Genomic DNA, 72,089 nt, shown 5'->3' with positions numbered 1-72,089 from the left:
TCCTCCACACAGTATGATTCCCCAGAACCATGAAACACAGAATTATGATCCTCACTGTATGATCTCCAAGAGCTTCCCATGACAGTATGATGGCCCCCACAGCACCCCCAAGCACAATATGATTCTCCATAACTCACAAACACAGAATTATGACCCTTACATTATGATGCCTCACAGACACACAACAGAGAATAATGTCTCCCACGGTATGATCCCTCACACCCCCCAACACAGAATGAGCCACACAGTCCCCAAACACTCAATAATGAGTAGTGTTGAGCCACCCCCGTAGTGTTCGAGTTCGGTTCGGTTCGTCGAACACCCGTGTGTTCGCCGAACTGTTCGTCGAACTGTTCGTCGAACACCTTCGAACACCGTTAAAACCAATGGCAGGCAAACAAAAACACATAGAAACACATAGAAAACACCTTCAAAGGTGTCCAAAAGCTGACAAACTGCTCAGAAGACACAACTAACACATGGAAAAGTGACAAGTACATATAGTCATGCGAAAAGAAAAGAGGTGGAGGAGTAAAAGGAGGGGGAGACACAGATATAGGCATGTCATGCCCTTCTAAAATCCAAAAAGTGAGAAGCCGAGACGGCCAGTCCGCTCCTGCCCGTGCCACCTCCGTGTCGCCGGGTTTGTGCCAGAGCCGCGGTGAACCCTGACGGCCAGCCCCCCTCTCCCAATACTGGTGCCTGTCCGCTGGTGGGTCGAGAGAGCCCCCCTGTGGTGGAGGCAGCTCTAAGCTTTTTAATTTAAATTGTCCCTCTAATTTGAATGAATACACTTTAAATCCATTTACAAGGATCTATTGGAGGGCAAGTCTCATGCCAGCAGCCGCGTAATTCCAGCTCCAGTAGCGTCCACTAAAGCTGCTGCAGTTAAAAAGCTTTTATAAGGATCGAGCTCGGCTGTCCACCGCAAGGCATCCTAGTGCCAGTCCCAGCCCCTATGCCTTGGGGTGCCTCCTCATGCTCTTCACTGAGTATCCCGTGGTCCCGAAGCATTTCCTTTGAAAAAATTAAGTGTCCAAACTACAGGTGGTGTAGCTTGCTTAACAGCCGGGATAATCCACTGACTAGCAGACACTGCTACTAGGCACAAAGTATTTCCTGGGCTAGATGCAGTTAAAAATTTGTAAGTAGATACTCTCGTTGGATGCTGAGAAAGCATTCCATAGAGTCTCCTGGCACGCCATATATGATTCTCTTAAAAAGCTTGGGGTAGGGGTCTAGGGGACCCTTTTATAGCCAAAATCACGGCCCTGTATCACAATACGTCACCTAGGCTGAAGATAAATGGAACTGTAGCACCGAGGGCTCAGTTGCTACAGACGTATTGCACCTCACCCAGAGGTGTGATATCTCACTCTCAGATAAGGATGGAGTGTGGATCAGGACCCGACACCTGCATGCATTACACCACATTGCCGTGGGGCAGGGCGACCAATATGCCCCTGAGATGGGCACGACAGTCCCTGTCCCTGGCTGGAGTGGGGGGAGGGAACACTGAGGAAGGGGAACCCTGCAGTGCAGGAGCAGGGAGGAAGCAGTTCCTGGGTGCATTGAGAAGGGAGTATAAAAGGTGGGCACCATCTTAGTTCAGTGCAGAGAAGTCTGAGCAGAAGTGGCAGGGAGCAGGGGTTCTGCATAAGCTCTGCTCCGGAGGCGGGCCTAGTAACAGAGGCCCAGGCCTGCAAGAGGGAGAAGGAAGGAAGAGGAGCGGAGAAGGCTCCAGGAACGAGGAATGAAGGGATCCCAGGGGTGCGGACGGGCGAGTCGCCACCGCACGCCCGAATCCACCTGCGTGGAGGGGTCAGGCCAAAGGGGGAGACCGGTCCCCGAACTAGTGGAGGCAGGAAACGACCCTCAGCTAGAAACCGGAGGCTCTGACATTTTATGTGGCGCAGCCCCTTGCTCCACCCGCTAGGAAGGCACCACATAGGGTCAGGGAAACTGGCGCCAAGTTTACCAAGAGGAGGCCCGAGGCAGCCGGACAGAATTGTTGGTAAGAAAGGCCAGACAAAGGACACACAAAGGGGGTCCTGTGAAGCGCTCCAAAGTTATCTGGGAGTTGTCTGAGCCCCTCACCTGGTGAGCACAGTACGACGTGGGCAGCCGTTACCTGCAGACGTGGTCTGGATAATAAGAACTGTGAGTAAAGGCCCTGAACTGCATCACTGACTCCGTGTCGTTAATGCTGCTGCCCTGCACCATCACCCCCATCCTCCGCATACACTGCCCTGAGGCTATACTCCTCCCGTGTGGAGTTATGCTACGCTCTGCTGCACCCACAACACCAGCCTTAGCGGTCTACCCTGTAGCGGCGGTTCACTCTGACCGCAATCCACGGGTGGCGTAGTCGGACATTTAAACATCAAAACCACATAAATAGTTCCGCCACTGGTTTGACCGCCCTGAGCCACGGAACCGGATCGCCGCCACGAAGACTACAACCACCAGCATCCACCAAAAAGGGTCCGGCTCCGGGTGTCCCAAGGCCCAGGGGGTGTGTCAGAACATTTTCATCACCTTTCACAATCACCAATGGGACAAGGCAGGGATGTCCTCTGTCCCCTCTCTTATACATCCTAGTGACGGAGCACCTGCTCTCATCAATTCGCCATAACCCCAATATTAGGTGGATTGAGGTGGGAGGCACCGAGTACAAGTGCTCTCTATTTGCTGATGATGTCCTAGTATATATCACTCAATCACATATATCCATCCCTGCTGTTATGGCTGAAATAGATCACTTTGTTACATGGTAAAATTTTAAAATCAATGCAGCGAAGTCTGAGGCCCTCGATGTCTCCCTCCCTAAATCCATATAGGATTCCATCCAGTCCAACTTTCCCTTTGCCTGGCTCTCACAGGGTATCAAATACTTAGGAATTCCTATTCATAGAGACCTCTCCCATCTATGTTATCTTAATTTTGGGCCCTTTATTGAACAATTCCATACAGACCACGGTTGGCAAGTTAGAACTGTAAGATTCACTACGTGAACCACTGGTGTTTTGTGGAAAAGCACATGTACACCGCGTTCCAAATTATTATGCAAAAAGTGTTTAGGAGTGATAAGGGAAGAATTTGTTTGTTTGTCAGTTAAACTCATTGATGGTGATGTGTGTCAGGGCTCTTTATATCACTGTAAGCAATTGCAGACACCTGTGCTAATTAGTTTGGCAGGTGTGTCCAATGAAAGGCAAGACTACTTAAGAAGGCTCTCTCACATTATTAAGCAGCCTACATTTTCTGCCAAAATGGGAAAGAAAAAGGATGTGTCGGCTGCTGAGAAGCAACAAATTGTGGAGTGTTTAGGTCAAGGCATGACTACAATCAACATTGTGCGATGATCAGGATGAAGTGTCTTGGCAATCAAGAAGTATGTAGCTGATTCACAGTACACACGTGTGCGTGCTGATAAGGGCAAATTGAGGACTCTTTCCTACAGGCAATTACGTCAGGTTGAAAGAGCAGCGGCAAAAAAGCCTTGTCATAGCAGCAGACAAGTTTTTGAAGCTGCTTGTGCCTCCAACGTCCCCCCAACAAGATGCAGGGTCCTTCAGAGGTTTGCAGCTGTGCATACGCCATCCTGTCGACCTCCTCTATCCACTTCACACAAGCAGAAACGGCTCCAGTGGGCCAAACATTACATGAAGACTGATTTCAAAACTGTTTTGTTCACGGATGAGTGCCGTGCAGCGCTCGATGGTCCAGATGAATGGAGTGGAGGATGGCTGGTTGATGGACACCCCACGCAAACACGGCTACAGCGCCAACAAGGAGGAGGTGGAGTAATGTTTTGGGCTGGAATCATGGGGAGAGAGATTGTCGGCCCCTTTAGGATCCCTGAAGGCGCTAAAGATGAACTCCATAATGTATGTGGATTTTCTCAAACAGCACTTCCTGCCATGGTTCAAGAAGAAGAACCGTGTATTTCACAGCAAGATCATTTTTCTGCATGATAATGCACCATCTCATGCTGCACATAAAACATCTGCATCTCTGGCTGATATGGGCATAAAAGGGGACAAACTTATGGTGTGACCCCCATGCTCCCCTGACCTCTACCCCATTCAGAACCTTTGGAGCATCATTAAAAGGAGTGTCTATGATGGCGGGAGGCAGTTCACATCTAAGCAACAGCTCTGGGAGGGTATTCTGTCCTCATGCAAAACAATTGAAGCAGAAACCATCCAAAACCTGACAAATTCAATGGACGAGAGAGTTCAGAAGCTCCTTTCGAACAAGAGGTCCTATGTGAAAATGTAACATCACCTAGAATAAAGTTTTGAGTTGAAAACTGTTTGATTTCAGTTTCTAACAACCTGCTAATGCTTATAATTTCAAAAATGACCATTTTTTTGGTCTTTATTAAAATGAAAAGGTTGATCGAAAAGTTTGGGGGATCTAAGAGTGTGGCAACCCAATAGTCATGATTACTTCGAATTCTGACAATATGAGGGTCATGCTGCAGGTAGTGCAGCAAGAAGGCACTTATGTGTCTTGCGCATCTCGGAGCCCCAAAATTATTTTCCGGGCTAGATGCAGCTAAAAATTATTTTTAATTTTAAATCTGGTGAAGCTTATTATAGATGGCCTAATAGGATCAGTGCTGCACACTGCTACAAAGCCCAAATTATTTTCCAGTCAAGATACAGATAAACATGATTAGTAATTTGAAAGCTTAAAACGGTTGGTAGGGTGATTTTAACCAATCATCAAGCTTTTACTCTCCCCAGGATGACACAGGGGTAGAAAAGTCGTTTCGGATCCATGATTTGTTCATCTTTATGAACGTGAGTCTGTCTACATTATCAGTGGAGAGCCGCGTGCGCTTATCTGTCAGCACACCACCAGCAGCGCTGAACACACGTTCAGACAGAACGCTGGCTGCGGGGCATGACAAGATCTCCAAGGCGTAAGTGGCTAGCTCCGGCCATTTATCCAGATTGGAAGCCCAAAAAGAGCAAGGGTCCAGTGACACAGTCGTGGCTTCAATGTTTACTTGGAGATACTCCTGTACCATCGTCTCTAGGCGTTGACTATGTGTCAGACTTCTTGTCTCCTGTGGCCTTGCAAAGGATGGGCTAAAAAAGTGGTGAAATGATTCCGCAAAATTGATGTTACCAGCAGATACTGTGGTTCTGTTACGGTTTGAGTGCTGAACACTTGACGGTCCCACGGTTGGCAAGTTGGAACTGTGAGATTCACTACGTGCACCACTGGTATTTTGTGGAAAAGCACATGTAAGATTCTGCAACAGTCTCTGCTGATACTCCTGCATGCGTGCATCCCTTTCTATGGCAGGAATAATTTCTGCAAATTTACTTTTGTACCGGGGATCTAACAGTGTGGCAACCCAGTAGTCAGGATTATTTCTAATTCTCACAATTCGAGGGTCATGTTGCAGGTAGTGCAGCAAGAAGGCACTCATGTGTGTTGCGCATCCAGGAGCACCAAGTCCCTGTTGTGTTGGTGGCGAGGTAACAATCATGCTTCCTTCCTCTGTCCTCTCCCCCCAACCTCGCACAACAGAAATGTGATCAAGGTCTCCCTCATCTGATGAGTCTTCCATCAGTTCGTCCTCCACTTCTTCCTGGGCTCCTGCACCTTCCTCACTAGTTTGGCTGCTACCATGCGCCCTGGTAAAATCATCTCCCCCACCCTCACATGCCTGCCGCCTTGGTGCTGCCGACCGTCTGGACCTTGCAGATGTTAGCCCTTCCGCATACAACTCCTCCTCCTCTACTTCCTCCACCTCCTCTTGTGCCACCACCTGACTCCGAATTCTGTTTAACATGTGCTCCAGCATGTAAATCACCGGAATAGTCATGCTGATAATGGCATCGTCAGCACTAAACATCTTCGTCGCCATTTCAAAACTGTGCAGAAGGGTGCATAGGTCCCTGATCTGAGACCACTCCTCCAGCGTGATTTGCCCCACCTCTGAATCTCGTTGGCCCAGGCTATACGTCAGAACGTATTGCACCAGGGCTTGTCGGTGCTGCCACAGTCGCTGCAACATGTGCAGAGTTGAATTCCACCGGGTAGGCACATCGCATTTTAGCCGGTGAAGTGGCAGGCCCAACGACTTCTGTAGAGATGTAAGTCGCTGAGCTGCGGGATGCGAACGGCGGAAGTGAGCACACAGCGACCGTGCCCTCTGCAGAAGGCCATCTAGTCTGGGATAGTGGGCTAAAAATTGCTGGACAACCAGGTTCAACACGTGAGCCATACAAGGCACGTGTGTGACATTGCCCCGGCGAAGGGCCGCACCCAGGTTTGCAGCATTGTCGCACACGGCCTTCCCTGGTTTCAGGTCCAGTGGAGACAACCATTCATGAAATTGGTTCTCCAGAGCTGACCACAACTCCTCAGCTGTGTGACTCACATTTCCCAGACATTTCAATGTAAAAACCGCCTGATGACGTTGAGCCCTACTGCCAGCATAGTAAGGAGGTGTGCAGGATCCCTTCTGCGCAGTTAGAAAGCTTGTGGCATGACCAGACAGGCTTTGGGTGCAGGTGGAAGACCGAGAGGAGGTTGAGGAGGCAGAAGCAGTGGAGGAACTTTGACATAAAGAGGATTGACGCACAACTCGTGGGGACGGCAAGACTTGGACAGCAGCCCCTTGTCCTGCTGTCACCATAGTTACCCAGTGCCCAGTCAGCGACATGTAACGCCCCTGTCCATGCCTACTCGTCCAAGTGTCTGTGGTGAAATGCACCCTGTCACACACAGAGTTTCTCAAAGAAGCGGTGATGTTGTGTGCGACATGCTGGTGGAGCGCAGGCACACCTTTCTTTGAGAAGTAGTGCCGACTGGGCATCTGGTACTGGGGCACTGCCACGGACATAAGGTCTCGAAAATCCTCTGTGTCCACCAGGCGGAAAGGCAGCATTTCTGTAGCCAAGAGCTTGCAGATGGTGAAATTCAACCTCTTAGCTTTCTCATGGCTAGGAGGAAATGGTCTTTTACTTGTCCACATCTGAGGGACCGAGGGCTGGCTATTGTGCTTAGACGGGGTTGATAAGGGTGTCCCCGGCAAACTGCCGGTCTGTGAGGAAGATGCAGGCGGACATGTTAGGTTGCCTTGATCCAAAGGTGGTGCTATCGATGTCGGACAGCGCTCAAGACCAGCTGGTGTTACCACCTCCAAAGAAAATGATGACCTGCCAATCACGCTGGCTGTTGCGTGTAAAGAGGTGGCAGGTCTGCGCCCCAAAACAGGTGTGACTGCTGTCCCCCCAGTCACAGAGGATGAAGAGGCCGCGGATGCACAAGATATGGCAGACGGTGATTGGCCCGGCCGGCTAGGCCGCATTGTAGCACACTGAGCTTCCCAGTGCAACTTATGCTTCATGTCCATGTGCCGGTTCATGCATGAAGTACTCAAACTATGTATTTTTTGGCCTCTACTTAGCTTTTGCTGACAAATGTTACAGATAACACGAGTTGGGTCATCTTTATCGATCTGAAAAAATGCCCAGGCTATGCAAGGCTTAGCACCCATGCGACCTGAAGAGCCACCACGACTTGTGGTGAGAGGCAGAGTTGTGTTTGAGGATGCAGTTGTTGACGTGCTTCCAGTACTATGTCTCTGTCCAGGAAGGCGCAACCTGACCTCGTCGTCACTAGCATCTTCCTCCACCTCCTCTGCTGACCTCATCTCTTGGCTGACTGTGGGTTGACAGTAAGTGGGATCTCCGACCTCATCATCATCACCCTGTGCGTTATCACACCCGTCGTCCTCAGAGCCAACCTGTTCCTGCCCTGACAAAAAACTAAAGTTGTTGCTCCAATCAGGTATTTGAGTCTTATCATCGTCTTCCTCATTGTCTCCACCAACAGGAGTTACAGTTTGGGAATGAGGGTCTACATTATGGTCAGAACCTTCTGCGTCTGGTCCTGGATCTGACTCATAAAGATTCTGGGCATCAGTGCAGATCATTTCCTCGTCTGGATTCACAGAAGCGCTGGAGTCGACCTCTGATTCCCAGGCTATAGTATGAGTAAACAGCTCTGCAGACTCAACCATCTGTTCTACCTCATACTCAGACGGGCAGCTGGAGATTTGGGAGCTGTGAGGAAGCAAGTGCGATTTGGGTGACACCTTTGAGGACTGGAGTATTTGTGATGTTGAAGTTGATGTGGAGGAGAGCCCACTTAAAGGAGCACTTGATATCCGTTGAAGCACCTGCTGTTTTTGTGCCTCATCTGGAATTTGTAGCGATTGGCGTGGCCGTAAGAAAGGGATCTTATCACATTGTCCGCTAAAAGAAGTAGACATTTTAATTTGGCTGGAAGATGGTCTTTCTTCTGCACCTACCCCACGGACACAACCTTTTTTCCCCTTCCCAACACACCTATTCCCCTTTCCACCAGCAGCAGGCCTTTTTCCACTCATTTTGGTGGTTAACTAATTCACAACTCTGGAGTTGTTTGCACAAAAAAACAATGGATGGTAACCGAGCAGAGCTGAGTGGCCAAACTGTGGTATTAGGCCAAAACTATTGGCTGGGTTAGATGCAGAAAAAAATTATTTTTAATTTGCAACCTGATGGAGGTCAGTATAGATGGACTAATAGACCAAGTCCCACACACCGCTAGAAGCCCAAATATTTTTTCAGAGCTAGATGCAGAAAAATTTTTTATTCAATTTGCAACCTGATGGAGGTCAGTATAGATGGACTAATAGACCAAGTCCCACACACCGCTAGAAGCCCAAATATTTTTTCAGAGCTAGATGCAGAAAAAAATTATATTCAATTTGCAACCTGCTGGAGGTCAGTATAGAAGGACTAATAGAACAAGTCCCACACACTGCTAGAAGCCCAAATATTTTTTCAGAGCTAAATGAAGAAAAAAATTATTTTTAATTTGCAACCTGATGGAGGTCAGTATAGATGGACTAATAGACCAAGTCCCACACACTGCTAGAAGCCCAAATATTTTTTCAGAGCTAGATGCAGAAAAAAATTATTTTTAATTTGCAACCTGATGGAGGTCAGTATAGATGGACTAATAGACCAAGTCCCACACACTGCTAGAAGCCCACATATTTTTTCAGAGCTAGATGCAGAAAAAAATTATTTTTAATTTGCAACCTGATGGAGGTCAGTATAGATGGACTAATAGAATGATGCTATGCCCAAAAGATTTTACTTCACTAGGTGCAGTAAAAAAATTGGTATTCTATACACAGGTGGTATATCTTGCAACACAGATAGGCTACTCCACTGACTAACACACTCTGCAATAGGCCAAAAAGGATTAGCTTTGCTAGATTCAGCCAAATGCTGTGAAAAAAACTTGTACAGCACTGGCACAGACCTGCCTGGCAAAAACTGATAGGAACTGATGTAACCTAGTCCTGAAAAGGACTCCAATTACAATTAGTCTTTACTCCCACAATCTATCTATTTAAGAGCACAGACCTGCTTGATAAAAGTCGTAGGAAATGCTGTAACCTAGTCCTTAAAAGGACTGCAATCACAACTATTCCCTACTCCCAAGCTATCTGTATATTTGTGCGAAAATTGGCTTGAAATTAACAAGGTATAGCGCACACAGCAACAGCGGTGCCGTCTAACACGCAGCTGCAGCAGTGAGAAAATGGTGGCGACGGGGAAAATGGCTTGGTCTTATAGGGCAAGGACATGTGACATACACTGCCAATCACACATGCCCTTGCTTGTGTGAAAAAAAGCACTTCGCTCCGTGTGTGCGCTGCTGATAGGCTGACAGATTGCACCTCCCCACTGCAAATGCGGGAAAGAGAAAAAAAAATGGAGATCTTCATTGTTCTGCAGAGATCCATCCCCTGCCCCTCCCCCCGCCCCGCTGTACACTCAAACTGCGTATTAACATTAATTTTCATCATTACTGAGGAAAAATCCAGTTATGATTTTGGTGCACGAACAGTTATCGAACATAACCTCGAACAGCCGAATTTTTCTCAAATTGTTCGTGTTCGCCGACCGGCTCGAACACCGCCCAAAACAGCTCGAATTTGAGATTGGCGAACAGTTCGAGTAGAACAACGCTCATCTCTAATAATGAGCAACAAATTATGATCCCTTACAGCCCCTAACACAAAATGATGACCCTCCCACGGTATGATCATTTACAGCCCCCCACACAGAATGATGACACCAACAATATAATCCTCCAAATCCCCCAAAACCAGAATGACTACCCCCACAGTTTAATCTTCAAAAGCTTCCCAACACAATATGATTGCCCCCACAGCACTCCCAAACACAGTATTGTCCCCCACAGCCCCGATAAAAGAATGATGACTACACAGCCCACCCACAGAAAATGATGATCATCTACAATATGAACTCTCACAGCGTTTCAAAACAGAATGATCCAGAGTCCCCAACCACAGAATGATGACCTCCACAGTCCCACAAACACAGAATGATGACACCCACAGTAGGATCTCCCAAAGCTTCCTAGCACAGTATGATCACCTCTTCAGCCACTGCTAAGCACCATATGATCCCCAACAGCAACAAACATGAATGATTATGCCCACATTATGATCTGTCACAGCCCCCCAACAGCGAATGATGACCCCCACAGTATGATCCATCACAGCCCCCAACACAGAATAAGCCACACAGTCCCCAAACACAGAATGATAAACCCCACATTATGATCCCCATACACCCCAAAAATAGATTGATGACACCCACATTATGATCATTCACAGACTCCAACAAATTACAATGACACCCACAGAGCATGACCCCCCATAACCATCAAAAGCAAAATGATGAATTCCATAGTATGGATACCACCCCCCACAAGAATAATGGACCTACTTATTCTCCCCACAAGTGATGACAAAAAATCACTACTCATCTTGCCCCCAATGCACTGCTCAGATCTTTGCTCAGCATACTGAGGCTTCATAGCAGATATGATCTTATGATGTCATTGGGCCTGCTGCACTGAGATACTCATTGATGGAAGATAGAGCCAATGGTTTCCACCTCCAACATTGCATTCACTAGTATCTGCATCCCAATGATGTGGGTAACAGTTAAATTAAGATGCTGGACAGAGGTGGGGAGGGTGGTGTGTTCCCACCACTTAGATAGGAACAGCCAAAGGGTTGTATGTGGCCCGAGGGACATCCAAGTGCAATATTTTGTGACATCCAAGTGCTGTCCAATTTTTCAACTGACCAATAGACTTATTGTTAGGAGGGCGGCTCTAATATAAAGGAACGCAACCGACCCCGGGGTCCGCGGTGCAGCCTGGTGGGCTGCTGCCGAACACTTTTCGGGTGGAAAGGAAAGCAACCAACTTAAATGTAAAACCCTTCCGTGTTTCTGCACACTGGAACGGGTATAGCAAATCGCACTATCTCGTTAACAGCACGAGAGATTGGCGGAGAAAAACTATCTGTAGTCCTGTTACAGCACAGGGACTATAGTGGCGGCGCTAGGATGCGTGTGTGACTACGCCAACAGGTACATGTGCCTCCAGCCGGCATGCTACCAGACTGAAGGGTACTACTCCACGTGGCTGACAGGCGATAGCCGAGGATAGGACGTCTGCAGGCTGCTCAGGGTGTTAGGCGACCCCTTTGGCAGAGCCAGACTTCTAGACGAAACTACCTGCCTCTATGGAACTAGCCTGCCTCTATGGAACTAGCCTGCCTAAGTGACCTGTGCTAATTAGCCGAGCGAACTCTGGCATCGGCAGGTCACGGAGCGAACAGCTAGGGAGCACGTGGAACACAGTTGTCCACACAGCAGCATCACTTGCTCAAATGATCTGAGCGCGCCGCCATGTTTGTGGGTGGGCCTTTTAAAGACTAAGCCCTGCCCACCGACGCACCATTGGTGACGCCACCTGTGGACCAATCAGGCGGTGCCAGGTCACCGGGTCAGGTGGGTGCCAAACCACCTATCACGATCCGCCAGGTCACGGGCATGCTCAGTACGGAGAATCCTGGACTTAAACTCCAAGCACCCTGTCTCCCTCTGCAACCTATGCTTAACCTTGCTAGGTGCCAATACATGGGAGACAATCTGTATGTCTCATGGACCAGCTAGATGTTGGGGCTGACGATGATGCTGAGCAACATCAGCCCTGGCTGGACCAAAATGGGAGACCACAGAAGATCCTGGACCCATTTTGAATCCAGCCACAGACCGATGCTTATCATTATCCCCCTCCACTTGACGCTCATTTTCCTCCATGAGCAGGGGGGCAAAAATGTGGTCCACCTGGTCGCAGAGGGAATTCACAGAACCGTGACCCCTCCGGAGTACAGGTTACCCTTTTTTAAACCGGGGGGCAAACCTCGTCGATTCCCCGCGTACTATAGTATTACGGGCCGTGAGCCACACTCTGTCGCCCAGATAGAATATGGTGGCAGGACGACGAGAAGTGACAACCGACTCTCTATGTGTGGAGTCCGTCACGGGTAACAGCTGGGGAAGACCAGACGGACTTTGGTGGAAAGATTTATCTCTCGCACAGACGGAACATGAGAGAACAAAGTCCTTGACGTCCTGGCGCCACCGGGGCCACCAATAGGACCGTTGAAGGAACTTAGTGGTACATTTGACCCCAAGATGAGCTCCTATCTTAGGGGCATGAGCCCAGGAGAGCACCTCATTTTGTAACTTAGGGGAAACAAACGTCCTTCCTGACGGAACCTGGTTAGAGGACACTGGAGCCACCCACTCTATCTGAGAGTTATTTTTGGCATAGTCTGACAAGACCCGGGTCTTGGGGACAGACAAAGAATCTGTACCGGAAGCCACGACGGTAGAGGGATCAGAAGCTACCCTCCGGGTGACAGTAACCATACACTGAGACACACAATTCTCACTCCAGGGAAAAATTCTCCCTGTATTCCAGTCAATGTGTTGAGTATGACAATGTAACCAGGGGAGACCCATTAACACCTCATCTAATCCACCAGGAATAATAAGAAAGGAGATGACCTCCCGTTGGCCCTGAGGAAATGACATGGTGAGGGGAATTGACTGGTGGGTGATTTGCACATCCAGGAGTGAACCATTGGCAACACTAATGTTCATTGGACTAGAGAGTAGCTCAATAGGGATGGCATGCCTCTGGGCAAACATAGATGATAAAAAATTGCCTTCAGCACCAGAATCCACCCACGCCTTGGAAGAAACTGCAGATTTATCAAAGGACAATGTCACATTATATGATAACTTGGAGGAAGAAGACCCGGAATTTAATACATCTCCTCCAACGGTGGTAAGACCTACTCGTTTTACCGACTGCTTGGATCCCTTACTTACGGGGTGCTCCAAGAGATGTGCAGGTCGGGAACGAGAGGGACTAGACTCAGTCCGGGATATGTCCATAGCTTCAGGCTCCGGGTCGAGAGTCTTGGATTTGGATTTAAAGACGCCTGGTGCCAGCAGATACTGAGGTATGCCAACCTCTAGCTCTAACTTGTGTTCTGCATGACGCAAGTCTATACGGTCAGTGAGAGATATTAACTCCTCCAGAGAGGTTGGAATCTCTCTGGTAGATAACGCATCTTTAATATGCCCAGCCAGACCCTTCCAGAACACCGGGATAAGCGACCGCTCAGACAAATCCAGTTCAGGCGCTAAGGTTCTGAACTGGACGGCATAGTGGCTGGCGGTGGCCGAACCCTGGACCAACGCAAGAAGCTTAAGAGCCATATCATGCGTGACGTGAGGACCCAGGAAAACACTTTTTAGGGTTTTAAGGAAAAGACCCACATTTACTACAACCGGGTCGTTCCGCTCCCATAGAGGAGTAGCCCACTCCAGAGCCCTGTGGGAAAGCAATGAGATGATATATCCCACTTTGGCTCTTTCGGAGGGAAACCGTGCCTCCATCATCTCCAAATGAATGGAGCATACATTAATAAAACCTCTGCAGAGTTTACTATCCCCAGAACATTTCTCCGGGAGAGCAAACCGGGGTAATGGGGCACTTGCAGTGGTTGCAGTATTCACCGCAGCTGAGTTGATAATATTGGCTGCTAGAGAAGCTGCCTGGGAAGCTACTGCAGTGATATCAGCGACCGGAGCAGTTTGTTCCAGAGTTCTAAGTCTGGACTCCAGTTACTGTATATAACACTGCAGTTGTTGATTGTCGGCCATGTTCAGCAAGACCCTGGCGCTCAGATACTGTTAGGAGGGCGGTTGCAGACAACTTTAATATAATGGACGCAACCGACCCCGGGGTCCGCGGTGCAGCCTGGTGGGCTGCTGCCGAACACTTTCCGGGTGGAAAGGAAAGCAACCAACTTAAATGTAAAACCCTTCCGTGTTTCTGCACACTGGAACGGGTATAGCAAATCAAACTATCTCCGTTAACAGCACGAGAGATTGGCGTTGAAAAACTATCTGTAGTCCTGTTACAGCACTGGGACTACAGTGGCGGCGCTAGGATGCGTGTGTGACTACGCCAACAGGTACATGTGCCTCCAGCCGGCGTGCTACCGAGCTGAAGGGTACTACTTCACGTGGCTGAAAGGCGATAGCCGAGGATAGGACGTCTGCAGGCTGCTCAGGGTGTTAGGCGACCCCTTTGGCAGAGCCAGACTGCTAGACGAAACTACCTGCCTCTATGGAACTAGCCTGCCTCTATGGAACTAGCCTGCCTAAGCGACCTGTGCTAATTAGCCGAGCGAACTCTGGCATCGGCAGGTCACGGAGCGAACAGCTAGGGAGCACGTGGAACACAGTCGTCCACACAGAGCATCACTTGCTCAAATGATCTGATCGCGCCGCCATGTTTGTGGATGGGCCTTTTAAAGACTAAGCCCTGCCCACTGACGCACCATTGGTGACGCCACCCGTGGACCAATCAGGCGGTGCCAGGTCACCGGGTCAGGTGGGTGCCAAACCAACAATCACGATCTGCCAGGTCACGGGCATGCTCAGTACGGAGAATCCTGGACTTAAACTCCAAGCACCCTGTCTCCCTCTGCAACCTATGCTTAACCTTGCTAGGTGCCAATACATGGGAGACAATCTGTATGTCTCATGGACCAGTTGGGTGTTGGAACTGATGATCCCTGGCTAGATTGACATGGGAGACCACAGAAGGTACTGGACCCATTTTGAATCCAGCTACAGACCAACGCCTAACACTTATATTGCAGATTTTGATCTAAAACTTGGATCAATATAGGACATGTCTTAGGTTAACAGCCCCATTCATATTACAGGTACAAGTGCTATCTGTGAAAAACACAACATATGCAAAAACAGACTTGTGATTGAGTCCTTAGAGAAAGATTCAGTTTATTTCAAAAGCCTTGTAGATGTATGCTGAATAGAGTTGAGCGAGTATGCTCGGGCCGAGCTTCGAGTATTTATAGCTGCTCGGTGATAAGGTTAAATCGCTCCCGTGTGCATGATTTGCAACTGTTTGACAGCTTTATTACATGTGAGGAATGTGTAAGAAATAGACATTCCTCACATGTAATAAAGCTGTCAAACAGTTGCAAATCATGCACACGGGAGCGACTTAACCTTATCACCGAGCAGCTATAAATACTCGGAGCTCGGCCCGAGCATACTCGGCGAAAGGGTTAATAGAACATACTCGCTCAACACTAATGCTGAACTGTAATCAAACACCTATCTGCTTGTTTTATTAATCATTCATCAGTAGAAAATCTTGGCTCTAAAGTATAACATAGGCATGAGACCACTGCATATTTGCAAAAGTAAGAATGATTGTGAAAATCAAATAAAAGTTGATAACAGGAGGATTTATTTACTCCTGCACATAAAGCTGCAGATGATTGCTTTTAAAAGGCAAAATTAACTATTCGCTATACATTTCTCTCTATCTCCAAACACATTTGATGACATGTCTGTGGTAAGTGATGGACTTGGAAACTATTTTTATGTTAGTATTACAATGTATAATTGCATGTGTCAAGTTTGACAAGTTACAGGAACTGCACAAACTCAGGAGAAAGTTCTGTGTTCATAGTTGGTGCTTAACCATTTCATACCTTTTTTGCATCAATGTGTATGTAACATGTATTGTATACATGTTAAAGTATTAATAACAGACTTAAAATTCTGAAGAATAACATAATTGTAGATTCATATTTAAGTGGGTGGACTACTTTAATTCACTGCCTACCAGCCATTTCACAATATGGAAGAGATCATGGATGATAGATTAGGTTACTTGATTGGATGAAGCAACATTTTAGATATTTCCCTGGGATTGCAAACAAATATTTGACATATTTTTTCTTACTTTTCATATCAGCCATCTAAAACTCATAACCGTCCTAGAGAATAAAATGCACCATTTTTATAAAGTTACAATCAATATAGAAATTAGTATGTATCATATTTTCTTCAATGCACCTAGGTTTTAGAGGAGGAAAATAGAAAAAAAAATTTGAAGCAAAAAATGTCGTCATGATGCACTGTTATGGGGATTTTCTTGCGCTGATACTGTTATGGGTGTAATGTCCCCCAAATCTGTACTAATGTCCCCAGGGGCGGAGCTACCGCCTGTGCAGCCGGTTCATTGAACGGGGGCCCCGAGGGAGAGGGGGCCCCTCCAGCCTCCAGCAGGGCCGCCATCAGGGCATGTCTGCCCTGACTCCAGTGTGGGGCCCAGCCGGTAGGGGCCCCCTTGGAGCCCCATTGGGGGCCCCCTCTTGTGAGTCTCTCTCCTCATGGGGCCCCCGGCCCCATGCTAAGCGCCGGGTCCGGGACATCTCAGCGCTGCGCTGCGCTCCTGCGGCAGCGCCTTCATGATTCCCCTGATTTCCGGTCGTCACATGGCCGGAAGTCAGGAGAACCTAGTGTCAGCGATTTGGACGAGCGCCAGGATTCTGCAGGGATCGCATGGGGGTAAGTATAACAAGTTTTGTTTTTTTCAAAATACAATTTACTAGGAGTGGGGGGAATGGGAGGTGTGTGTGTGTGTGTGTGTGTGTGAGATAAGAGATGCACATGGGGGGGGAGATGATAAAAGATGCACATGGGGTGGGGGGAGATGATAAAAGATGCACATGGGGTGGGGGGGATGAGAGAGGTGCACATGTGGGGGGAGGGGGATGAGAGAGGTGCACGTGGGGGGAGGGGGATGAGAGAGGTGCACGTGGGGGGGGAGATGATAAAAAATGCACATGGGGTGGGGGGGATGAGAGAGGTGCACATGTGGGGGGGGATAAGAGATGCACATGGGGTGGAGATAAGAGATGCACATGGGGGGGAGATAAGAGATGCACATGGGGGGGATAAGAGATGCACATGGGGGAGGGGGATAAGAGATGCACATGGGGGAGGGGGATAAGAGATGCACATGGGGGAGGGGGATGAGAGATGCACATGGGGGGGAGATAAGAGATGCACATGGGGGGGATGAGAGAGGTGCACATGTGGGGGAGGGGGATGAGAGATGTGCACATGTGGGGGGGATGAGAGATGCACATGGGGGGGTAGTGAGAGCTGCACATGGGGGGGATGAGAGAGGGGCACATGTGGGGGAGGGGGATGAGAGAGGGGCACATGTGGGGGAGGGGGATGAGAGATGTGCACATGGGGGGGGTGGTGAGAGCTGCTCATGGGGGGGTGAGAGCTGCACATGGGGGAATTGGGAGAAAATGAGCTGCACATGGGGGAATTAGGAGTAGGGGGATAATGAGCTGCACATAATGAATGTGGGGTGGGGGAGAGTAAATGATAAATGACGATGGGGTGGGGAGAGCACAGACATGATATAATGAATTGGGGCAGGGGGTGCATGTAAATAATGAATGCGGGGAGCAGGAAGTATAGAGTAGAGGTTCTAATTAAATTATATATTAAGTGCCTATTTACAGTTAATGGGGGCACCGTGGTGGATTACAATTTATATTTGGAATGGTAGGTTGCATAATAACTAACCATATATTGATGGTGGATGCACATCTGTATTCAGCTGCGTAATGTAGAAGTTGGGGAATGTGCTCTAGATAACTGTGTTATTTTATGCAGAGACGAGTCCTGGCTGGAAGACGTGATGGCGGTCTGTGCTGGATGAAGGAGAAAAGCGTAGCTGAAGGACTTCACCTAGAGACGTCACCAGTGAGTCAGTGCATTACATGTACACTTACACTATATACTATGTATCGGGCTCCTGTGTATAATGTCACTGGTGATCACTGTATTACCTGTACACTATATACAGAGCTCCTGTGTATAATGTCACTGGTGATCACTGTATTACCTGTACACTGACACTATATACAGAGCTCCTCTGTATAATGTCACTGGTGATCACTGTATTACCTGTACACTGACAATATATACAGAGCTCCTGTGTATAATGTCACTGGTGATCCCTGTATTACCTGTACACTATATACAGAGCTCCTGTGTATAATGTCACTGGTGATCCCTGTATTACCTGTACACTATATACAGAGCTCCTGTGTATAATGTCACTGGTGATCACTGTATTACCTGTACACTGACACTATATACAGAGCTCCTGTGTATAATGTCACTGGTGATCACTGTATTACCTGTACACTGACAATATATACAGAGCTCCTGTGTATAATGTCACTGGTGATCCCTGTATTACCTGTACACTATATACAGAGCTCCTGTGTATAATGTCACGGGTGATCCCTGTATTACCTGTACACTATATACAGAGCTCCTGTGTTTAATGTCACTGGTGATCACTGTATTACCTGTACACTGACACTATATACAGAGCTCCTGTGTATAATGTCACTGGTGATCACTAGATTACCTGGACACTTACATTATACATACCATGCATAGAGCTCCCGTGTATAATGACACTTATGGTAATATTAGTAATGTGGTGGTAATATTAGTAATGTGGTGGTAATATGTGGTCTGGTCATGGTGTGGCAGTTTTTCTCCCTTCTGTGTGGTATTATTCGGTCACTATGTTGTGGTAATATGTGGTCTGGTGATGGTGTGGCGGTATTCCCTGTATGTGGTATTATTGGTCATTTAAAAAAAAAATGTATATGACACATTCCCTTAAAGAAAACTAAATAAAAATATATCTAAAAAGAGAATTGGATATTTTAAGAAAATTTTAATAGGTTAGAGTAGGGCCCGGCCAGAAGAGTCTACCTTATCGTGGTGGCGGCTTTAAAAATCTTTTGGCCAAAACAAAAGCTGTTGGCTATGTATGTGGCACCGTCACATGGCCGAACGTCAGGAGAGCCTGGTGGCAGCGACGTGGACGAGCGCCAGGATTCTGCAGGGATCGCATGGGGGTAAGTATAACAAGTTTTATTTTTCTTAAATACAATTAATTAACTAGGAGTGGGGGGGATGAGAGATGCACATGGGGGGGATGAGAGATGCACATGGGGGGATGAGAGATGCACATGGGGGGATGAGAGATGCACATGGGGGGGATGAGAGATGCACATGGGGGGGTGAGAGATGCACATGGGGGGGTGAGAGATGCACATGGGTGGGTGAGAGATGCACATGGGGGGGTGAGAGATGCACATGGGAGGATGAGAGATGCACGGGGGGGATGAGAGATGCATCGGGGGGTGAGCTGCACATGGGGGGGATGAGAGCTGCACATGGGGGGGTTATGTTTACACAACTTTGTTGCCTTATGAAGCGCAGGGGGGGGCCCCCAAAAATTTCTTGCACAGGGGCCCACTACAGTCTGTGTCCGCCCCTGAATGTCCCTCATCCTGGTATACAGTATATGTTCCTATCCTGGGCTCATCCTGTTATATATGTCACTCATCCTGGTATATGTGTTCTCCATCCTGGTATATATGTCTCTCATCCTAGTATATATGTCCTCGAACCTGGGTACATCCTGTTATATATGTCATTCATCCTGGTATATATGTTCCTCATCCTGGCATGTTTTCCATGATGTGCCCATCCTGGTAATTATGCCTCCCGTTATACCACACACATAAAAAAATAAACATTCAACTCAACTTTCCTCTGCTTCCCAGGCACACGGCGTCCTCTTCTGATGCCAGCAACTGACTTCAGCGTGTAAGTGATGGGCAGCGCATGACATCACTGCCATACGCCCCCAGTCACAAATGCACTAAAGTCAGGAGCAGGGTCGCCGCTGCAGGAAACTAGCAGCGGCAGGAGCAGGGAATATTCATTTCTCCATTAAAGGAAAATGAATATACACTGCTCCCCACGCCCATAATCCCAATCATCTCTCGGCGCCGGCATCAGTGTTAATAGATCCTCATAATCACTTATTATCACTGACCACACATGATCACCCTGTAGCAGCTACCCTGCTCCTGCCTCCTGTGACCCGGCTCCACCGCTGCTTACTCTCCACACAGCGAGCCAGTTATAGTGGGACTATAAGATATACCCCCATTTTTCTCCCAAATTTGAGGGAAAAAAGTGTGTCTTACAGTCCTACAAATATGGAAGGTTCAGTTAATTAAAGAGAGAGCAAAATACATTCGAAGCTCTAAATTTCTGAACATAATGTAACTTGTGGATTTTGGCCATCGCTTACATCAGAAAAAATTGATAAGGAAAATAAAAATGTAAATATTTTATTTCAATATCAATTAGTTTATTAATTAATTTAAATTATTTTAAAAATGTGTCTTGAGTAGAGATACACAAATTGAACTGCAAAGGATTGAGTTCTAGTCAAATTTCCTGAAATTTGCAGTTTCACGTGAATTCAGACATTTTAAAATTAAATTTGCAGTTCGCAGAAGAAAAAAAAGTGCTTGGTATCATTAGCCACACTACTTAAGCATCAGAGAACAGGCTAATGTCATTTTGAATTGCTGCGCAGACCTCCCCATAATTTCCTGCAGCTATGACATTTTATAGATTTTCATACCTTGTATAGGGTGGAGTCAGTACCTGGGCCACTTGAAATCACCGGTTCCTTGTGGAGCACAGTGTGTATGGCAGAGTCGTTTTCCATCTCTATACTCACTAGGTAAGTCTCACTCTTCTGTAGAGTGTAAGCTCTTATGGTCAGAAGGGTTCTCTCTCTCTCTTCCCCTCCCTCTCTCTCTCTCTTTCTCTCCCTCCTGTAGAGTTAAGCTCTTAAAATTAACAGTTTCTTCTTTTTCTTTCTCCTTAAGAGTTTAAGCTCTTATTGTCAGCAGGGTCTTCTCTTTCTCTTCTGCAGAGTTTAAGCTCTTATGGTCAGCTGGATCCTCTTTCTCTCCTGTAGAATGTAAGCTCTTATGGTCAGCTGGGTCCTCTCTCTCTCCCCTGTAGAGTTTCAGCTCTTATGCTCAGCAGGGTCCTCTATCTCTCCCCTGTAGAGTTTAAGCTGTTATGCTCAGCAGGGTCCTCTATCTCTCTTCTGTACAGTGTAAGCTCTTGTGGTCAGGTGGGTTCTCTCTCTCCCACTTCTAGCCCATTTGTAATTTCTGAGCAATTACAGGCTTTCCAGCATTGAGATTCACACAAATTTATTCACCGCAAATCAAATTTTGAGGGAAAAATGTGGCTAATTTTGCGAACTCAAATTCCAAATGATCCACTTATTTCTAGTCTTGGTGAGTAAAACTCATCATATTTAGTGGTGGCCCCTGAAGTGGTCTTTGTTTTTTGTTTCTGTGCTTCAACTTTTTGATTCCATCTGCTTTATTATTGTGCACTACGCATAAAACACTTATACTTGTTATTTATTCTTGTTGTGTATTCCCATATCAATTCATTTATTTATATTACTGTAGTACTTATATAATTATAATCATCAACATTAACAGAAATAAACACTTGAAATAGATCACTCTGTTTGTAATGACTCTATATAATATATGAGTTTCACTTTTTGTATTGAAGAACTGAAAAAAATTACTTTTTGATGATATTCTAATTTAGTGAGAAGCACCTATACTTACCCTTTTGCTGATCACATTCCAACATTTAATTTACCTTTTGTTTGGACTGATTGTCTATATTTATACTAGCTTACCTATTTGTTATCTCTTTATTTCCTCCTGCTGTGTTTGCTGCCCTCTAGTGCTTCCCCTATTTTTAATACGTGTCTTTTAGATCACATTATAATACAGTATTTTTTAACTGTATAGGAAGCCTAACATTTGAAGGTTTTCTCCTCTATGGCAAAACATTCTTCTATATGCTGATATCATTATAAAAAGAAAACCTGAGCATTACTTCCCCTCCCTTGGTCCTTCACCAGCTCTCCATTGCTGGCTTGGTCTCTGCAGAGGTGACATCACATCAACAGAACTAGAGCCAATCATTGAGCTTAGCAGCTCTGGCAATGTAGGCGATAAAATCTTGAGCTCAGTGATTGGCTGCAGCACTGTCAACATGACTTCACCACTGGAGCCAAACAACAGAGAGTGAGTAACCGGCAGAGAGCATGTAGTGGATCCAGAGAGGATAAGCGTGACTCAGTTTTTTTTTAAATACTTCAGTGTATTGTAGAAAGGTTTCTAAGAAAGGAAAAACTCTTATTGTTTTGTAAAATTCAGAGAGTACCATCTTATTGACATTGCCTAATGCCAAACATTTCCTGGGAGTTATGAACAATAAATAATTACTGACTTTCAGCTGTTTTCTTAGGTCGTCACATTATCATAGATAACAGGAGCTCAAAGTTCTACATTCAGCTCTGAATATATTTTTGGCAGATTGGATAAAACTAACTCTTATTTGTATTCTACCATTTGTAAAAAGATGATTATTATCAGACTTTGTTTTGAGCTGTCCAACAAGAGGGTCATTATCCAGTAATGTGTCTCATTTTGTCAAAGCATTCAGTCAGCTTTTAAAGGCATTCCATATTTGGATTCTAGCAGTAAAAAAGGTACAAACTATTATTATTTTTAAAGTAATAATAATCAAATTAAGTAAATTAATTCAATAAGAAATCAGCTTTTCTTTTTAAAAAATAAAAAAACTGTTGAGTTGGGGGAAAGATGTCCTATTCACCACAGCCTAAAATTCCCTCTGACCAGAGCACCAAACATGTATTTCACATGTGCCAGGTTCCATAAGAAAACATTAGGCTTTGCTTGTTCCCTTCTAATGTCTTTAAATCGAATCTGTCTGTAGAATCAACACTCCTAAGCCATTTATATGGGCATGTAGGTCATAGGAAGCTGAATAAAATATCTTGATAACTGTGATCTTAGTGATATGAGAGACCTTGAGCAGTTTGCAAAAGAAGAGTGGTCAAAAATTCCAGTTGAAAGGTGTAAGAAGCATGTTGATTAGTGTTGAGCCACCCCCGTAGTGTTCGGGTTCGGTTCGGTTCGTCGAACACCGGGATATTCGAGGAACTGTTCGTCGAACTGTTCGTCGAACACCTTAGAACCGTTAAAACCAATGGCAGGCAAACAAAAACACATAGAAACACATAGAAAACACCTTCAAAGGTGTCCAAAAGCTGACAAACTGCTCAGACGACGCTCTCTTTAAAAAAGCCGGCCGGCAATTCAGCAGCGGCATACACCGGTACCCGACAATTTAGACAAGAAGGAATAGAGCATCACACATAGATTAGATAGATAGAAACATGTCAGTCACATATATAAGAAGTACAGTGACAGTGTTGGTTACTGTACTTGTCATTTAGTGTAAAGGATTTATTTAAAAAAATATTAGTGTTTTCATGCACCGTCTCTTTAAAAAAGCCGGCCAGCAATTCAGCAGCGGTACCCGACAATTTAGAACAGAATGAATAGAGCTTTACACATAGATTAGATAGACAGAAACATGTCAGTCACATATATAATAAGTACAGTGACAGTGTTGCTTACTGTACTTGTCATTTAGTGTAAAGGATTAATTTAAAAAAATAATAGAGTTTTCATGCACCGTCTCTTTAAAGAAGCCGGCCGGCAATTCAGCAGCGGTACCCGACAATTTAGAACAGAAAGATAGAGCATCACACATAGATTAGATAGATAGAAACATGTCAGTCACATATATAAGAAGTAGAGATGAGCGTTGTTCTACTCGAACTGTTCGCCAATCTCAAATTCGAGCTGTTTTGGGCGGTGCTCGAGCCGTTCGGCGAACACGAAGGATTTGAGAAAAATTCGGCTGTTCGAGGTTATGTTCGATAACTGTTCGTGCACCAAAATCATAACTGGATTTTTTCTCAGTAATAATGAAAATTAATGTTAATACGCAGTTTGAGTGTACAGCGGAGTGGGGGGAGGGGCAGGGGATGGATCTCTGCAGGAATAATGAAGATCTCCATTTTTTTTTCTCTTTCCCGCATTTACAGTGGGGAGGTGCAATCTGTCAGCCTATCAGCAGCGCACACACGGAGCGAAGTGCTTTTTTTCACAAAAGCAAGGGCATGTGTCATTGGCAGTGCATGTCACATGTCCTTGCCCTATAAGACCAAGCCATTTTCCCCGTCGCCACCATTTTCTCACTGCTGCAGCTGCGTGTTAGACGGCACCGCTGTTGCTGTGTGCGCTATACCTTGTTAATTTCAAGCCAATTTTCGCACAAATCTACAGATAGCTTGGGAGTAGGGAATAGTTGTGATTGCAGTCCTTTTAAGGACTAGGTTACAGCATTTCCTACGACTTTTATCAGGCAGGTCTGTGCTCTTAAATAGATAGGTTGTGGGAGTAAAGACTAATTGTAATTGGAGTCATTTTCAGGACTAGGTTACATCAGTTCCTATCAGTTTTTGCCAGGCAGGTCTGTGCCAGTGCTGTGCAAGTTTTTTTCACAGCATTTGGCTGAATCTAGCAAAGCTAATCCATTTTGGCCTATTGCAGAGTGTGTTAGTCAGTGGAGTAGCCTATCTGTGTTGCAAGATATACCACCTGTGTATAGAATACCAATTTTTTTTACTGCACCTAGTGAAGTAAAATCTTTTGGGCATAGCATCATTCTATTAGTCCATCTATACTGACCTCCATCAGGTTGCAAATTGAATATAATTTTTTTCTGCATCTAGCTCTGAAAAAATATTTGGCCTTCTAGCAGTGTGTGGGACTTTCTCTATTAGTCCATTTATACTGACCTCCATCAGGTTGCAAACTGAATATAATTTTTTTCTGCATCTAGCTCTGAAAAAATATTTGGCCTTCTAGCAGTGTGTGGGACTTTCTCTATTAGTCCATCTATACTGACCTCCATATGGTTGCAAACTGAATATATTTTTTTTCTGCATCTACCTCTGAAAAAATATTTGGGCTTCTAGCTGTGTGTGGGACTTGTTCTATTACTCCATCTATACTGACCTCCATCAGGTTGCAAATTGAATATAATTTTTTTCTGCATCTACCTCTGAAAAAATATTGGGCTTCTAGCTGTGTGTGGGACTTGTTGTATTAGTCCATCTATACTGACCTCCATCAGGTTGCAAACTGAATATATTTTTTTCTGCATCTACCTCTGAAAAAATATTGGGCTTCTAGCTGTGTGTGGGACTTGTTCTATTAATCCATCTATACAGACCTCCATCAGGTTGCAAACTGAATATATTTTTTTTCTGCATCTACCTCTGAAAAAATATTTGGGCTTCTAGCTGTGTGTGGGACTTGTTCTATTACTCCATCTATACTGACCTCCATCAGGTTGCAAATTGAATATAATTTTTTTCTGCATCTACCTCTGAAAAAATATTGGGCTTCTAGCTGTGTGTGGGACTTGTTGTATTAGTCCATCTATACTGACCTCCATCAGGTTGAAAACTGAATATATTTTTTTCTGCATCTACCTCTGAAAAAATATTGGGCTTCTAGCTGTGTGTGGGACTTGTTCTATTAATCCATCTATACAGACCTCCATCAGGTTGCAAACTGAATATAATTTTTTTCTGCATCTAGCTCTGAAAAAATATTTGGCCTTCTAGCAGTGTGTGGGACTATCTCTATTAGTCCATCTATACTGACCTCCATCAGGTTGCAAACTGAATATAATTTTTTTCTGCATCTAGCTCTGAAAAAATATTTGGCCTTCTAGCAGTGTGTGGGACTTTCTCTATTAGTCCATCTATACTGACCTCCATCAGGTTGCAAACTGAATGTAATTTTTTTCTGCATCTAGCTCTGAAAAAATATTTGGCCTTCTAGCAGTGTGTGGGACTTTCTCTATTAGTCCATCTATACTGACCTCCATCAGGTTGCAAATTAAAAATAATTTTTATCTGCATCTAGCTCTGAAAAAATATTTGGGCTTCTAGCTGTGTGTGGGACTTGTTCTATTATTCCATCTATACTGACCTCCATCAGGTTGCAAATTGAATATAATTTTTTTCTGCATCTACCTCTGAAAAAATATTGGGCTTCTAGCTGTGTGTGGGACTTGTTGTATTAGTCCATCTATACTGACCTCCATCAGGTTGCAAACTGAATATATTTTTTTCTGCATCTATCTCTGAAAAAATATTGGGCTTCTAGCTGTGTGTGGGACTTGTTCTATTAATCCATCTATACAGACCTCCATCAGGTTGCAAACTGAATATAATTTTTTTCTGCATCTAGCTCTGAAAAAATATTTGGTCTTCTAGCAGTGTGTGGGACTTTCTCTATTAGTCCATCTATACTGACCTCCTTCAGGTTGCAAATTAAAAATAATTTTTATCTGCATCTACCTCTGAAAAAATATTTGGGCTTCTAGCTGTGTGTGGGACTTGTTCTATTAGTCCATCTATACTGACCTCCATCAGGTTGCAAATTGAATATCATTTTTTTCTGCATCTAGCTCTGAAAAAATATTGGGCTTCTAGCTGTGTGTGGGACTTGTTGTATTAGTCCATCTATACTGACCTCCATCAGGTTGCAAACTGAATATATTTTTTTCTGCATCTACCTCTGAAAAAATATTGGGCTTCTAGCTGTGTGTGGGACCTGTTCTATTAATCCATCTATACAGACCTCCATCAGGTTGCAAACTGAATATAATTTTTTTCTGCATCTAGCTCTGAAAAAATATTTGGCCTTCTAGCAGTGTGTGGGACTTTCTCTATTAGTCCATCTATACTGACCTCCATCAGGTTGCAAATTAAAAATAATTTTTATCTGCATCTAGCTCTGAAAAAATATTTGGGCTTCTAGATGTGTGTGGGACTTGTTCTATTAGTCCATCTATACTGACCTCCATCAGGTTGCAAATTGAATATAATTTTTTTCTGCATCTAACCCAGCCAATAGTTTTGGCCTAATACCACAGTTTGGCCACTCAGCTCTGCTCGGTTCCCATCCATTGTTTTTTTGTGCAAACAACTCCAGAGTTGTGAATTAGTTAACCACCAAAATGAGTGGAAAAAGGCCTGCTGCTGGTGGAAAGGGGAATAGGCGTGTTGGGAATGGGAAAAAAGGTTGTGTCCGTGGGGTAGGCGTTAAAGCAACAGTAACATCTGCAGAAGAAAGACCATCTTCCAGCCAAACTAAAATGTCTACTTCTTTTAGCGGACAATGTGATAAGATCCCTTTCTTACGGCCACGCCAGTCGCTACAAATTCCAGATGAGGCACAAAAACAGCAGGTGCTTCAACGGATATCAAGTGCTCCTTTAAGTGGGCTCTCCTCCACATCAACTTAAACATCACAAATACTCCAGTCCTCAAAGGTGTCACCCCAATCGCACTTGCTTCCCCACAGCTCCCAAATCTCCAGCTGCCCGTCTGAGTATGAGGTAGAAAAGATGGTTGAGTCTGCAGAGCTGTTTACTCATACTATAGCCTGGGAATTAGAGGTCGAATCCAGCGCTTCTGTGAATCCAGACGAGGAAATGGTCTGCACTGATGCCCAGAATCTTTATGAGTCGGATCCAGGACCAGACGCAGAAGGTTCTGACCATAATGTAGACCCTCATTCCCAAACTGTAACTCCTGTTGGTGGAGACAATGAGGAAGACGATGATGAGACTCAAATACCTGATTGGAGCGACAACTTTAGTTTTTTGTCAGGGCAGGAACAGGTTGGCTCTGAGGACGACGGGTGTGATAACGCACAGGGTGATGATGATGAGGTTGGAGATCCCACTTACTGTCAACCCACAGTCAGCCAAGAGATGAGGTCAGCAGAGGAGGTGGAGGAAGATGCTAGTGACGACGAGGTCAGGTTGCGCCTTCCTGGACAGAGACGCAGTACTGGAAGCACGTCAACAACTGCATCCTCAAACACAACTCTGCCTCTCACCACAAGTCGTGGTGGCTCTTCAGGTCGCATGGGTGCTAAGCCTTGCATAGCCTGGGCATTTTTTCAGATCGATAAAGATGACCCAACTCGTGTTATCTGTAACATTTGTCAGCAAAAGCTAAGTAGAGGCCAAAAAATACATAGTTTGAGTACTTCATGCATAAACCGGCACATGGACATGAAGCATAAGTTGCAGTGGGAAGCTCAGTGTGCTACAATGCGGCCTAGCCGGCCGGGCCAACCACCGTCTGCCATATCTTGTGCATCCGCGGCCTCTTCATCCTCTGTGACTGGGGGGACAGCAGTCACACCTGTTTTGGGGCGCAGACCTGCCACCTCTTTACCCGCAACAGCCAGCGTGATTGGCAGGTCATCATTTTCTTTGGAGGTGGTAACACCAGCTGGTGTTGAGCGCTGTCCGACATCGATAGCACCACCTTTGGATCAAGGCAACCTAACATGTCCGCCTTCCTCACAGACCGGCAGTTTGCCGGGGACACCCTTATCAACCCCGTCTAAGCACAATAGCCAGCCCTCGGTCCCTCAGATGTGGACAAGTAAAAGACCATTTCCTCCTAGCCATGAGAAAGCTAAGAGGTTGAATTTCACCATCTGCAAGCTCTTGGCTACAGAAATGCTGCCTTTCCGCCTGGTGGACACAGAGGATTTTCGAAACCTTATGTCCGTCTCAGTGCCCCAGTACCAGATGCCCAGTCGGCACTACTTCTCAAAGAAAGGTGTGCCTGCGCTCCACCAGCATGTCGCACACAACATCACCGCTTCTTTGAGAAACTCTGTGTGTGACAGGGTGCATTTCACCACAGACACTTGGACGAGTAGGCATGGACAAGGGTGTTACATGTCGCTGACTGGGCACTGGGTAACTATGGTGACAGCAGGACAAGGGGCTGCTGTCCAAGTCTTGCCATCCCCACGAGTTGTGCGTCAATCCTCTTTATGTCAAAGTTCCTCCACTGCTTCTGCCTCCTCAACCTCCTCTCGGTCTTCCACCTGCACCCAAAGCCTGTCTGGTCATGCCACAAGCTTTCTAACTGCGCAGAAGGGATCCTGCACACCTCCTTACTATGCTGGCAGTAGGGCTCAACGTCATCAGGCGGTTTTTACTTTGAAATGTCTGGGAAATGTGAGTCACACAGCTGAGGAGTTGTGGTCAGCTCTGGAGAACCAATTTCATGAATGGTTGTCTCCACTGGACCTGAAACCAGGGAAGGCCGTGTGCGACAATGCTGCAAACCTGGGTGCGGCCCTTCGCCAGGGCAATGTCACACACGTGCCTTGTATGGCTCACGTGTTGAACCTGGTTGTCCAGCAATTTTTAGCCCACTATCCCAGACTAGATGGCCTTCTGCAGAGGGCACGGTCGCTGTGTGCTCACTTCCGCCGTTCGCATCCCGCAGCTCAGCGACTTACATCTCTACAGAAGTCGTTGGGCCTGCCACTTCACCGGCTAAAATGCGATGTGCCTACCCGGTGGAATTCAACTCTGCACATGTTGCAGCGACTGTGGCAGCACCGACAAGCCCTGGTGCAATACGTTCTGACGTATAGCCTGTTCCAACGAGATCCAGACGTGGGGCAAATCATGCTGGAGGAGTGGTCTCAGATCAGGGACCTATGCACCCTTCTGCACAGTTTTGAAATGGCGACGAAGATGTTTAGTGCTGACGATGCCATTATCAGCATGACTATTCCGGTGATTTACATGCTGGAGCACATGTTAAACAGAATTCGGAGTCAGGTGGTGGCACAAGAGGAGGTGGAGGAAGTAGAGGAGGAGGAGTTGTATGCGGAAGGGCTAACATCTGCAAGGTCCAGACGGTCGGCAGCACCAAGGCGGCAGGCATGTGAGGGTGGGGTAGATGGTTTTACCAGGGTGCATGGTAGCAGCCAAACTAGTGAGGAAGGTGCAGGAGCCCAGGAAGAAGTGGAGGACGAACTGATGGAAGACTCATCAGATGAGGGAGACCTTGATCACATTTCTGTTGTGCGAGGTTGGGGGGAGAGGACAGAGGAAGGAAGCATGATTGTTACCTCGCCACCAACACAACAGGGACTTGGTGCTCCTGGATGCGCAACACACATGAGTGCCTTCTTGCTGCACTACCTGCAACATGACCCTCGAATTGGGAGAATTAGAAATAATCCACACTGTTAGATCCCCGGTACAAAAGTAAATTTGCAGAAATTATTCCTGCCATAGAAAGGGATGCACGCATGCAGGAGTATCAGCAGAGACTGTTGCAGAATCTTACATGTGCTTTTCCAAAAAACACCAGTGGTGCACGTAGTGAATCTCACAGTTCCAACTTGCCAACCGTGGGACCGTCAAGTGTTCAGCACTCAAACCGTAACAGAACCACAGTATCTGCTGGTAACATCAATTTTGCGGAATCATTTCACCACTTTTTTAGCCCATCCTTTGCAAGGCCACAGGAGACAAGAAGTCTGACACATAGTCAACGCCTAGAGACGATGGTACAGGAATATCTCCAAGTAAACATTGAAGCCATGACTGTGTCACTGGACCCTTGCTCTTTCTGGGCTTCCAATCTGGATAAATGGCCAGAGCTAGCCACTTACGCCTTGGAGATCTTGTCATGCCCCGCAGCCAGCGTTCTGTCTGAACGTGTGTTCAGCGCTGCTGGTGGTGTGCTGACAGATAAGCGCACGCGGCTCTCCACTGATAATGTAGACAGACTCACGTTCATAAAGATGAACAAATCATGGATCCGAAACGACTTTTCTACCCCTGTGTCATCCTGGGGAGAATAAAAGATGGATGATTGGTTAAAATCACCCTACCAACCGTTTTAAGCTTTCAAATTACTAATCATGTTTATCTGTATCTTGGCTGGAAAATAATTTGGGCTTTGTAGCAGTGTGCAGCACTGATTCTATTAGGTCATCTATAATAAGCTCCACCAGATTTAAAATTACTAATCATGTTTATCTGTATCTTGGCTGGAAAATAATTTGGGCTTTGTAGCAGTGTGCAGCATTGATCCTATTAGGCCATCTATACTAAGCTCCACCAGATTTAAAATTAATAATAATTTTTAGCTGCATCTAGCCGGAAAATAATTTTGGGGCTCCGAGATGCACAAGACACATAAGTGCCTTCTTGCTGCACTACCTGCAACATGACTCTCATATTGTCAGAATTCGAAGTAATCATGACTACTGGGTTGCCACACTCTTAGATCCGCCAAACTTTTCGATCAACCTTTTCATTTTAATAAAGACCAAAAAAATGGTCATTTTTGAAATTATAAGCATTAGCAGGTTATTAGAAACTGAAATCAAACAGTTTTCAACTCAAAACTTTATTCTAGGTGATGTTACATTTTCACATAGGACCCCTTGTTCGAAAGGAGCTTCTGAACTCTCTCGTCCATTGAATTTGTCAGGTTTTGGATGGTTTCTGCTTCAATTGTTTTGCATGAGGACAGAATACCCTCCCAGAGCTGTTGCTTAGATGTGAACTGCCTCCCGTCATCATAGACACTCCTTTTGATGATGCTCCAGAGGTTCTGAATGGGGTAGAGGTCAGGGGAGCATGGGGGTCACACCATAAGTTTGTCCCCTTTTATGCCCATATCAGCCAGAGATGCAGATGTTTTATGTGCAGCATGAGATGGTGCATTATCATGCAAAAAAATGATCTTGCTGTGAAATACACGGTTCTTCTTCTTGAACCATGGCAGGAAGTGCTGTTTGAGAAAATCCACATACATTATGGAGTTCATCTTTAGCGCCTTCAGGGATCCTAAAGGGGCCGACAATCTCTCTCCCCATGATTCCAGCCCAAAACATTACTCCACCTCCTCCTTGTTGGCGCTGTAGCCGTGTTTGCGTGGGGTGTCCATCAACCAGCCATCCTCCACTCCATCCATCTGGACCATCGAGCGCTGCACGGCACTCATCCGTGAACAAAACAGTTTTGAAATCAGTCTTCATGTAATGTTTGGCCCACTGGAGCCGTTTCTGCTTGTGTGAAGTGGATAGAGGAGGTTGACAGGATGGCGTATGCACAGCTGCAAACCTCTGAAGGACCCTGCATCTTGTTGTTCGGGGGACGTTGGAGGCACCAGCAGCTTCAAAAACTTGTCTGCTGCTATGACAAGGCTTTTTTGCCGCTGCTCTTTTAACCTGACGTAATTGCTTGTAGGAAAGAGTCCTCAATTTGCCCTTATCAGCACGCACACGTGTGTACTGTGAATCAGCTACATACTTCTTGATTGCCCAGACACTTCATCCTGATCATCGCACAATGTTGATTGTAGTCATGCCTTGACCTAAACACTCCACAATTTGTTGCTTCTCAGCAGCCGACACATCCTTTTTCTTTCCCATTTTGGCAGAAAATGTAGGCTGCTTAATAATGTGGGACAGCCTTCTTAAGTAGTCTTGCCATTCATTGGACACACCTGCCAAACTAATTAGCACAGGTGTGTGCAATTGCTTACAGTGATATAAAGAACCCTGACACACATCACCATCAATGAGTTTAACTGACAAACAAACAAATTCTTCCCTTATCACTCCTAAACACTTTTTGCATAATAATTTGGAACACAGTGTACATGTGCTTTTCCACAAAACACCAGTGGTTCACGTAGTGAATCTTACAGTTCTAACTTGCCAACCGTGGTCTGTATGGAGTTGTTCAATAAAGGGCCCAAAATTAAGATAACATAGATGGGAGAGGTCTCTATGAATAGGAATTCCTAAGTATTTGATACCCTGTGAGGGCCAGGCAAAGGGAAAGTTGGACTGGATGGAATCCTATATGGATTTGGGGAGGGAGACATCGAGGGCCTCAGACTTCGCTGCATTGATTTTAAAATTTGACCATGTAACAAAGTGATCTATTTCAGCCATAACAGCATGGATGGATATATGTGATTGAGTGATATATACTAGGACATCATCAGCAAATAGAGAGCACTTGTACTCGGTGCCTCCCACCTCAATCCACCTAATATTGGGGTTATGGCAAATTGTTGAGAACAGGTGCTCCGTCACTAGAGATGAGCGTTGTTCTCCTCGAACTGTTCGCCAATCTCAAATTCGAGCTGTTTTGGGCGGTGTTCGAGCCGGTCGGCGAACACGAACAATTTGAGAAAAATTCGGCTGTTCGAGGTTATGTTCGATAACTGTTCGTGCACCAAAATCATAACTGGATTTTTTCTCAGTAATGATGAAAATTATTGTTAATACGCAGTTTGAGTGTACAGCGGGGCGGGGGGAGGGGCAGGGGATGGATCTCTGCAGGAACAATGAAGATCTCCATTTTTTTTTCTCTTTCCCGCATTTGCAGTGGGGAGGTGCAATCTGTCAGCCTATCAGCAGCGCACACACGGAGCGAAGTGCTTTTTTTCACACAAGCAAGGGCATGTGTGATTGGCAGTGTATGTCACATGTCCTTGCCCTATAAGACCAAGCCATTTTCCCCGTCGCCACCATTTTCTCACTGCTGCAGCTGCGTGTTAGACGGCACCGCTGTTGCTGTGTGCGCTATACCTTGTTAATTTCAAGCCAATTTTCGCACAAATATACAGATAGCTTGGGAGTAGGGAATAGTTGTGATTGCAGTCCTTTTAAGGACTAGGTTACAGCATTTCCTACGACTTTTATCAGGCAGGTCTGTGCTCTTAAATAGATAGATTGTGGGAGTAAAGACTAATTGTAATTGGAGTCCTTTTCAGGACTAGGTTACATGAGTTCCTATCAGTTTTTGCCAGGCAGGTCTGTGCCAGTGCTGTGCAAGTTTTTTTCACAGCATTTGGCTGAATCTAGCAAAGCTAATCCTTTTTGGCCTATTGCAGAGTGTGTTAGTCAGTGGAGTAGCCTATCTGTGTTGCAAGATATACCACCTGTGTATAGAATACCAATTTTTTTACTGCACCTAGTGAAGTAAAATCTTTTGGGCATAGCATCATTCTATTAGTCCATCTATACTGACCTCCATCAGGTTGCAAACTGAATATAATTTTTTTCTGCATCTAGCTCTGAAAAAATATTTGGGCTTCTAGCAGTGTGTGGGACTTGGTCTATTAGTCCATCTATACTGACCTCCATCAGGTTGCAAATTAAAAATAATTTTTTTCTTCATTTAGCTCTGAAAAAATATTTGGGCTTCTAGCAGTGTGTGGGACTTGTTCTATTAGTCCTATACTGACCTCCAGCAGGTTGCAAATTGAATATAATTTTTTTCTGCATCTAGCTCTGAAAAAATATTTGGGCTTCTAGCGGTGTGTGGGACTTGGTCTATTAGTCCATCTATACTGACCTCCATCAGGTTGCAAATTAAAAATAATTTTTTTCTGCATCTAGCTCTGAAAAAATATTTGGGCTTCTAGCAGTGTGTGGGACTTGGTCTATTAGTCCATCTATACTGACCTCCATCAGGTTGCAAATTAAAAATAATTTTTTTCTTCATTTATCTCTGAAAAAATATTTGGGCTTCTAGCAGCGTGTGGAACTTGTTCTATTAGTCCATTTATACTGACCTCCATCAGGTTGCAAATTAAAAATAATTTTTTTCTGCATTTAGCTCTGAAAAAATATTTGGGCTTCTAGCAGTGTGTGGGACTTGGTCTATTAGTCCATCTATACTGACCTCCATCAGGTTGCAAATTAAAAATAATTTTTTTCTGCATCTAGCTCTGAAAAAATATTTGGGCTTCTAACAGTGTGTGGGACTTGGTCTATTAGTCCATCTATACTGACCTCCATCAGGTTGCAAATTGAATAAAAAATTTTTCTGCATCTAGCTCTGAAAAAATATTTGGGCTTCTAGCGGTGTGTGGGACTTGGTCTATTAGTCCATCTATACTGACCTCCATCAGGTTGCAAATTAAAAATAATTTTTTTCTGCATCTAACCCAGCCAATAGTTTTGGCCTAATACCACAGTTTGGCCACTCAGCTCTGCTCGGTTACCATCCATTGTTTTTTTGTGCAAACAACTCCAGAGTTGTGAATTAGTTAACCACCAAAATGAGTGGAAAAAGGCCTGCTGCTGGTGGAAAGGGGAATAGGCGTGTTGGGAAGGGGAAAAAAGGTTGTGTCCGTGGGGTAGGTGCAGAAGAAAGACCATCTTCCAGCCAAACTAAAATGTCTACTTCTTTTAGCGGACAATGTGATAAGATCCCTTTCTTACGGCCACGCCAATCGCTACAAATTCCAGATGAGGCACAAAAACAGCAGGTGCTTCAACGGATATCAAGTGCTCCTTTAAGTGGGCTCTCCTCCACATCAACTTCAACATCACAAATACTCCAGTCCTCAAAGGTGTCACCCAAATCGCACTTGCTTCCTCACAGCTCCCAAATCTCCAGCTGCCCGTCTGAGTATGAGGTAGAACAGATGGTTGAGTCTGCAGAGCTGTTTACTCATACTATAGCCTGGGAATCAGAGGTCGACTCCAGCGCTTCTGTGAATCCAGACGAGGAAATGATCTGCACTGATGCCCAGAATCTTTATGAGTCGGATCCAGGACCAGACGCAGAAGGTTCTGACCATAATGTAGACCCTCATTCCCAAACTGTAACTCCTGTTGGTGGAGACAATGAGGAAGACGATGATAAGACTCAAATACCTGATTGGAGCGACAACTTTAGTTTTTTGTCAGGGCAGGAACAGGTTGGCTCTGAGGACGACGGGTGTGATAACGCACAGGGTGATGATGATGAGGTCGGAGATCCCACTTACTGTCAACCCACAGTCAGCCAAGAGATGAGGTCAGCAGAGGAGGTGGAGGAAGATGCTAGTGACGACGAGGTCAGGTTGCGCCTTCCTGGACAGAGACGTAGTACTGGAAGCACGTCAACAACTGCATCCTCAAACACAACTCTGCCTCTCACCACAAGTCGTGGTGGCTCTTCAGGTCGCATGGGTGCTAAGCCTTGCATAGCCTGGGCATTTTTTCAGATCGATAAAGATGACCCAACTCGTGTTATCTGTAACATTTGTCAGCAAAAGCTAAGTAGAGGCCAAAAAATGCATAGTTTGAGTACTTCATGCATGAACCGGCACATGGACATGAAGCATAAGTTGCAGTGGGAAGCTCAGTGTGCTACAATGCGGTCTAGCCGGCCGGGCCAACCACCGTCTGCCATATCTTGTGCATCCGCGGCCTCTTCATCCTCTGTGACTGGGGGGACAGCAGTCACACCTGTTTTGGGGCGCAGACCTGCCACCTCTTTACCCGCAACAGCCAGCGTGATTGGCAGGTCATCATTTTCTTTGGAGGTGGTAACACCAGCTGGTCTTGAGCGCTGTCCGACATCGATAGCACCACCTTTGGATCAAGGCAACCTAACATGTCCGCCTGCATCTTCCTCACAGACCGGCAGTTTGCCGGGGACACCCTTATCAACCCCGTCTAAGCACAATAGCCAGCCCTCGGTCCCTCAGATGTGGACAAGTAAAAGACCATTTCCTCCTAGCCATGAGAAAGCTAAGAGGTTGAATTTCACCCTCTGCAAGCTCTTGGCTACAGAAATGCTGCCTTTCCGCCTGGTGGACACAGAGGATTTTCGAGACCTTATGTCCGTGGCAGTGCCCCAGTACCAGATGCCCAGTCGGCACTACTTCTCAAAGAAAGGTGTGCCTGCGCTCCACCAGCATGTCGCACACAACATCACCGCTTCTTTGAGAAACTCTGTGTGTGACAGGGTGCATTTCACCACAGACACTTGGACGAGTAGGCATGGACAGGGGCGTTACATGTCGCTGACTGGGCACTGGGTAACTATGGTGACAGCAGGACAAGGGGCTGCTGTCCAAGTCTTGCCGTCCCCACGAGTTGTGCGTCAATCCTCTTTATGTCATTTTTCCTCCACTGCTTCTGCCTCCTCAACCTCCTCTCGGTCTTCCACCTGCACCCAAAGCCTGTCTGGTCATGCCACAAGCTTTCTAACTGCGCAGAAGGGATCCTGCACATCTCCTTACTATGCTGGCAGTAGGGCTCAACGTCATCAGGCGGTTTTTACATTGAAATGTCTGGGAAATGTGAGTCACACAGCTGAGGAGTTGTGGTCAGCTCTGGAGAACCAATTTCATGAATGGTTGTCTCCACTGGACCTGAAACCAGGGAAGGCCGTGTGCGACAATGCTGCAAACCTGGATGCGGCCCTTCGCCGGGGCAATGTCACACACGTGCCTTGTATGGCTCACGTGTTGAACCTGGTTGTCCAGCAATTTTTAGCCCACTATCCCAGACTAGATGGCCTTCTGCAGAGGGCACGGTCGCTGTGTGCTCACTTCCGCCGTTCGCATCCCGCAGCTCAGCGACTTACATCTCTACAGAAGTCGTTGGGCCTGCCACTTCACCGGCTAAAATGCGATGTGCCTACCCGGTGGAATTCAACTCTGCACATGTTGCAGCGACTGTGGCAGCACCGACAAGCCCTGGTGCAATACGTTCTGACGTATAGCCTGGGCCAACGAGATTCAGAGGTGGGGCAAATCACGCTGGAGGAGTGGTCTCAGATCAGGGACCTATGCACCCTTCTGCACAGTTTTGAAATGGCGACGAAGATGTTTAGTGCTGACGATGCCATTATCAGCATGACTATTCCGGTGATTTACATGCTGGAGCACATGTTAAACAGAATTCGGAGTCAGGTGGTGGCACAAAAGGAGGTGGAGGAAGTAGAGGAGGAGTTGTATGCGGAAGGGCTAACATCTGCAAGGTCCAGACGGTCGGCAGCACCAGGGCGGCAGGCATGTGAGGGTGGGGGAGATGATTTTACCAGGGCGCATGGTAGCAGCCAAACTAGTGAGGAAGGTGCAGGAGCCCAGGAAGAAGTGGAGGACGAACTGATGGAAGACTCATCAGATGAGGGAGACCTTGATCACATTTCTGTTGTGCGAGGTTGGGGGGAGAGGACAGAGGAAGGAAGCATGATTGTTACCTCGCCACCAACACAACAGGGTCTTGGTGCTCCTGGATGCGCAACACACATGAGTGCCTTCTTGCTGCACTACCTGCAACATGACCCTCGAATTGTGAGAATTAGAAATAATCCTGACTACTGGGTTGCCACACTGTTAGATCCCCGGTACAAAAGTAAATTTGCAGAAATTATTCCTGCCATAGAAAGGGATGCACGCATGCAGGAGTATCAGCAGAGATTGTTGCAGAATCTTACATGTGCTTTTCCACAAAATACCAGTGGTGCACGTAGTGAATCTCACAGTTCCAACTTGCCAACCGTGGTCTGTATGGAATTGTTCAATAAAGGGCCCAAAATTAAGATAACATAGATGGGAGAGGTCTCTATGAATAGGAATTCCTAAGTATTTGATACCCTGTGAGGGCCATATTGGGGTTATGGCGAATTGATGAGAGCAGGTGCTCCGTCACTAGGATGTATAAGAGAGGGGACAGAGGACATCCCTGCCTTGTCCCATTGGTGATTGTGAAAGGTGATGAAAATGTTCTGACGCACCCCCTGGGCCTTGGGACACCCGGAGCCGGACCCTTTTTGGTGGATGCTGGTGGTTGTAGTCTTCGTGGCGGCGATCCGGTTCCGTGGCTCAGGGCGGTCAAACCAGTGGCGGAACTATTTATGTGGTTTTGATGTTTAAATGTCCGACTACGCCACCCGTGGATTGCGGTCAGAGTGAACCGCCGCTACAGGGCAGACCGCTAAGGCTGGTGTTGTGGGTGCAGCAGAGCGTAGCATAACTCCCCACGGGAGGAGTATAGCCTCAGGGCAGTGTATGCGGATGATGGGGGTGATGGTGCAGGGCAGCAGCAGTAACGACACGGAGTCAGTGATGCAGTTCAGGGCCTTTACTCACAGTTCTTATTATCCAGACCACGTCTGCAGGTAACGGCTGCCCACGTCGTACTGTGCTCACCAGGTGAGGGGCTCAGACAACTCCCAGATAACTTTGGAGCGCTTCACAGGACCCCCTTTGTGTGTCCTTTGTCTGGCCTTTCTTACCAACACTTCTGTCCGGCTGCCTCGGGCCTCCTCTTGGTAAACTTGGCGCCAGTTTCCCTGACCCTATGTGGTGCCTTCCTAGCGGGTGGAGCAAGGGGCTGCGCCACATAAAATGTCAGAGCCTCCGGTTTCTAGCTGAGGGTCGTTTCCTGCCTCCACTAGTTCGGGGACCGGTCTCCCCCCTTGGCCTGACCCCTCCACGCAGGTGGATTCGGGCGTGCGGTGGCGACTCGCCCGTCCGCACCCCTGGGATCCCTTCATTCCTCGTTCCTGGAGCCTTCTCCGCTCCTCTTCCTTCCTTCTCCCTCTTCCAGGCCTGGGCCTCTGTTACTAGGCCCGCCTCCAGAGCAGAGCTCATGCAGAGCCCCTGCTCCCTGCCACTTCTGCTCAGACTTCTCTGCACTGAACTAAGATGGTGCCCACCTTTTATACTCCCTTCTCTATGCATCCAGGAACTGCTTCCTCCCTGCTCCTGCACTACAGGGTTCCCCTTCCTCAGTGTTCCCTCCCCCCACTCCAGCCAGGGACAGGGACTGTCGTGCCCATCTCAGGGGCATATTGGTCGCCCTGCCCCACGGCAATGTGGTGTAATGCATGCAGGTGTCAGGTCCTGATCCACACTCCATCCTTACCTGAGAGTGAGATATCACACCTCTGGGTGAGGTGCAATACCTCTGTAGCAACCGAGCCCTCAGGGTAATACAATTCCATTTATCTTCAGCCTAGGTTACGTATTGCGATACAGGGCCGTGATTTTGGCTATAAAAGGGTCCCCTAGACCCCTACCCCAAGCTTTTTAAGAGAATCATATATGGCGTGCCAGGAGACTCTATGGAATGCTTTCTCAGCATCCAACGAGAGTATCTAATTACAAATTTTTAACTGCATCTAGCCCAGGAAATACTGTGTGCCTAGTAGCAGTGTCTGCTAGTCAGCGGATTATCCCGCCTGTTAAGCAAGCTACACCACCTGTAGTTTTGACACTTAATTTTTTCAAAGGAAATGCTTCGGGACCACGGGATACTCAGTGAAGAGCATCAGGAGGCACCCCAAGGCATAGGGGCTGGGACTGGCAGTAGGATGCCTTGCGGTGGACAGCCGAGCTTGATCCTTATAAAAGCTTTTTAACTGCAGCAGCTTTAGTGGACGCTACTGGAGCTGGAATTACGCGGCTGCTGGCATGAGACTTGCCCTCCAATAGATCCTTGTAAATGGATTTAAAGTGTATTCATTCAAATTAGAGAGACAATTTAAATTAAAAAGCTTAGAGCTGCCTCCAACACAGGGGGGCTCGCTCGACCCACCAGCGGACAGGCACCAGTATTGGGAGAGGGGGGCTGGCCGTCAGGGTTCACCGCGGCTCTGGCACAAACCCGGCGACACGGAGGTGGCACGGGCAGGAGCGGACTGAACGTGTCGGCTTCTCACTTTTTGGATTTTAGAAGGGCATGACATGCCTATATCTGTGTCTCCCCCTCCTTTTACTCCTCCACCTCTTTTCTTTTCGCATGACTATATGTACTTGTCACTTTTTCATGTGTTAGTTGTTAGAACCTTGCTCTTAGGTTTTTTCTATTGCTGGTCACATGACCTTGTTGGCCTATTTAGTCCTGCTCCGCCCTTCTGGCTTTGCTGGACTTCATTGTATTACTACTCTTTAGCTAGCCTGTGCTCAGTATCTAACTCTGTTAGTTTGCTTGGTCTTCGGACCTCTGTGTTCTATATATTTTGTTTGTTTGTCTGTCTGCTACTATTTCTGTTAGGAGGTGTCCATTTTGCTCCCAGTCCCTAGTACTTGTAGGGATTCCTTCCCCACATCTATAGGTCTCCGTACAGACTAGCTTAGGACTTTAGCAGGTCTGATCGCAGGATCAGGTTCCCTGTTACATCGTAGGGATCAAGCTGAGTTCTATCGTAGGGACAGATCTCCTCTCTTTCCTTAGCTCTGGTAGCAGAACATAACATTAGTTGTGTCTTCAGAGTAGTTTGTCAGCTTTTGGACACCTTTGAAGGTGTTTTCTATGTGTTTCTATGTGTTTTTGTTTGCCTGCCATTGGTTTTAACGGTGTTCGAAGGTGTTCGACGAACAGTTCGACGAACAGTTCGGCGAACACACGGGTGTTCGACGAACCGAACCGAACTCGAACACTACGGGGGTGGCTCAACACTGATAAGAAGTACAGTGACAGTGTTGGTTACTGTACTTGTCATTTAGTGTTAAAATAAAGGATTTATTTAAAAAAAAATTGGCGTGGGGTTCCCCGTAATTTTAGTCTCTATCGGAGGTTAAGCAGACAACTGGGGCAGATGTTTGAAGCCTGGGAAGGGGGTAATACCCATGGAGCTTCCCAGGCTACTAATATCAGCCCCCAGCTGAATACCTAGCCTTTGCTAGCTATTAAAATGGGGGACCCCCCCAAAAAAATTATGGTTAGTCCCCCCTATTTTAATAGCTAGCAAAGGCTAGGCAGACAGCTGGGGGATGATATTAATAGCCCAGGAAGGGTGCCATGAATATTGCCCCCCTCCCAGGCTAGAAACATCAGCCGTCAGTTGCCCCAGGAATGGCGCATCCATAGGATGCGCCAATTCTGGCACTTAGCCTCGCTCTTCCCACTGCTCTGTTGCGGTGGCAGTGGGGTAATAGGGTTGGGGTTGATGTCAGCTTATAATGTCAGCTGACATCAAGCCCAGGTTAGTAATGGAGAGGCGTCTATAAGACACCCCCATTACTAACCCCATAGTCAAAGTTAAAAAAAACCACAAACACGCAGATTAAAGTCCTTTAATTGAAATAAACACACAATTCTTTATTGTTCTAAATTAAACCATACTTACCATCACGCCCATTCCAGCTGAAGCCAACGATCTCCTGCAATAAAAGAAAATAATAAAGCAACATCATCCTTACCTTTCGATGGTTCCCAGGACAGCTCCAGCTCTGCTACATCGAGATGACAGGCTGGACCGCAGCAGAAAGCTGCCATCCAGCCTGTCTTCCCGCAGACACTGAGAAGCGCAGACATGCTTGCGCTCCTCAGTGTCTGGCTGTGACGGCATCCAGATGAGCCGACAATGAACTCAGCTCACCTCATGCACGTCACTGACAGCGTGGGAGAATTCTCCTGCGCATGCGGTGAGCGTGAGAGAATTCTCCTGCTGAAGTGCTGAGCGCAGGAGAATTTTCCCACGCTGTCAGTGACGTGCATGAGGTGAGCTGAGTTCGTTGGACATGACCTCGGCTCATCTGGATGCTGTCACAGCCTGACACTGAGGAGCGCAAGCAAGCCTGCGCTTCTCAGTGTCTGCGGTATGACAGGCTGGATGGCAGCTTTCTTCTGCGGTCTAGCCTGTCATCTCGATGTAGCAGAGCTGGAGCTGTCCTGGGAACCATCGAAAGGTAAGGATGATGTTGCTTTATTATTTTTCTTTTATTGCAGGAGATCGTTGGCTTCAGCTGGAATGGGCGTGATGGTAAGTATGGTTTAATTTAGAACAATAAAGAATTGTGTGTTTATTTCAATTAAAGGACTTTATTTTGGGTGTTGTGTTTTTTTTTAAAAACTTTACTAGAAATTCATGGCGGTCATGTCTAATATTGGCGTGACCCCATGAATTTCGGGCTTAGGGCCAGCTGATAATGCCAAGCTGGCCCTAACCCCTTTATTACCCAGTGAGCCACCGTACCAGGGCCCTGGATGAGTTGGGTACAGAGCCAGAAGATGGCGCTTCTATGAACGCGCCATTTTCCCGGGTAACTGCGGACTGCAATTTGCAGCGGATGGGGCCAAGAAAGCTTGGGCCTCCCTGCGCTGCAGATTCCAGCCCCCAGCTGCCTAGTTGTACTTGGCTGGACACAAAAATAGGGCGAAATCCCACGTATTTTTTTTTTAAATTATTTCATGAAATTCATGAAATAATTAAGAAAAAAAGGGCTTCCCTATATTGTTGTGTACTGCCAGGTACAAATAGGCAGCTAGTGGTTGGGGGCTGCCCGTTCCTGCCTGCTGTACCTGGCTGGACACAAATATAGTGCGAAGCCCCACTTCAATTTTTTTTTAATTATTTCATGAAATAGTAATAAAAAAAAAGGCTTCCCTATATTGTTGTGTCCAGCCAGGTACAAATAGGCAGCTAGTGGTTGAGGGCAGCCCGTTCCTGCCTGCTGTACCTGGCTGGACACAAATATAGTGCGAAGCCCCACTTCAATTTTTTTTAAATTATTTCATGAAATAATAAAAAAAAAAAAAGGGCTTCCCTATATTGTTGTGTCCGGCAAGGTACAAATAGGCAGCTGGTGGTTGGGGGCAGCCCGTTCCTGCCTGCTGTACCTGACTGGACACAAATATAGTGCGAAGCCCCACGTCAATTTTTTTTTCATTATTTCATGAATTTCCTGAAATAATTTTAAAAAAATTGACGTGGAGCTTCGCACCATATTTGTGTCCAGCCAGGTACAGCAGGCAGGAATGGGCTGCCCCCAACCCCAGCTGCCTGTTTGTACCTGGTTGGAAACAACAATATAGGGAAGCCCTTTTTTTCTTAATTATTTCATGAATTTCATGAAATAATTTAAAAAAAAAATACGTGGGGCTTCGCCCCATTTTTGTGTCCAGCCAGGTACAACTAGGCATCTGGGGCTGGAATCTGCAGCGCAGGGAGGCCCAAGCTTTCTGCCTCCCGCTGCAAATTGCAGTCCGCAGCCACCCCGGAAAATGGCGCGTTCATAGAAGCGCCATCTTCTGGCGCTGTACCCAACTCATCCAGGGCCCTGGTACGGTGGCTCACTGGGTAATAAAGGGGTTAGGGCCAGCTTGGCATTATTAGCTGGCCCTAAGCCCGAAATTCATGGGGTCACGCCAATATTAGACATGACCGCCATGAATTTCTAGTTAGGTATTTAAAAAAAACACAACATCCAGAATAAATTCCTTTAATTGAAATAAACACACAATTCTTTATTGTTCTAAATTAAACCATACTTACCATCACGCCCATTCCAGCTGAAGCCAACGATCTCCTGCAATAAAAGAAAAATAATAAAGCAACATCATCCTTACCTTTCGATGGTTCCCAGGACAGCTCCAGCTCTGCTACATCGAGATGACAGGCTGGATCGCAGCAGAAAGCTGCCATCCAGCCTGTCATCCAGCAGACACTGAGAAGCGCTGGCATGCTTGCGCTCCTCAGTGTCAGGCTGTGACGGCATCCAGATGAGCCGAGGTCATGTCCAATGAACTCAGATCACCTCATGCACGTCACTGACAGAGTGGGAAAATTCTCCTGCACTAAGCGCTTCCGCGTGAGAATTTTCCCACGCTGTCAGTGACGTGCATGAGGTGAGCTCATGTCCAATGAACTCAGCTCACCTCATGTACGTCACTGACAGCGTGGGAAAATTCTCCTGCACTCAGCGCTTCAGCATGAGAATTTTCCCACGCTGTCAGTGACGTGCATGAGGTGAGTTAATGTCCAATGAACTCAGCTCACCTCATGCACGTCACTGACAGCGTGGGAAAATTCTCCTGCACTCAGCGCTTCAGCGTGACAATTTTCCCATGCTGTCAGTGACATGCATGAGGTGAGCTCATGCCCAATGAACTCAGCTCACCTCATGTACGTCACTGACAGCGTGGGAGAATTCTCACGCTGAAGCGCTGAGTGCAGGAGAATTTTCCCACGCTGTCAGTGACGTGCATGAGGTGAGCCGAGTACATTGGACATGAACTCGGCTCATCTGGATGCCGTCACAGCGAGACACTGAGGAGAACAAGCATGCCTGTGCTTCTCAGTGTCTGAGGGATGACAGGCTGGATGGCAGCTTTCTGCTGCGGTCCAGCCTGTCATCTCAATGTAGCAGAGCTGAAGCTGTCGTGGGAACCATGGAAAGGTAAGGATGATGTTGCTCTATTATTTTACTTTTATTGCAGGAGATCGTTGGCTTCAGCTGTAATGGGTGTGATGGTAAGCATGGCTTAATTTAGAACAATAAAGAATTGTGTGTTTATTTCAATTAAAGGACTTTATTCTGGGTGTTGTGCTTTTTTTTAAATACTTTTCTAGAAATTCAAGGCGGTCATTTCTAATATTGGCGTGACCCCATGAATTATGGGCTTAGGGCCAGCTGATAATACCAAGCTGGCCCTAACCCCTTTATTACCCAGTGAGCCACCGTACCAGGGCCCTGGATGAGTTGGGTACAGCGCCAGAAGATGGCGCTTCTATGAATGCGCAATTTTCCGGGGTGGCTGCAGACTGCAATTTGCAGCGGGGGGGGGCCCAGAAAGCTTGGGCCTCCCTGCGCTGCAGATTCCAGCCCCTAGCTGCCTAGTTGTACCTGGCTGGACAGAAAAATAGGGCGAAGCCCCACGTATTTTTTTTTTTATTATTTCATTAAATTCATGAAATAATTAAGAAAAAAAGACCTTCCCTATATTGCTGTGTCCGGCCAGGTACAAATAGGCAGCTGGTGGTTGGGGGCTGCCCGCTCCAGCCTGCTGTACCTGGCTGGACACAAATATAGTGCGAAGACCCAAGTCAATTTTTTTAAATTATTTCAGGAAATTTATGAAACAATTTAAAAAAAATTGACGTGGGGCTTCGCACTATATTTGTGTCCAGCCAGGTACAGCAGGCAGGAACGGATTGCCCCCAACCACCAGCTGCCTATTTGTACCTTGCCGGACACAACAATATAGGGAAGCCCCTTTTTTTTCAATTATTTCTTGAAATAATTTAAAAAAATTGAAGTGGGGCTTCCCACTATATTTGTGGGCAGCTAGGTACAGCAGGCAGGAACGGGCTGCCCCCAACCACCAGCTGCCTATTTGTACCTGGCCGGACACAACAATATAGGGAAGTCCGTTTTTTCTTAATTATTTCAGGAATTTCATGAAATAATTAAAAAAAAAAAAATACTTTGGGCTTCGCTCTATTTTTATGTCCAGCCAGGTACAACTAGGCAGCTGGGGGCTGGAATCTGCAGCGCAGGGAGGCCCAAGCATTCTGGGCCACTCCCCCGCTGCAAATTGCAGTCCGCAGTAGTGTGTTCGCTGAACTGTTCGTCGAACTGTTCGTCGAACACCTTCGAACACCGTTAAAACCAATGGCAGGCAAACAAAAACACATAGAAACACATAGAAAACACCTTCAAAGGTGTCCAAAAGCTGACAAACTGCTCAGAAGACACAACTAACACATGGAAAAGTGACAAGTACATATAGTCATGCGAAAAGAAAGAGGTGGAGGAGTAAAAGGAGGGGGAGACACAGATATAGGCATGTCATGCCCTTCTAAAATCCAAAAAGTGAGAAGCCGACACGGCCAGTCCGTTCCTGCCCGTGCCACCTCTGTGTCGCCGGGTTTGTGCCAGAGCCGCGGTGGACCCTGACGGCCAGCCCCCCTATCCCAATACTGGTGCCTGTCCGGCGGTGGGTCGAGGCCCCCCACGGTGGGGAGGGAGTAACATCTGCAGAAGAAAGACCATCTTCCAGCCAAACTAAGATGTCGACTTCTTTTCGTGGACAATGTGATACGATCCCATTCTTACGGACACGCCCATCGCTACAAATTCTAAATGAGGCACAAAAACAGCAGGTGCTTCAACGGATATCAAGTGCTCCTTCAAGTGGGCTCTCCATCACCTCAATTTCAACATCACAAATACTCCAGTCCTCAGAGGTGTCACCCCAATCGCACTTGCTTCCTCACAGCTCCCAAGTCTCCAGCTGCCCGTCTGAGTATGGGGTAGCACAGATGGTTGAGTCTGCACAGCTGTTTACTCATACTATAGCCTGGGAAACGGAGGTCTGCTCCAGAGCTTCTGTTAATCCAGATGAGGAAATGATCTGATCTGATGCCCAGAATCTTTATAAGTCGGATCCAGGACCAGATGAAGAAGGTTCTGAGCATAATGTAGACCCTTGTTCCCAAACTGTAACTCCTGTTGGTGGAGACAATGATGAAGACGATGATGAGACTCAAATACCTGATTGGAGCGACAACTTGACTTTTCGGTCAGGGCAGGAAGAGGTTGGCTCTGAGGACGACGGGTGTGATAACACACAGGGTGATGATGACGAGGTTGGAGATCCCACTTACTGTCAACCCACAGTCAGCCAGTCGATGAGGTCAGCAGAGGAGGTGGAGGAGGATGTGACTAGCCCTGGGGATGAGGATGACTCGGTACCCGGGCATTTGCCTGGCCTTGGGGATGTCGCGGTGGTCGGCTCCCTGGCCCGTACCCTGGGGTCTCTCTTTAAAAGGGTGGATAATTGTTAATTTTATAAGAGTTCATGACGCCACCTGTGGTATCTGGTGATAAGCACCAGCGCTGCAGCAGTCCACTGAGGCCGGTGATAAGGCAGCTCGATGGTATAGCTCCCCACAGGTGGACCTAGGTCTCAGGGCAGCGTATGCAGGGGGAATGCAGGACAGGCGAGACCCAGCTGGGTCAGAGCAAGAACGGGAACGGACACGGTAGTCACTTCAGTACCTTTTACTGGTGGAAATTCAGGCACATCCCGGAGCACTGTAGGGTGAAGGGTGCATATCAGGATCCTCCCCAATGAGCGGGTGTAGGGCCTCCTGTTTCTTGCCTCAGCGTAGTAAGTTTCTGACCTGCCTGGAGCTAGGCCTAACTTTGTCTCTGTCCTGTGCTGGCTGACCTTGTGGTAGGGCCTTCTCTTGGAGTTCACGCTCCCAGTATGCGGGGCCTAAGCGTCTCCTGGCTCTGTTACATATCAGCACCTTAGCGATCCTGGGACTTGTAGTTCTCCAGGGATTCCGGTTATGCCTTACTGGGTCATAGAGATACCGGTAAGCTCGGATCCTGTGTCTGGTAAATGCTTCGGGGTGAGCTGGTTAAGCTCCTCTGCCCCTTATGTACTAACTCGCCACTCGCCTTCGGCCTACTCGGGCCCTCACTAGGCTATACACACTAACGGCAGCTTGCCGCGCTTCACTGATCTTACGGCACCGGCACACCTTAAGCTCTATCTGGGCTCCCTGAATCTAGCAAGCAGGAGCCTCGTGCTCCACTGCTGAACTATTAACTGCGTTCTCTAGACTAGACTGAGCTCCACTGCAGACTGACCTCTCTTAGGCTTCTCTACTGCAGGAACTCTTCAGAGGAACTGAACTGCCTAGCTCCACCTTCCCTATTTATATCCCTAACGGGCTCCCTCTGCTGGTCTGAGGTGGAAGGTGGAGATGTGTGAATGTTTATGGGGGCCTCTTGTGGAGGATTCCATCAATGCACTCTTCTAGGATCTGTGATACCAAGCGCAGCGGGGCATCACAGATGCTATTGACGACGAGGTTAGGTTGCGCCTTCCTGAACAGAGACGGAGTACTGGAAGCACGTCAACAACTGCATCCTCAACCACAACTCTGCCTCTGACCACAAGTCGTAGTGGCTCTTCAGGTCACATGGGCTCTAAGCCTTGCATAGCCTGGGCATTTATTCAGATCGATAAGGATGACCCAACTCGTGTTATCTGTAATATTTGTCAGCAAAAGCTAAGTAGAGGCCAAAAAATCCATACTTTGAGTACTTCATGCATGTACCGTCACATGGATATGAAGCATAAGTTGCAGTAGGAAGCTCACTGTGCTACAATGCGGCCTAGCCGGCTGGGCCAACCACCCTCTGCCCCATCTTGTGCATCCGCAGCCTCTTCATCCTCTGTGACTGGGGGGACAGCAGTCACACATGTTTTTGGACGCAGACCTGCCACCTCTTTACCCGCAACAGCCAGTGTGATTGGCAGGTCGTCAGTTCATTGGGAAGTGGAAACACCTGCTAGTGTTGAGCGCTCTCCGACATCGAGAGCACCACCTTTGGATCAAGGCAACCTAACATGTCCGCCTGCATCTTCCTCACAGACCGGCAGTTTGCCGCGGACACCCTACTCAACACCGTCTAAGCACAACAGCCAGCCCTCGGTCCCTCAGATGTGGAAAAGTAAAAGTCCATTTCCTCCTAGCCATGAGAAAGCTAAGAGGTTGAATTTCACCATCTGCAAGCTGTTGGCTACAGAAATGCTGCCTTTCCACCTGGAGGACACAGAGGATTTTCAAGACCTTATGTCCGTCACAGTGCCCCAGTACCAGATGCCCAGTCGGCACTACTTCTCAAAGAAAGGTGTGCCTGCGCTCCACTAGCATGTCGCACACAACATCACCGCTTCTTTGAGAAACTCTGTGTGTGACAGGGTGCACTTCACCACAGACACTTGGACGAGAAGGCATGGACAGGGGCGTTACATGTCACTGACTGGGCACTGGGTAACTATGGTGACAGCAGGACAAGGGGCTGCTGTCCAAGTCTTACCGTCCCCACGAGTTGTGCGTCCATCCTCTTTATCTCGAAGTTCCTCCACTGCTTCTGCCTCCTCAACCTCCTCTCGGTCCTCCACCTGCACCCAAACCTGTCTGGTAATGCCACCTGCTTTCTAACTGCGCAGAAGGAATCCTGCACACCTCCTTACTATGCTGGCAGCAGGGCTCAATGGCATCAGTGTTTACTTTGAAATGTCTGGGAAATGTGAGTCACACAGCTGAGGAGTTGTGGTCAGCTCTGGAGACCCAGTTTCATGAAAGGTTGTCTCCACTGGACCTGCAACCAGGGAAGGCCATGTGCGACAATGCTGCAAACCTGGGTGCGGCACTTCGCCGGGGCAATGTCACACACGTGCCTTGTATGGCTCACGTGTTGAACCTGGTTGTCCAGCAATTTTTAGCCCACTATCCCGGGCTAGATGGCCTTCTGCAGAGGGCACGGTCGCTGTGTGCTCACTTCCGCCGTTCGCATCCCGCAGTTCAACGACTTACATCTCTACATAAGTCGTTGGGCCTGCCAGTTCACCGGCTGAAATGCGATGTGCCGACACGGTGGAATTCAACTCTGCACATGTTGCAGCCACTGTGGCAGCACCGACAAGCCCTGGTGCAATACGTTCTGACGTATAGCCTGGGCCAACGAGATCCAGAGGTGGGGCAAATCACGCTGCAGGAGTGGTCTCAGATCAGGGACCTATGAAGTTGACGCGCCCCCTGGGCCATGGGGTACCCTGAGCCGGGCCGGTAGACGCTGGGGGTTGTAGTCACTGTGGCGGTGACCCAGTCCGTGACCCAGGGCGGTCAATCCAAGGGTAATTTGTATATATGGATTTTATAATGTCCGACTACGCCACCTGTGGAGTGCGGCCAAAGGGGCCGTCGCTGCGGAACAGTCCTCTGAAGCTGGTGGTTTTGCAGCAACGGTATTATTACTCACCACAGGAAGAGTGTAGCTTCAGGGCAGTGTGGGTGGATGATGGTGGTTGTAGTGCAGGGAGTCAGTAATGAACACAGAGTCCGTGTGATGCCGTCTCAAGATATTACTCACAGTTGTTGTAGTCCAGATTACAGGTACCAGAGCAATCTCCCCCGTCGTGCTGTGCATACTCAGTGAGGGGCTCAGTCCACCCCCAGATAGCTCCGGAGTACTTAGCCGGACCCCCTTCTGTGTGTCCTTTCTCTGGCCTTCTCCCTGCACCTCACACCCAGTGACACTTCTATCCGGTATCCTCGGGCCTTGGCGGGTGACGTGTGTTCCGTCCCCTGGGTCCTATGTGGCTACCTTCTTAGTGAGACTGGTGTGGACTTTGGCCTGCAGTACATGAAATGCAGCAGCCTCCGGTTTCTAGTTGAGCCTTGCTGTTTCTCCGCTAGTTGAGGGACCGGTTCCCCTTATCTGGCCTGACCCCTCTACCTCCTGGTAGCAGCGGGAGTACAGGTGGCCTTCTGCACGGCCCGTAGCCGTAGGGTCCCTTCGGTTCCTGGAGCCTTCCAGCTCCCACTCCTCTCTTCTCTCCTTCAGTCCTGGGCCTCCCAGGCTAGGCCCGCCTCCGGAGCAGAGCTCATGCCTAGTCTCTGCTCCTGTCACTTTTCCTCCTCTGTCTGGCTTGCTCTTTCTAAGATGGCTTCCTATTTATACTCTCCTTGTCATGTGCTCCCCTAAGCTGCTCCCCTAAGCACCCACTACATAGGACCCTCAAACCAGCTAGGGACCTGGGACTGTGCTCTCCCTTAGGAGCAATCTCGCCCTACCCCCACTGTGGGTATGTGTTGGATGCAGGAGTCAGGGTCCCGAGCCATACGCCTTCCTTACCTGAGGGTGAGATACCACACCTCTGGGTGAGATGCAGTAACTCTGTGGCGACTGAACCCTCAGGGGCGCCACACACCCTTCTGCACAGTTTTGAAATGGCGACGAAGATGTTTAGTGCTGACGACGATGCCATTATCAGCATGACTATTCCGGTGATTTACATGCTGAAGCACACATTAAACAGAATTCAGAGTAAGGTGGTGGGACAAGAGGAGGTGGAGGAAGTAGAGGAGGAGTCGTATGCGGAAGGGATAATATCTCCAAGGTCCAGACGGTTGGCAGCACCAAGGCGGCAGGCATGGGAGGGTGGGGGAGAGGGATTAACCAGGGCGCATGGTAGCAGCCAAACTGTTGAGGAAGGTGCAGGAGCCAAGGAAGAAGTGGAGGACGAACTGGCGATGGGCATGGAAGACTCATCAGATGAGGGAGACCTTGATCACATTTCTGTTGTGCGAGGTTGGAGGGAGAGGGCAGAGGAAGGAAGCATGATTCTTACCTCGCTACCAACACAACAAGGACTTGGTACTTCTGGATGCGCAAGACACATGAGTGCCTTCTTGCTGCACTACCAGCAACATGACCCCCGGACTGTCAGAATTCGAAGTAATCCCGACTACTGGGTTGCCACACTCTTAGATCCCCGGTACAAAAGTATATTTGCCGAAATAATTCCTGCCATAAAAAGGTATTGACGAATGCAGGAGTATCTGCAGACGCTGTTGCAGAATCTTACATGTGCTTTTCCACAAAACACCAGTGGTGCACGTAGTGAATCTCACAGTTCTAACTTGCCAACGGTGGGACTGTCGAGTCTTCATCACTCAAACAGTAACAGTAACACAGTATCTGCTGGTAACAGCAATTTTGTGGAATCGTTTCACCACTTTTTTAGACCATCCTTTGCAAGGCCACAGGAGACAAGAAGTCTGACACATAGTTAATGCCTAGAGAGGATGGTACAGGAGAATCTCCAAGTGAACATCGAAGCCATGACTGTGTCACTGGACCCTTGCTCATTTTGGTATTCCAATCTGGAATAATCGCCGGAGCTCGCCACTCACGCCTTGGAGATCTTGTCATGCCATGCAGCCAGCGTTCTCTCTGAACGTGTGTTCAGCGCTGCTGGTGGTGTGCTGACAGATAAGCGCACGTGGCTGTCCACTGAGAATGTAGACAGACTCACGTTCATAAAGATGAACAAATCATGGATTCGCAAGGACATTTTTACCCCTGTGTCATCCTTGGGAGACTAAAAGCTTGGGGATTTGGTAAAATCAACTCACCAACCGTTTTAAGCAACAGTGGGGCAATTGATGCCACTTAACCCTAGAACGCATGACCATAAAAATCTACACTTTCACATACCTGGGGCCCTTTAGGCCCGTGTGCAAATAACATGGAATAACTCAAACTCAAATGACAAACAACTATATACATGAAGAATACCTAGAGTTTCAAAATTCTAACTTAAGTAATCTTGCAGAAAATAGAAAACAATTAACTGGGCGGGCCTGCAAGGCCACAGGTATGCATTCTAGGGTTAAGTGGTGTCTGTGCCACAATTTTGGGAGTCCCCTTGCTGTGTCTTACGTGACGCTGGCATCGTCAATTCCAGGTGGGTTGGGTCGCACCCCCCCCCCTTTAACTGTAAGAAACTACATACACTATGGCTTGGGGTAACACAGATGGTTGAGTCTGAAGAGCTGTTTACTCAGAGGTCTGCTCCAAATCTTCAGTGTCTGCTAGTCAGCGTAGAATTTTTAACTGCATCTAGCCTAGGCAATACTTTGGGCGTAGCTGCGAAGCAAGCTGCACCGCCTGTGTATCTAATAAGAATTTTTAAATGAATCTAGCCTAGGCAGACTGTGGGGACCCCCAACCAAACCCAGACGCTCAGCCCCCCTACCGCCCCCCTTTCATGGACAATACAATAATGTAACTCTTACAACTGGATGGGTGAGGATCGGTCACAGCTTTATTAACTCTTTATACTCATTCCATTAGAAAGGCATTTTATTTCTAAAATAATTCAGCTTGTTGCAGCATGCCCTGGGTCCCCACTCCGGCAAGTTGGCCAACAAGGGTAACTCTCCAACATGTCCTTTCTATTTCCAGGCCACGGAGGATCCAGTGTACTCGTATGCAGGATTCTGACCCCTACCCATCACTCTTAACGCTTGTTCCACTCCGTCCTGGAGTCCTGACAGGAATATGTCCAGTCCAATATCTATTAAGTGAACACCGTCGGGCCGTATGAGGCCTGCTTTATCTCCTTCCAGTTGTCGGTATCGTATCACTACACCGCCTCTGTCTCTTCTAAATTTTGCCATCCGAATATTTATTACCCGCCTTGTCCATTCGATGGCCGTGATGTCTCGCGCACCTTGCCATACCGCTATCGGCACAATCTCTGACCATACTATAGCTTATTTTGTGAAAAATTCTCTGAAGCGCTCAGTGTCTAGTTTCATTATTGCCATTAGTTATGCGCTCTTGTGATGACCTAGGTTGTTTCCCCCGGCCTGTAAAACTAAGATGACCGGACCTCTTGCCTCTCTCCCTACCTTGATTACCTCCATTAGTACCTGTGGCCATAGCAGGCCTCTAATACCTCTCCAGTTGAAATATGTGTTATGAAACTCTAATTTCCTCCCGCCTGGGAGGACTTTCGCCCTTTTTTGTGCCCAATATATATACGAGTGGCCTATCACTCACACTGTTGGCTTAGCGTCACCTGTAAAAGAAACAAACCACGTTAGGATAACAAGTCCGGTCTTATGTATCTCGCCAAACACGTGGATCGCCATCTCCCTATCCTCTGAACTTCCGTTTCTGACAGTCCTGCTCTTGCTGCTTCCGTGGCCGCACCTATGCGGAATGAGTGTATCCCGTAATCTTTGGGGTGGTTCCCTGCCGATGTTATGCATTTATTAAATATAGCTTGGAACAGGTATCTTGATAATGGCGTTCCATCAATGTGTGATAGGAAGAAATTACTTTGTGATCTGATGGTTAGATATGTTTTTACTATTGTTACCCGACTCAGTGTACTGTTTGTGGGTTGTAGAAGTACCCAAATACCCCTGCCCGCTGGAACCGTTTTCGATTGGTGTATGCGTAGACGTATTGCATTATTGGCTATGACTACGTCCTGGTGTAATAAGCCTCCACTGGTGGTAATTTTGGATTGAGGGACTAATTCGCTTATACATAGCGCCCCGAAGAAGGCGATCACAAATGCAGTAGACATTAGTGTTGCTTCAAATTGTGAGTGTCATGTTAATGGTGTTAGGGATATGATGTGAGAAATCAGTTTTAGTGACACGGGACGGGACGTCTACATTCCTGACTTGGCTGACCCCTTTTCCACCCTTTTATGGATTGTCTGATGATGAATCTTTGTCACATCTCCCCAATTCAGTAGTTGGAAGTGAAATGCTACTCTGGTCAGACACCGCTGCGCTGACGCTCCTGATATGCCCCTCATCATTAGCTGGTGGAGAAATTCTATGGTGACTTGTGATCTGGCTTGTTCACATTGGTCAACCCGTCTGCCTGCTACTAGTCGTGTCCACTCTTCCCATGCCTTACCGTATGCTTGCCACGTTGACGGGGCAACTGACGCTCTGATTAATGGCATCAACTGTTCGCCACTAGATCCCATAGGGAGGGTGGGCAACTGTTGCCCGATGGGTGGGCGTTGTGGAAGAGCTCTGTGAAAATCTGCCAATTGAATTGTTATAAAGCGTTAGCAGCAGCTTTATACCCCTCAGCATAGTGGCTAGCGCGGACCCATACATTGTGTTTTAGGCACAGGAATGCTTGCCTGCGTAGTAGGCCTAGCACTGGGAGAGACGATGATGCCATCTTATTAATGCAGTGCGCTAGGCTGGTGTTTTGTGTTATGAAGCGTATATTTTTGTTAGCCAGGCGCGCGCCCCATATTTCTATTGCTACCACTATTGGGAAAAATTATTTTCAGGGCTAGATGCAGCTAAAAATTATTATTAATTTCAAAGCTGGTGGAGCTTGGTATAGATGGCCTAATACAATGAGTCCCACACACTGCTAGAAGCCCAAATATTTTTTCAGAGCTAGATGCAGAAAAAAATTATATTCAATTTGCAGCCTGATGGAGGTCAGTATAGATGGACTAATAGAACAAGTCCCACTCACTGCTAGAAGCCCAAATATTTTTTCAGAGCTAGATGCAGAAAAAAATGATATTCAATTTGCAACCTGATGGAGGTCAGTATATATGGACTAATAGACCAAGTCCCACACACTGCTAGAAGCCCAAATATTTTTTCAGAGCTAGATGCAGATAAAAATTATTTTTAATTTGCAACCTGATGGAGGTCAGTGTAGATGGACTAATAGACCAAGTCCCACACACTGCTAGAAGCCCAAATATTTTTTCAGAAGTAGATGCAGAAAAAAATTATAGTCAATTTGCAACCTGATGGAGGTCAGTATAGATGGACTAATAGAACAAGTCCCACACACTGCTAGAAGCCCAATTTTTTTTTCTGAGGTAGATGCAGAAAAAAATGATATTCAGTTTGCAGCCTGATGGAGGTCAGTATAGATGGAATAATAGAACAAGTCCCACACACAGCTAAAAGTCCAAATATTTTTTCAGAGCTAGATGCAGATAAAAATTATTTTTAATTTGCAACCTGATGGAGATCAGTATAGATGGACTAATAGACCAAGTCCCACACACTGCTAGAAGCCAAACATTTTTTCAGAAGTAGATGCAGAAAAAAATGATATTCAATTTGCAACCTGATGGAGATCAGTATAGATGGACTAATAGAACAAGTCCCACACACTGCTGGAAGCCCAAATATTTTTTCAGAGCTAGATGCAGAATAAAATTATATTGAATTTGCAACCTGGTGTAGGTTAGTATAGATGGACTAATAGAACAAGTCCCACACATTGCTAGAAGCCCAAATATTTTTTCAAAGCTAGATGCAGAAAAAAATTATATTCAATTTGCAACCTGATGGAGGTCAGTATAGATGGACTAATAGACCAAGTCCCACACACTGCTAGAAGCCCAAATACTTTTTCAGAGCTAGATGCAGATAAAAATTATTTTTAATTTGCAACCTGATGGAGATCAGTGTAGATGGACTAATAGACCAAGTCCCACACACTGCTAGAAGCCCAAATATTTTTTCAGAGCTAGATGCAGATAAAAATTATTTTTAATTTGCAACCTGATGGAGGTCAGTGTAGATGGACTAATAGACCAAGTCCCACACACTGCTAGAAGCCCAAATATTTTTTCAGAAGTAGATGCAGAAAAAAATTATATTCAATTTGCAACCTGATGGAGGTCAGTATAGATGGACTAATAGAACAAGTCCCACACACTGCTAGAAGGCCAAATATTTTTTCCGAGCTAGATGCAGATAAAAATTATTTTTAATTTGCAACCTGATGGAGATCAGTATAGATGGACTAATAGACCAAGTCCCACACACTGCTAGAAGCCCAAACATTTTTTCAGAAGTAGATGCAGAAAAAAATGATATTCAATATGCAACCTGATGGAGGTCAGTATAGATGGACTAATAGAACAAGTCCCACACACTGCTAGAAGGCCAAATATTTTTTCCGAGCTAGATGCAGATAAAAATTATTTTTAATTTGCAACCTGATGGAGATCAGTATAGATGGACTAATAGACCAAGTCCCACACACTGCTAGAAGCCCAAACATTTTTTCAGAAGTAGATGCAGAAAAAAATGATATTCAGTTTGCAACCCGATGGAGGTCAGTGTAGATGGACTAATAGAACAAGTCCCACACACAGCTAGAAGCCCAAATATTTTTTCAGAGCTAGATGCAGCTAAAAATTATTTTTAATTTGCAAACTGATGGAGATCAGTATAGTTGGACTAATAGAACAAGTCCCACACACAGCTAGAAGCCCAAACATTTTTTCAGAGCTAGATGCAGAAAAAAATGATATTCAATTTGCAACCTGATGGAGGTCAGTATAGATGGACTAATAGAACAAGTCCCACACACTGCTAGAAGGCCAAATATTTTTTCTGAGCTAGATGCAGATAAAAATTATTTTTAATTTGCAACCTGATGGAGATCAGTATAGATGGACTAATAGACCAAGTCCCACACACTGCTAGAAGCCCAAACATTTTTTCAGAAGTAGATGCAGAAAAAAATGATATTCAATTTGCAACCTGATGGAGGTCAGTATAGATGGACTAATAGAACAAGTCCCACACACTGCTAGAAGGCCAAATATTTTTTCAGAGGTAGATGCAGATAAAAATTGTTTTTAATTTGCAACCTGATGGAGGTCAGTATAGATGGACTAAAAGAGAAAGTCCCACACACTGCTAGAAGGCCAAATATTTTTTCAGAGCTAGATGCAGACAAAAAATTATTTTTAATTTGCAACCTGATGGAGGTCAGTATAGATGGACTAATAGAGAAAGTCCCACACACTGCTAGAAGGTCAAATATTTTTTCAGAGCTAGATGCAGATATAAATTATTTTTAATTTGCAACCTGATGGAGGTCAGTATAGATGGACTAATAGAGAAAGTCCCACACACTGCTAGAAGGCCAAATATTTTTTCAGAGCTAGATGCAGAAAAAAATTATATTCAGTTTGCAACCTGATGGAGGTCAGTATAGATGGACTAAAAGAACAAGTCCCACACACAGCTAGAAGCCCAAATACTTTTTCAGAGCTAGATGCAGAAAAAAAATATTTTTAATTTGCAACCTGATGAAGATCAGTATAGATGGAATAATAGACCAAGTCCCACACACTGCTAGAAGCCCAAACATTTTTTCAGAAGTAGATGCAGAAAAAAATGATATTCAATTTGCAACCTGATGGAGGTCAGTATAGATGGACTAATAGAACAAGTCCCACACACTGCTAGAAGGCCAAATAATTTTTCAGAGCTAGATGCAGATATAAATTATTTTTAATTTGCAACCTGATGGAGGTCAGTATAGATGGACTAATAGAGAAAGTCCCACACACTGCTAGAAGGCCAAATATTTTTTCAGAGCTAGATGCAGAAAAAAATTATATTCAGTTTTGCAACCTGATGGAGGTCAGTATAGATGGACTAATAGAACAAGTCCCACACACAGCTAGAAGGCCAAATATTTTTTCAGAGGTAGATGCAGATAAAAATTATTTTTAATTTGGAGCCTGATGGAGGTCAGTATAGATGGACTAATAGAGAAAGTCCCACACACTGCTAGAAGGCCAAATATTTTTTCAGAGCTAGATGCAGAAAAAAATTATATTCAGTTTGCAACCTGATGGAGGTCAGTATAGATGGACTAATAGAACAAGTCCCACACACTGCTAGAAGCCCAATTATTTTTTCAGAGCTAGATGCAGAAAAAAATTATATTCAATTTGCAACCTGATGGAGGTCAGTATAGATGGACTAATAGAATGATGCTATGCCCAAAAGATTTTACTTCACTAGGTGCAGTTAAAAAATTGGTATTCTATACACAGGTGGTATGTCTTGCAACACAGATAGGCTACTCCACTGACTAACACACTCTGCAATAGGCCAAAAAGGATTAGCTTTGCTAGATTCAGCCAAATGCTGTGAAAAAAACTTGCACAGCACTGGCACAGACCTGCCTGGCAAAAACTGATAGGAACTGATGGAACCTAGTCCTGAAAAGGACTGCAATTACAATTAGTCTTTACTCCCACAATCTATCTATTTAAGAGCAAAGACCTGCTTGATAAAAGTCGTAGGAAATGCTGTAACCTAGTCCTTAAAAGGACTGCAATCACAACTATTCCCTACTCCCAAGCTATCTGTAGATTTGTGCGAAAATTGGCTTGAAATTAACAAGGTATAGCGCACACAGCAACAGTGGTGCCGTCTAACACGCAGCTGCAGCAGTGAGAAAATGGTGGCGACAGGGAAAATGGCTGGGTCTTATAGGGCAAGGACATGTGACATACACTGCCAATGACACATGCCCTTGCTTGTGTGAAAAAAAGCACTTCGCTCCGTGTGTGCGCTGCTGATAGGCTGACAGATTGCACCTCCCCACTGTAAATGCGGGAAAGAGAAAAAAAAATGGAGTTCTTCACTATTCCTGCAGAGATCCACCCCCTGCCCCTCCCCCCACCCCGCTGTACACTCAAACTGCGTATTAACATTAATTTTCATCATTACTGAGAAAAAATCCAGTTATGATTTTGGTGCACGAACAGTTATCGAACATAACCTCGAACAGCCGAATTTTTCTCAAATCGTTCGTGTTCGCCGAACTGCTCGAACACCGCCCAAAACAGCTCGAATTTGAGATTGGCGAACAGTTCGAGTAGAACAACGCTCATCTCTAGTCCGCAGCCACCCCAGAAAATGGCGCGTTCTTAGAAGCGCCATCTACTGGCGCTGTACCCAACTCATCCAGGGCCCTGGTGCAGTGGCTCACTGGGTAATAAAGGAGTTAGGGCCAGCTTGGCATTATCAGCTGGCTCTAAGCCCGAAATTCATGGGGTCACGTCAATATTAAACATGACCACCATGAATTTCTAGTATAGTATTTAAAAAAAACAGAACACCCAGAAAATAGTCCTTTAATTGAAATAAACACACAATTCTTTATTTTTCTAAATTAAACCATACTTACCATCACGTCCATTCCAGCTGAAGCCAACGATCTCCTGCAATAAAAGAAAAATAATAAAGCAACATCATCCTTACCTTTCCATGGTTCCCACGACAGCTTCAGCTCTGCTACATCGAGATGACAGGCTGGACCGCAGCAGAACGCTGCCATCCAGCTTGCCATGCCGCAGACACTGAGAAGCGCAGGTATGCTTGCGCTCCTCAGTGTCTCGCTGTGACGGCATCCAGATGAGCCGAGTTCATGTCAAATGAACTCGGCTCACCTCATGCACGTCACTGACAGCGAGGGAAAATTCTCCTGCACTCAGCGCTTCAGCGTGAGAATTTTCCCACGCTGTCAGTGACGTGCATGAGGTGAGCTCATGTCAAATGAACTCAGCTCACGTCATGCATGTCACTGACAACGTGGGAGAATTCTCAGGCTGAAGCGCTGAGCGCAGGAGAATTCTCCCACGCTGTTAGTGACGTGCATGAGGTGAGCCGAGTTCATTGGACACGACCTCTGCTCATCTTTATGCCATCACAGCGAGACACTGAGGAGCGCAAGTATGCCTGCGCTTCTCAGTGTGTGCGGCATGGCAAGCTGGATGGCAGCGTTCTGCTGCGATCCAGCCTGTTGTGTGAATGTAGCAGAGCTGAAGCCGTCGTGGGAACCATGGAAAGGTGAGAATGATGTTGCTTTATTATTTTATTTTTATTGCAGAAGACATTGGCTTCAGCTGGAATGGGCGTGATGGTAAGTATGGTTTAATTTAGAACAATAAAGAATTGTGTCTTTATTTCATTTAAAGGACTTTATTCTGGGTGTTTGTGTTTTTTTTTAACTTTGACTATGAGGTTAGTAATGGGGGTGTCTTATAGACGCCTCTCCATTACTAACCTGGGCTTGATGTCAGCTGTAGTGTTGAGCGAACATGCTCGACACTGCTCGGTACCTGCCCGAGCATCACGCTACTTGGGATGTTCGGCGAGCACCGAGCATTTCCGGGTTACTCGGGCGGGAGCTCGGGTCTCCGCCCTGCACATTTGGCGCTCTTTAAAGAGCCAATGAACATGCAGGGATTACCAGACAGTCACTGTAATGCCGCAGCCTTGTTGTTTGTGGGCATTACAGTGATTGGCTGGCCGCACAGCGTCACCTCGAGTATTTAAAACCGGGCGCCGCCATCTTGGACACAGTCGCTCCGGATCAGACAGTGTAGGGACAGCGCTGCTGATTTAGGGAGAGATATATCCTGCAAAATAGTTAGTGTAGGGTCTGTAAAGTCTGCCAGATCAAACAAACAGTCCTTCTCAAGACTAATATCCATCCCAGGTATATCAGGCAGGCAGGCAGGCAGGCTGTATAGGAGATGCAGTGCTTATACCAGCAAATGCTGCATTACAGTCCTGTGTGCTGCTCCTGTTGCTGAAATTGCTGGACTTAGCTCCAGGTCCCGGGGGCCAGGAAAAATCATTTTTTTTTATCTAAATCCTCTTTTTTTTTTCCTTCATCACAATGTACAAATACCCATCTTATTAACGTTTTGGTGCCCCCCCCCAAAAAAAAAGTGTGCCTCTGATTTTTCAGACACAAATATATCTGTTGAAAATAGTCTGGTGTAGGCTAGAGAAATAGAAGTGTGGTTTTGCAGTTCTATGGGCTATTTGTATCTAAAAAAAACAGTTTAAGTGTGTTGCTCACTGTTCTGCCGCAAATATATATATATTTTAAAAAGCCTGGTATACACCAGTAAATTATTATTGTGGTTTTGATGTTCCACGGCAAAACATCTCTATTATCCTGCTTTTTGCATTTTTAGCTGTAAAAAATAAAAATAGTGTCTCCCTGATTTTTCAGACAGAAATATATCTGCTGAAAATAGTCTGGTGTAGGCCCGAGAAATACAAGTGTGGTTTTGCAGTTCCACGATACAAACCTCTGTATTATCCACTTTTGGGCCATTTGTATCTAAAAAAACAGTTTGAGTGTGTCGCTCACTGTTCAGCCGCAAATATATATATATTTTAAAAAGCCCGGTATACACCAGTAAATTATTACTGTGGTTTTGATGTTGCACGGTAAAACATCTCTATTATACTGTTTTTGGCATTTTTTGCTGTACAAAAATAACAATAGTGTCTCCCTGATTTTTCAGACACAAATATATCTGTTGAAAATAGTCTGGTGTAGGCCAGAGAGACAGAAGTGTGTTTTTGCTGTTCCACGGTAAAAAATCTCTATTATCCTGCTTTTTGCATTTTTAGCTGTAAAAAAAAAAAAATAGTGTCTCCCTGATTTTTCAGACACAAATATATCTGCTGAAAATAGTCTGGTTTAGGCCCGAGAAATACAAGTGTGGTTTTGCAGTTCCACGGTACAAACCTCTGTATTATCCACTTTTGGGCCATTTGTATCTAAAAAAACAGTTTGAGTGTGTCGCTCACTGTTCAGCCGCAAATATATATATATTTTAAAAAGCCTAGTATACACCAGTAAATTATTACTGTGGTTTTGATGTTCCACGGTAAAACATCTCTATTATCCTGTTTTTGGCATTTTTTGCTGTATAAAAATAATAGTAGTGTCTCCCTGATTTTTCAGACACAAATATATCTGTTGAAAATAGTCTGGTGTAGGCCAGAGAGACAGAAGTGTGCTTTTGCTGTTCCACGGTAAAAAATCTCTATTATCCTGCTATTTGCATTTTTTGCTGAAAAAAAAAATAGTGTCTCCCTGATTTTTCAGACACAAATATATCTGTTGAAAATAGTCTGGTGTAGGCCCGAGAAATACAAGTGTGGTTTTGCAGTTCCACGGTACAAACCTCTGTATTATCCACTTTTGGGCCATTTTTATCTAAAAAAAACAGTTTGAGTGTGTCGCTCACTGTTCAGCCGCAAATATATATATATTTTTAAAAGCCTGGTATACACCAGTAAATTATTACTGTGGTTTTGATGTTCCACGGTAAAACATCTCTATTATCCTGTTTTTGGCATTTTTTGCTGTATAAAAATAATAAGTGTCTCCCTGATTTTTCAGACACAAATATATCTGTTGAAAATAGTCTGGTGTAGGCCAGAGAGACAGAAGTGTGCTTTTGCTGTTCCACAGTAAAAAATCTCTATTATCCAGCTTTTTGCATTTTTTGCTGTAAAAAAAAAAAAAAATAGTTTCTCCCTGATTTTTCAGACACAAATATATCTGTTGAAAATAGTCTGGTGTAGGCTCGAGAAATACAAGTGTGGTTTTGCAGTTCCACGGTGCAAACCTCTGTATTATCCACTTTTGGGCCATTTGTATCTAAAAAAAACAGTTTGAGTGTGTCGTTCACTGTTCAGCCGCAAATATATATATATTTTAAAAAGCCTGGTATACACCAGTAAATTATTACTGTGGTTTTGATGTTCCACAGTAAAACATCTCTATTATCCTGTTTTTGGCATTTTTTGCTGTATAAAAATAATAAGTGTCTCCCTGATTTTTCAGACACAAATATATCTGTTGAAAATAGTCTGGTGTAGGCCAGAGAGACAGAAGTGTGCTTTTGCTGTACCATGGTAAAAAAATCTCTATTATCCTGGTATTAGCATTTTTTGCTGTAAAAAAAAAAAAATAGTGTCTCCCTGATTTTTCTGACACAAATATATCTGTTGAAAATAGTCTGGTGTAGGACCGAGAAATACAAGTGTGGTTTTGCAGTTCAACGGTACAAACCTCTGTATTATCCACTTTTGGGCCATTTGTATCTAAAAAAAACAGTTTGAGTGTGTCGCTCACTGTTCAGCCGCAAATATATATATATATTTTAAAAAGCCTGGTATACACCAGTAAATTATTACTGTGGTTTTGATGTTCCACAGTAAAACATCTCTATTATCCTGTTTTTGGCATTTTTTGCTGTATAAAAATAATAATAGTGTCTCCCTGATTTTTCAGACACAAATATATCTGTTGAAAATAGTCTGGGGTAGGCCAGAGAGACAGAAGTGTGCTTTTGCTGTTCCACAGTAAAAAATCTCTATTATCCTGCTTTTTGCATTTTTTGCTGTAAAAAAAAAAAATAGTGTCTCCCTGATTTTTCAGACACAAATATATCTGTTGAAAATAGTCTGGTGCAGGCCCGAGAAATACAAGTGTGGTTTTGCAGTTCCACGGTACAAACCTCTGTATTATCCACTTTTGGGCCATTTGAATCTAAAAAAAACAGTTTGATTGTTTCGCTCACTGTTCAGCCGCAAATATATATATATTTTAAAAAGCCTGGTATACACCAGTAAATTATTACTGTGGTTTTGATGTTCCACGGTAAAGCATCTCTATTATCCTGTTTTTGGCATTTTTTGCTGTATAAATATAAATATAGTGTCTCCCTGATTTTTCAGACACAAATATATCTGTTGAAAATAGTCTGGTGTAGGCCAGAGAGACAGAAGTGTGCTTTTGCTGTTCCACGGTAAAAAATCTCTATTATCCTGCTTTTTGCATTTTTTGCTGTAAAAAAAAAAAATAGTGTCTCCCTGATTTTTCTGACACAAATATATCTGTTGAAAATAGTCTGGTGTAGGCCCGAGAAATACAAGTGTGGTTTTGTAGTTCCACGGTACAAACCTCTTTATTATCCACTTTTGGGCCATTTGTATGTAAAAAAAACAGTTTGAGTGTGTCGCTCACTGTTCAGCCGCAAATATATATATATATTTTAAAAAGCCTGGTATACACCAGTAAATTATTACTGTGGTTTTGATGTTCCACGGTAAAACATCTCTATTATCCTGTTTTTGGCATTTTTTGCTGTATAAAAATAATAAGTGTCTCCCTGATTTTTCAGACACAAATATATCTGTTGAAAATAGTCTGGTGTAGGCCAGAGAGACAGAAGTGTGCTTTCGCTGTAGCATGGTAAAAAAATCTCTATTATCCTGGTATTAGCATTTTTTGCTGTAAAAAAAAAAAAATAGTGTCTCCCTGATTTTTCAGACACAAATATATCTGTTGAAAATAGTCTGGTGTAGGCCCGAGAAATACAAGTGTGGTTTTGCAGTTCCACGGTAAAAACCTCTGTATTATCCACTTTTGGGCCATTTGTATCTAAAAAAAACAGTTTGAGTGTGTCGCTCACTGTTCAGCCGCAAATATATATATATTTTTAAAAGCCTGGTATACACCAGTAAATTATTACTGTGGTTTTGATGTTCCACGGTAAAACATCTCTATTATCCTGTTTTTGGCATTTTTTGCTGTATAAAAATAATAAGTGTCTCCCTGATTTTTCAGACACAAATATATCTGTTGAAAATAGTCTGGTGTAGGCCAGAGAGACAGAAGTGTGCTTTTGCTGTTCCACAGTAAAAAATCTCTATTATCCAGCTTTTTGCATTTTTTGCTGTAAAAAAAAAAAAAAATAGTTTCTCCCTGATTTTTCAGACACAAATATATCTGTTGAAAATAGTCTGGTGTAGGCTCGAGAAATACAAGTGTGGTTTTGCAGTTCCACGGTGCAAACCTCTGTATTATCCACTTTTGGGCCATTTGTATCTAAAAAAAACAGTTTGAGTGTGTCGTTCACTGTTCAGCCGCAAATATATATATATTTTAAAAAGCCTGGTATACACCAGTAAATTATTACTGTGGTTTTGATGTTCCACAGTAAAACATCTCTATTATCCTGTTTTTGGCATTTTTTGCTGTATAAAAATAATAAGTGTCTCCCTGATTTTTCAGACACAAATATATCTGTTGAAAATAGTCTGGTGTAGGCCAGAGAGACAGAAGTGTGCTTTTGCTGTACCATGGTAAAAAAATCTCTATTATCCTGGTATTAGCATTTTTTGCTGTAAAAAAAAAAAAATAGTGTCTCCCTGATTTTTCTGACACAAATATATCTGTTGAAAATAGTCTGGTGTAGGACCGAGAAATACAAGTGTGGTTTTGCAGTTCAACGGTACAAACCTCTGTATTATCCACTTTTGGGCCATTTGTATCTAAAAAAAACAGTTTGAGTGTGTCGCTCACTGTTCAGCCGCAAATATATATATATATTTTAAAAAGCCTGGTATACACCAGTAAATTATTACTGTGGTTTTGATGTTCCACAGTAAAACATCTCTATTATCCTGTTTTTGGCATTTTTTGCTGTATAAAAATAATAATAGTGTCTCCCTGATTTTTCAGACACAAATATATCTGTTGAAAATAGTCTGGGGTAGGCCAGAGAGACAGAAGTGTGCTTTTGCTGTTCCACAGTAAAAAATCTCTATTATCCTGCTTTTTGCATTTTTTGCTGTAAAAAAAAAAAATAGTGTCTCCCTGATTTTTCAGACACAAATATATCTGTTGAAAATAGTCTGGTGCAGGCCCGAGAAATACAAGTGTGGTTTTGCAGTTCCACGGTACAAACCTCTGTATTATCCACTTTTGGGCCATTTGAATCTAAAAAAAACAGTTTGATTGTTTCGCTCACTGTTCAGCCGCAAATATATATATATTTTAAAAAGCCTGGTATACACCAGTAAATTATTACTGTGGTTTTGATGTTCCACGGTAAAGCATCTCTATTATCCTGTTTTTGGCATTTTTTGCTGTATAAATATAAATATAGTGTCTCCCTGATTTTTCAGACACAAATATATCTGTTGAAAATAGTCTGGTGTAGGCCAGAGAGACAGAAGTGTGCTTTTGCTGTTCCACGGTAAAAAATCTCTATTATCCTGCTTTTTGCATTTTTTGCTGTAAAAAAAAAAAATAGTGTCTCCCTGATTTTTCTGACACAAATATATCTGTTGAAAATAGTCTGGTGTAGGCCCGAGAAATACAAGTGTGGTTTTGTAGTTCCACGGTACAAACCTCTTTATTATCCACTTTTGGGCCATTTGTATGTAAAAAAAACAGTTTGAGTGTGTCGCTCACTGTTCAGCCGCAAATATATATATATATTTTAAAAAGCCTGGTATACACCAGTAAATTATTACTGTGGTTTTGATGTTCCACGGTAAAACATCTCTATTATCCTGTTTTTGGCATTTTTTGCTGTATAAAAATAATAAGTGTCTCCCTGATTTTTCAGACACAAATATATCTGTTGAAAATAGTCTGGTGTAGGCCAGAGAGACAGAAGTGTGCTTTCGCTGTAGCATGGTAAAAAAATCTCTATTATCCTGGTATTAGCATTTTTTGCTGTAAAAAAAAAAAAATAGTGTCTCCCTGATTTTTCAGACACAAATATATCTGTTGAAAATAGTCTGGTGTAGGCCCGAGAAATACAAGTGTGGTTTTGCAGTTCCACGGTAAAAACCTCTGTATTATCCACTTTTGGGCCATTTGTATCTAAAAAAAACAGTTTGAGTGTGTCGCTCACTGTTCAGCCGCAAATATATATATATATTTTAAAAAGCCTGGTATACACCAGTAAATTATTACTGTGGTTTTGATGTTCCACAATTAAACATCACTATTATCCTGTTTTTGGCATTTTTTGCTGTATAAAAATAATAATAGTGTCTCCCTGATTTTTCAGACACAAATATATCTGTTGAAAATAGTCTGGTGTAGGCCAGAGAGACAGAAGTGTGCTTTTGCTGTTCCACGGTAAAAAATCTCTATTATCCTGCTTTTTGCATTTTTTGCTGTAAAAAAAAAAAATAGTGTCTCCCTGATTTTTCAGACACAAATATATCTGTTGAAAATAGTCTGGTGCAGGCCCGAGAAATACAAGTGTGGTTTTGCAGTTCCACGGTACAAACCTCTGTATTATCCACTTTTGGGCCATTTGTATCTAAAAAAAACAGTTTGAGTGTGTCGCTCACTGTTCAGCCGCAAATATATATATATTTTAAAAAGCCTGGTATACACCAGTAAATTATTACTGTGGTTTTGATGTTCCACGGTAAAACATCTCTATTATCCTGTTTTTGGCATTTTTTGCTGTATAAATATAAAAATAGTGTCTCCCTGATTTTTCAGACACAAATATATCTGTTGAAAATAGTCTGGTGTAGGCTAGAGAGACAGAAGTGTGCTTTTGCTGTTCCACGGTAAAAAATCTCTATTATCCTGCTTTTTGCATTTTTTGCTGTAAAAAAAAAAAATAGTGTCTCCCTGATTTTTCTGACACAAATATATCTGTTGAAAATAGTCTGGTGCAGGCCCGAGAAATACAAGTGTGGTTTTGCAGTTCCACAATACAAACCTCTTTATTATCCACTTTTGGGCCATTTGTATGTAAAAAAACCAGTTTGAGTGTGTCGCTCACTGTTCAGCCACAAATATATATATATATTTTAAAAAGCCTGGTATACACCAGTAAATTATTACTGTGGTTTTGATGTTCCACGGTAAAACATCTCTATTATCCTGTTTTTGGCATTTTTTGCTGTATAAAAATAATAAGTGTCTCCCTGATTTTTCAGACACAAATATATCTGTTGAAAATAGTCTGGTGTAGGCCAGAGAGACAGAAGTGTGCTTTTGCTGTTCCACGGTAAAAAATCTATATTATCCTGCTTTTTGCATTTTTTGCTGTAAAAAAAAAAAAATAGTGTCTCCCTGATTTTTCAAACACAAATATATCTGTTGAAAATAGTCTGGTGTAGGCCCGAGAAATACAAGTGTGGTTTTGCAGTTCCACGGTACAAACCTCTGTATTATCCACTTTTGGGCCATTTGTATCTAAGAAAAACAGTTTGAGTGTGTCGCTCACTGTTCAGCCGCAAATATATATATATTTTAAAAAGCCTGGTATACACCAGTAAATTATTACTGTGGTTTTGATGTTCCACGGTAAAACATCTCTATTATCCTGTTTTTGGCATTTTTTGCTGTATAAAAATAATAATAGTGTCTCTCTGATTTTTCAGACACAAATATATCTGTTGAAAATAGTCTGGTGTAGGCCAGAGAGACAGAAGTGTGCTTTTGCTGTTCCATGGTAAAAAATCTCTATTATCCTGCTTTTTGCATTTTTTGGTGTATAAAAATAATAAGTGTCTCCCTGATTTTTCAGACACAAATATATCTGTTGAAAATAGTCTGGTGTAGGCCAGAGAGACAGAAGTGTGCTTTTGCTGTACCATGGTGAAAAAATCTCTATTATCCTGGTATTAGCATTTTTTGCTGTAAAAAAAAAAATAGTGTCTTCCTGATTTTTCTGACACAAATATATCTGTTGAAAATAGTCTGGTGTAGGCCCGAGAAATACAAGTGTGGTTTTGCAGTTCCACGGCACAAACCTCTGTATTATCCACTTTCGTGCCATTTGTATCTAAAAAAACAGTTTGAGTGTGTCGCTCACTGTTCAGCCGCAAATATATATATATATTTTAAAAAGCCTGGTATACACCAGTAAGTTATTTCTGTGGTTTTGATGTTCCACGGTAAAACATCTCTATTATCCTGTTTTTGGCATTTTTTGCTGTATAAAAATAATAATAGTGTCTCCCTGATTTTTCAGACACAAATATATCTGTTGAAAATAGTCTGGTGTAGGCCAGAGAGACAGAAGTGTGCTTTTACTGTTCCACGGTAAAAAATCTCTATTATCCTGCTTTTTGCATTTTTTGCTGTTAAAAAAAAAAAAATAGTCTCTCTCTGATTTTTCAGACACAAATATATCTGTTGAAAATAGTCTGGTGTAGGCCCGAGAAATACAAGTGTGGTTTTGCAGTTCCACGGTGCAAACCTCTGTATTATCCACTTTTGGGCCATTTGTATCTAAAAAAAAACAGTTTGAGTGTGTCGTTCACTGTTCAGCCGCAAATATATATATATGTTAAAAAGCCTGGTATACACCAGTAAATTATTACTGTGGTTTTGATGTTCCACAGTAAAACATCTCTATTATCCTGTTTTTGGCATTTTTTGCTGTATAAAAATAATAATAGTGTCTCCCTGATTTTTCAGACACAAATATATCTGTTGAAAATAGTCTGGTGTAGGCCAGAGATACAGAAGTGTGCTTTTGCTGTTCCACGGTAAAAAATCTCTATTATCCTGCTTTTTGCATTTTTTGCTGTAAAAAAAAAAAATAGTGTCTCCCTGATTTTTCAGACACAAATATATCTGTTGAAAATAGTCTGGTGCAGGCCCGAGAAATACAAGTGTGGTTTTGCAGTTCCACGGTACAAACCTCTGTATTATCCACTTTTGGGCCATTTGTATCTAAAAAAAACAGTTTGAGTGTGTCGCTCACTGTTCAGCCGCAAATATATATATATTTTAAAAAGCCTGGTATACACCAGTAAATTATTACTGTGGTTTTGATGTTCCACGGTAAAAGATCTCTATTATCCTGTTTTTGGCATTTTTTGCTGTATAAATATAAAAATAGTGTCTCCCTGATTTTTCAGACACAAATATATCTGTTGAAAATAGTCTGGTGTAGGCTAGAGAGACAGAAGTGTGCTTTTGCTGTTCCACGGTAAAAAAATCTCTATTATCCTGCTTTTTGCATTTTTTGCTGTAAAAAAAAAAAATAGTGTCTCCCTGATTTTTCTGACACAAATATATCTGTTGAAAATAGTCTGGTGCAGGCCCGAGAAATACAAGTGTGGTTTTGCAGTTCCACGGTACAAACCTCTTTATTATCCACTTTTGGGCCATTTGTATGTAAAAAAACCAGTTTGAGTGTGTCGCTCACTGTTCAGCCACAAATATATATATATATTTTAAAAAGCCTGGTATACACCAGTAAATTATTACTGTGGTTTTGATGTTCCACGGTAAAACATCTCTATTATCCTGTTTTTGGCATTTTTTGCTGTATAAAAATAATAAGTGTCTCCCTGATTTTTCAGACACAAATATATCTGTTGAAAATAGTCTGGTGTAGGCCAGAGAGACAGAAGTGTGCTTTTGCTGTTCCACGGTAAAAAATCTATATTATCCTGCTTTTTGCATTTTTTGCTGTAAAAAAAAAAAATAGTGTATCCCTGATTTTTCAAACACAAATATATCTGTTGAAAATAGTCTGGTGTAGGCCCGAGAAATACAAGTGTGGTTTTGCAGTTCCACGGTACAAACCTCTGTATTATCCACTTTTGGGCCATTTGTATCTAAGAAAAACAGTTTGAGTGTGTCGCTCACTGTTCAGCCGCAAATATATATATATTTTAAAAAGCCTGGTATACACCAGTAAATTATTACTGTGGTTTTGATGTTCCACGGTAAAACATCTCTATTATCCTGTTTTTGGCATTTTTTGCTGTATAAAAATAATAATAGTGTCTCTCTGATTTTTCAGACACAAATATATCTGTTGAAAATAGTCTGGTGTAGGCCAGAGAGACAGAAGTGTGCTTTTGCTGTTCCATGGTAAAAAATCTCTATTATCCTGCTTTTTGCATTTTTTGCTGTATAAAAATAATAAGTGTCTCCCTGATTTTTCAGACACAAATATATCTGTTGAAAATAGTCTGGTGTAGGCCAGAGAGACAGAAGTGTGCTTTTGCTGTACCATGGTGAAAAAATCTCTATTATCCTGGTATTAGCATTTTTTGCTGTAAAAAAAAAAATAGTGTCTTCCTGATTTTTCTGACACAAATATATCTGTTGAAAATAGTCTGGTGTAGGCCCGAGAAATACAAGTGTGGTTTTGCAGTTCCACGGCACAAACCTCTGTATTATCCACTTTCGTGCCATTTGTATCTAAAAAAACAGTTTGAGTGTGTCGCTCACTGTTCAGCCGCAAATATATATATATATTTTAAAAAGCCTGGTATACACCAGTAAGTTATTTCTGTGGTTTTGATGTTCCACGGTAAAACATCTCTATTATCCTGTTTTTGGCATTTTTTGCTGTATAAAAATAATAATAGTGTCTCCCTGATTTTTCAGACACAAATATATCTGTTGAAAATAGTCTGGTGTAGGCCAGAGAGACAGAAGTGTGCTTTTACTGTTCCACGGTAAAAAATCTCTATTATCCTGCTTTTTGCATTTTTTGCTGTTAAAAAAAAAAAAATAGTCTCTCTCTGATTTTTCAGACACAAATATATCTGTTGAAAATAGTCTGGTGTAGGCCCGAGAAATACAAGTGTGGTTTTGCAGTTCCACGGTGCAAACCTCTGTATTATCCACTTTTGGGCCATTTGTATCTAAAAAAAAACAGTTTGAGTGTGTCGTTCACTGTTCAGCCGCAAATATATATATATTTTAAAAAGCCTGGTATA

Source organism: Phyllobates terribilis, unplaced genomic scaffold (assembly GCF_046119375.1).
Source record: "Phyllobates terribilis strain yellow unplaced genomic scaffold, ASM4611937v1 Scaffold_2__4_contigs__length_985480577, whole genome shotgun sequence".
Taxonomy (NCBI): Eukaryota; Metazoa; Chordata; class Amphibia; order Anura; family Dendrobatidae; genus Phyllobates; species Phyllobates terribilis.
This window is presented reverse-complemented; position numbering follows the sequence as displayed.